Source organism: Oncorhynchus clarkii, chromosome 17, assembly GCF_045791955.1.
Source record: "Oncorhynchus clarkii lewisi isolate Uvic-CL-2024 chromosome 17, UVic_Ocla_1.0, whole genome shotgun sequence".
Lineage (NCBI taxonomy): Eukaryota > Metazoa > Chordata > Actinopteri > Salmoniformes > Salmonidae > Oncorhynchus > Oncorhynchus clarkii.
This window is the reverse complement of record NC_092163.1, coordinates 50,483,770-50,535,569: the sequence shown is the minus strand read 5'-3', so window position 1 is coordinate 50,535,569 and position 51,800 is coordinate 50,483,770. Positions and strand designations below refer to the sequence as shown.

General features: G+C 41.5%; 2 protein-coding genes across 2 annotated transcripts; one reads left to right on the top strand and one right to left on the bottom strand.

Annotated features, from left to right (window-relative positions):
- Positions 1-5,738: 5,738 nt before the first annotated feature.
- Positions 5,739-8,529, top strand: LOC139371044 (caveolin-3-like). Its single transcript, XM_071111085.1, has 2 exons — positions 5,739-6,094; positions 7,545-8,529. Exons 1-2 carry the CDS (start codon positions 5,978-5,980, stop codon positions 7,884-7,886), a joined length of 459 nt encoding a protein of 152 aa, XP_070967186.1. The 5' UTR covers positions 5,739-5,977; the 3' UTR covers positions 7,887-8,529.
- Positions 8,530-10,602: 2,073 nt separating this feature from the next.
- Positions 10,603-31,459, bottom strand: LOC139371050 (isotocin receptor-like). Its single transcript, XM_071111093.1, has 2 exons — positions 30,538-31,459; positions 10,603-10,856 (listed from the first exon to the last, which is right to left on the bottom strand). Exons 1-2 carry the CDS (start codon positions 31,457-31,459, stop codon positions 10,603-10,605), a joined length of 1,176 nt encoding a protein of 391 aa, XP_070967194.1.
- Between the last annotated feature and the right edge of the window lie 20,341 nt (positions 31,460-51,800).

Genomic DNA, 51,800 nt, shown 5'->3' with positions numbered 1-51,800 from the left:
CCTCTTACCGATGTGACTAGGGCCCGCTTCCCGAAAACAGTGAGGTGGTCGGATGAGGCCGAAGCGGCGTTCAGGCACCTGAAGGAACCCCTGTGCTCCCATCTGATTCTTGTGACGCCCAATTTACAGGTACCAATGTTGGTGCAGATGGATGCCTGTGACACAGGACTAGGGGCCGTCCTGTCCATGGTAAACAATGGGGAGGAACACCCCATCATATACATAAGACGGAAGTTAATAGTTTGAGAAAAAAACTGCTTGATTGTCGATTAAGAGTGTCTAGTGGTGAAGGGTCACAGACCATGCTCCCCTGGTCTGGATGGCCAGGGGAAAGGACATGAACGACCGAGTCACCAGCTGGTTCTTGTCCCTTCAACACTTCTCTTGTTCTGTTGTCCACAGGTCAGTGGCGAAGCATGGGAACTAGGATGCCCTGTTGAGAAGGGAGACATACATCGACGTACATTGATTGAGGTTGGGGAGTAATTAAGGGGCTGATTGCTCACCAGACGTACAGGGCCCATAAAGCTGCCAGGAGGCCACTACTAAAGGACACCAATAAGAAGAAGAGACTTGCTTGGGCCAAGAGACCCGAGCAATGAATATTAGACCGGTGGAAATCCAATCCTTGGTCTGATGAGTCCAAATTTGACATTTTTGGTTCCAACCGCCGTGTCTTTGTGAGACACAGTAGGTGAACAGATGATATTCACATGTGTGGTTCCCACCGTGAAGCATGGAGGAGGAGGAGGTGTGATGGTGTGGGGTGCTTTGCTGGTGACACGGTCAGTGATTTATTTAGAATTCAATGCACACTTAACCAGCATGGCTACCACAGCATTCTGCAGCGATACGCCATCCCATTAGGTTTGCACTTAGTGGGACTATCATTTGTTTTTCAACAGGACAATGTCCCAACACACCTCCAGGCTGTTTAAGGGCTATTTGACAAATAAGGAGAGTGATCAGATGACCTGTTCTCCACAATCACCCAACCTCAACCCAATTGAGATGGTTTGGGATTAGTTGGATGGTAGTGTGAAGGAAAAGCAACCGACGAGTGCTCAGCATATGTGGGAACTCCTTCAAGACGGTTGGAAAAGCATTCCAGTTGAAGCTGGTTGACAGAATACCAAGAGAGTGCAAAGCTGTCATCAAGGCAAAGAGTGGCTACTTTGAAGAATGTCAAATATAAAATACATTTTGATTTGTTTAACACTTTTTTGCTTACTACATGATTCCATATGTGTTATTTCATAGTGTTGATGTCTTCACTATTATTCTACAATGTAGAAAATAGTAAAACAAAGAAAAACCTTGTAATAAGTAGGCGTGTCCAAATGTTTCCTCCTATGTAAAAGAAGAGAATCTTAGACTTAACCACAGAGAGATATGCCGGTGGCATGCTATGACACTTATATACATTTTTTTATGTCAAATGGCTACTGTGTCTGCTGTACAGATACAGTATATGTAGGCTCAGCCCTAATTTATGTGCTCTTTGACACCTGGAGTTGCATGGCATATGGTCCAGGAGCACAAGGAAGACAAAGGACAATGCCAAAGGACTAATCAGCCCTTCCCCTCTCTGAGGGGACACAATATATCTTTGCTACAACATCTAAAGGACTGACTATGGTAGAATAATGATATAGTATCCATGTTTGGTAGCTGACAATAAGTCTGGTGCTATCTATATGGATGTATTTTCTCTGTGGTTCACAGGGTGAACTCTAAATTACTCTCAATAAGGTTTTATTGTCCTTTCAGGAATTCTGTCTCATTTACACTGGTCTCATCCTCCACACAAGTTCTTAGATGCTTCAACTACTTGTGGAGATTGGTCTTTGGTGGTCAGCTTACACTGTACACTTGGGATCATTTTGTTGGTTGGTTTTGGCTTGAAAGGTTACACCTTCAGATGTTGCAAATGGAATTACATGCCTTCATTTCCTAGGCTTCGAGGCCTCTGGCCTAGTAAGCATATTTTTTTGTCCATGCTTTGCCTTGTAAGTTAACCTTGGAATCTATTTGTCTAGAATAATGCTTTGTTAATTTCTGTATTGCCTTCTAACCTAAGTTTTCTTTTGTATGTGAATCAATTCATTTTACAAAGGTATTAAATAATACTTACTTTGATATTCACTTCTCATGACCATTCCTTGATGTTAGCCAGCTAAACACATAATACTTGCACATGGTTCAACTGTAGTGTCTTGCATATTGCTAATTATCTTCATAGAGTCAGATAAAAATGTTAATTATAGAAGTCGTATGTGAGGTATAATATCATATATACTGTACATAAAATGTCAAATATTACTACCCACTACATGGAGACGTACTGTAAGGACCTGATGCTGGACAGGAGAAGCAGGTACGGGGAGTCAGACATTTATTAGGGTATAGACATAGAACACGACAGGAACACCGTCAGCACACGGGTTAACAAGGGCATATGACTAACAATCCCGAAGCCGGAAACAGAGCTTGGGAACAGACAGATATAGGGAAGGTAATGACACAAGTAATTGAGTCCACGTGAGTCCAATGATCGCTGATGCACGTGACGGGGGGAAGGTGGGTGTGTGTACTGATGGTGGCTTGAGTGCATAATGCTGGGGATCCTGGCGCCCTCGAGTGCCGGGGGGCGTGACACGTACAGAAAGAGGGTAATTCGTAAATTTTCAATCTGAACATTTTGTATAAAGATAAGCATTATGTTTTTAGATTATAAGAGTAATTGTTGGAGGCCTGAAACAGTCTTTCTCAACTCAAGTTCAACTGTCGCCGGGGCGCACTGCCTTCATATCATAGGCCTGCAGTAGCTAAAGCTTAATAATAGCCACACTATTCCAAACCTTCACAAATGTTTCTAAACATTATTAGGGTAATATCAAAAACGAAATCGTGCCATTTTTTACAGGGAAAATACGAGCAGAAGAGCAAATGTAAACAAGGGACAAAATGCACTGCCCTGCCCTGCGCCCCCCCCCCCCCCCCCCCCCAAAAAAAAAAACACACTATCCTGCCCAAAGCCCCCCAAAAAAACACACAATCCTGCCCAAAGCCCCCCAAAAAGCTTGACAACCCCCCCTATTGTAGACCACACCTCCCCCCAGTAAATTGAGATCTGTCCCTTATGCATATTGTGCATTGCTTATTACAAGTAATTCCATGACAAAACTCCATGACAAAAAAAGCACATGTGAGATGCATTTTCCTAATTGTTAACGTATGTACAGTTGTCTGTTCCCATAAACCTTAACCAAGTACATTTAAACTAAATTTTTCACAATTCCTGACATTTAATCCTAGTAAAAATTACCTGTCTTAGGTCAGTTAGGATCACCACTTTATTTTAAGATTGTGAAATGTCAGAACAATAGTAGAGAGAATGATTTATTTCAGCTTTTATTTCTTTCATCACATTTTCAGTGGGTCAGAAATGTACATACACTCAATTAGTAGTTGGTAGCATTGCCTTTAAATTGTTGAACATGGGTCAAACGTTTCAGGTAGCCTTCCACAAGCTTCCCACAATAAGTTGGGTAAATTTTGGCCCATTCCTCCTGACAGAGCTGGTATAACTGAGTCAGGTTTGTAGGCCTCCTTGCTTGCACACGCTTTTTCAGTTCTGTCCACAAATGTTCTATATTCTCTAGGATTGAGGTCAGGGTTTTGTGATGGCCACTCCAATACCTTGACTTTCTGTCCTTAAACCATTTTACCACAACTTTGGAAGTATGCTTGGGGTCATTGTCCGTTTGGAAGACCGATTTGCGACCAAGCTTTAACTTCCTGACAGATGTCTTGAGATTTTGCTTCAGTATATCCACATAATTTTCACCCCTCATGAGGCTATCTATTTTGTGAAGTGCACCAGTCCCTCCTACAGAAAAGCAGGGCCACAACATGATGCTGCCACCCCCGTGCTTCACTGTTGGGGTGGTGTTCCTCGGCTTGCAAGCCTCCCCTTTTTCCTCCAAACATAACAATGGTTATTACGGCCAAAGAGTTATATTTTTGTTTCATCAGACCGGAGGTCATTTCCGTAGTCTGTTTTTTTTTATGGCAGTTTTGGAGCAGTGGCCTCTTCCTTGCTGAGCGGCCTTTCAGGTTATGTCGACATGGAACTCATTTTACTGTGGATATAGATACTTTTGTACCTGTTTCCTCCAGCTTCTTCACAAGGTCCTTTGCTGTTGTTCTGGAATTGATTTGCACTTTTCGCGACAAAGTACAGTCATCTCTAGGAGACAGAACGTGTCTCCTTCCAGAGCGGTATGATGGCTGCGAGGTCCCATGGTGTTTATACTTGTGTACTATTGTTTGTACAGATGAACGTGGTATCTTCAGGCGTTTGGAAATTGCTCCCAAGGATGAACCAGACTTGTGGAGGTCTACAATTATTTTTCTGAGGTCTTGGCTGATTTCTTTGGATCTTCCCATGATGTCAAGCAAAGACGGAGTTTGAGGGTAGGCCTTGAACACCTCCAATCGACTCAAATGATGTCAATTAGCCTATCAGCAGCTTCTAAAGCCATGTCATAATTTTCTGGAATTTTCCAAGCTGTTTAAAGGCATAGTCAGCTTAGTGTATGTAAACTTCTGACCCACTGGAATTGTGATGCAGTGAATTTTAAGTGAAATAATCTGTCTGTAAACAATTGTTGGAAAATTACTTGTGTCATGCACAAAGTAGAAGTCCTAACCGACTTGCCAAAACGATAGTTTGTTAGCAAGACCTTTTTGGAGTGGTTGAAAAACGAGTTATAATGACTCCAACCTAAGTGTATGTAAACTCCCGACTTCAACTGTATGCATCAACACCTGCTGACCTGCAGTATCACTTGTGCTTTCATCAGTGCATGGATGAGTAGAGGTGGACGAGTCAATGACCGGTAAGGATACTGAGAGAGGATCACGTTAGCCTTTTATGAATGAAGGGAAGAGATGAAGACACCGAGCTGGGATTACCACATGAACCCTGTGCTAGTGACCAGAGGGTTACACAGCTAAACAACATTCAATGACTTTTGGCCTCTGTTCCTTTCCATCACTTGCCTGAAAGAAACGGAAAATCAAAACAAAATCAAATCATTCAACAGTTGAATGATGACTGATCTGGAAAATTCAATGTATGATGCTTCTCATCCTTTACTTAATCCCTTTATCAGTTGTCACTCATTTAGAAAAAAATGTAGACATTTACTTATACAGATGTAGGATATTAATTAAAGGAAAATAATCCTGCTGCAACAGGAAAAGTGAATTATTGTGTGGATAATAGTCAATAGACATTTTTGTAGGGGTTGATAAATGTTTTGTTAGGGTAAATCAATTCTGAAATGTTAAAGTGGAAATTACAAACTTTAGAAGCCTTTTTAAATCTAGAGTACACTGCAAGTTTGAATGTTTTTCCGTGCAGGAACTTTCCTGCAACAACGGGGTGATCACATAAAGATCCTACATTTGTACTTTGCTAACTACGCATGCAGTATATTCAGTGGATTACTGTTTATGACAAAGACCTACATTCTTCCTTTCTGGAAGTTTTGGGTCAGTGTGGATCGTACATTAGTGAACTGTTGGTGTTAGTCGGAGTAGGAGAGTCCTCACTGCGTTGGAAATTCATGCCACCATGTGAACCCTGCCCAGCTGACCCCACAACCCAGTGTGAAATTTGACACGGCTCTGGGGTCCCCTTTATGACATACTTTTGCTCTGTGTGAGCTATAGTGTGTGTGTGGTGTGTCGTGTGGCGTTAGGTCCCCATTTTCAGCAGGACGTCTGCAGCAGCTGTCTACTGGTATTTCAGCCGTGTCATCACAGTAGTGAGAGGGGGGGATCAGTGAGACTGAGGGTGCTGCCTGCAGTCTACTTTTGTGGGTTCACTCTCACTGTCCTTGGCCCCAGCCCTCTACGCCTCACTACTCTCCCTGACTCTGCCCAAGTCTAGTCCCACGGCCCCACCATGGCCGACCAGTACCAGTACAACACCAACGAGGAGAAGATTGTGAAGGACAGCCACACCAAGGAGATCGATCTGATCAACAGAGACCCCAAATTGATAAATGAGGATGTGATCAAGGTAGGTGAACCATGATGACGCCATCCACTCACACACACACTGAATTTACAGGTTTAACTCCTTTTTGCCTAAAGTAAGGAAAGACAAGTTTTAAACCTTAGTTTAAAACGTAAGTCTAAAGTCTAAACTTAAAGTCAACACAGTACACTGTAGTATGTTGCTGTGTTCCTGCCAGGAAGGTCCCAAAATAGCCCCAAGGCCTTGTGCTTCAGCACGGCACCCAGGGTTTATTTCTGGAATGGGACTGAAGGGGTGTGACAGAAGGGGAAATTATAAGGCTGTTTCTATATTTCCCCAGAGCTCAGGAGAGCATGGAAGGAGATAAAACAGGGTGTATGGCAAAACTTTCATTTACTTGAGTGAGCCACGTTAAGCATGTTTCTTACATGTGAGGCCCAAGAGCACTAGCACTACGATTATATTGTGAAAAGTTTAGTACATGTTAAGTAGATGATAGGATTTATATCGAATGGAACACGTTCTATAATCCAGTATTATCTACACAATTGTAGTAGTTTAAGTTACAGTATGAGCTTGCAGTTTTAAAAAACTGTACAGAATGACATTTTCCTGTTGTCAAATCATTCATTTAAAACTTAGCTTGTTTTTCTGTTTTGTCAACTTCAACTGCTCATCTAAATCGTACTAAGAAATGTTATATTAAAATACTAAGTATGGAAAGCATGTCTACACTTTTAAAGGTGTGTTAAAATGAATAGACTGGGATTCAGAAGTAGAACTTATAATATTTAAAATGATGAAAATTGGTTTAGCTTTGTTAGGAATCTGTTGCATGTAACATCCCCCTGTCACGATCACTGACAAGTTCATTACCATTCAGGGTTGAGTTGCAGATGTCTATGCAACAGTGAGCCAGGATTTTGTAAGGACAAGGTATTGGATACTGAATACAACAAGCAATTACAAACTGGGCCATTGTAAGCCTTCATTTTACATGAAGGAACTGTTCGTTTCTGGAAACTTGATCCAAACCGTGATCTGAGATAAGTTCGGACTATAAGTATTCATCAAGTGTGCAAAACTGAGGGACATAGTTTTAAGTAAACTGTGTTTATTTCATTACTATGTACCCCAGGCATTAGTGATGATAACAGTCATGGTGCTGAGTCACAATAACACATGTATGTTTACATATCACATCGATCACATTGATTAGTGAAAGGGATTTAAGTGCATTGTCACCAAGCACATTGCTCTTGACTTTAAAAGGGAATTTACACTTGAGCCGACATCCGCAGCATTTACCGTGACTGCTTCGTGAACATTGCGAAAGTTACCTTTAAAAGGCATATTGTCAGCAGTGCAACGTGCTTGAATGACAACGTGCCGTTGATTGAATCCTGGCTCTGGTGTTGGGTCCTCAGACAACCCTCAACTCTTTCCTCAGTGAGGTTCCACTAACGTTGTCCATGGTATTCCCTCCCTGCAGGTGGAGTTTGAGGATGTGATCGCAGAGCCCGACGGCACACACAGTCTGGATGGGGTGTGGAAGCTCAGCTACACCACCTTCACCGTGTCCAAGTACTGGTGCTATCGCATCCTCTCAGCCATCTTCGGCATCCCTATGGCTCTGCTCTGGGGCTTCCTCTTCGCCTGCATCTCATTCTGTCACATCTGGGCTGTGGTACCCTGTATCAAGAGCTGCCTGATCGAGTCCCAGTGCATCAGTCGCATCTACTCCCTCTGCATCCAGACCTTCTGTGACCCCTTCTTTGAAGCCCTGGGCAAGATCTTCAGCAGTGTGAAAGTGGCCCTGCGCAAAGAGGTCTAGACACTCACACCACCGCAGTGTTTACACATGTTTGGATGAAACGCTACACCCTTTTTATCCGCCAGACCAGATGACCAGTCCTGGTGTCCTCATATTTCCCAAGAGGCTCTGTGACAGCTGCAGCATGGTTGGGTGACAGCTCTGGCTCTGTTGGAAGGCAGAAAGCTGTCTGTTCATTGAGGGAATATAGGGCTGGCAGCCATGGCATGGGCAGGACTTGTGTCCCAGAGTGAATGTATTTTGCGATGCTGTGGAAAGTGGCTCCTCGGTCACATGACATAAACACCCCAGTGACACTAACGGCATTGCAGCACCCGTAGGACAATATACAATCTCTACTATATTGACCAATTCTGAATTGATATACTATATTAAACAGTCAGATGTGTGTGTGTGTGTGTGTGTGTGTGTGTGTGTGTGTGTGTGTGTGTGTGTGTGTGTGTGTGTGTGTGTGTGTGTGTGTGTGTGTGTGTGTGTGTGTGTGTTTGTGTGTGTGTGTTGTTCCTAATGGTAAGCTAGTCGATGTTGTGCAATGGAAAAGATAATTGTAGTGCTTGAACAAGATTATATCATGTTTTACAAAATGAATAAGATGCAGTTTCTTTACTGAATCATTTTGATTAAACACATCCTAAATTGTCAATTTTGCTTCACATTTCTTTTACATAAGCTTCCAATAACTTGACTGTGTGGGTGTACAAACTGTAAGAATATTAGGAAAAAAGGAGACCCGGGTTTTAAAATTACAAGTGGAATGTTCTAGTTGCAGGTCCTACAATTCAGCCAAGTGTGTACCCCTGTTCAGGTCTCCATTGCCCTGTCATTCCTTCGTTTTGTCACCAGGTGGAACCGAGCACAGTTCTGCTCATCGGAAGGTAGGGATAGAAAAGCCAATTGCGAACCACCGGTCTGGATCCTGACATGGCAGGTTGTGATTGACAATACTGAAAACCATACCAAGAAAAGTAGAATTGCTTTGTCTCCTTCTTTCTAAGAAATGTATGTGCATGAATCAGCCTCTAACAAATTTGAATGGTTAAACTAGAGTTACAGAGGCTCAACATGAGCCTCAATTCCATTTGATGCAAAAAAATACATTCAGACTCACTTGATAGAACACATACAATTTATTTCAAATAAATAAGAGATACTTTTACAAAATACAACACTCTAAATACAAATAAGACAATTATGTTTTCTACAAAATGTTCAGTAGCCTTAATGTTCAGTAGCCATACGTTGAAAACCAAAACATTTACAGTAAAAGGAGAAGCCAACTTCTGCCTTTTGATACTGACATTTTTGATGTGTACAAGGAACGGTGTGTCAGGTAGATTCAATATTAAGGCAGGTCACCCTCTTTATGCAATAGTTTCTAAAAATACATTGAATACAATGAGGTTTCTCCCCCAATTCGGAGTGTTCTGAGTGTGTGCAATCCATTTCTCAATCATATTTAGCAACATAGAAGACGCCAGCCTAACACTCAAAAAGTACAGACTGAGTAATTATGTAGAAAAACAAATGCGTGCCAAAATACACCACAATTTTCATAGAAGTACATTTGGACGTGTGTGTTCATCCTAGGGGGAAATGGTGGCTAGTTTGTTGAGTTGCTTTCTGTAAGAATAAGTAAGTTAAACTTAAAGTGGCAATCTGCAGTTGCTACATCCATTTTTGGACTTAAATTAATGATATGTACACATTGATTCTTATATATATATATATCTTTTATAATTATATATATATGACTCAAGCTTAAATCAACTGTCGTACACAATCAGAACCCAAAATATAAGCTTGTTTTACTCCAATGTTTGTAAACAAAGTAAATGTAAACAAACACTTTATAGCCTCAAATTATACTTTCGATATCATGGATGGTCAGTCCGTGTTTCCATAGCTGTCTATGAATTTGAGAGTGGTTACATTTCAGCTTTTTACTGAAACAGGGGCAGGCAGAACTCTTTGTCATTGTTTCAACTGCTGATTGCCGCTTTAACAACTTGACAGATATCGCCGTCATAAAGCCAGGACATTTCACAAACTGGATAGTTGAAACGTCCTGTGTGTGTGTGTGAACTAACACATGGTGCGATGCAGCAAGACATAAGCAACAGGAGAGTAGCTTAACCTTCAGGTTGACAAAGTTAAAATGTCCCTCTGGATTGGTCAGTATTCACAACCCAAACCACTATTACAGAACTTTTTGACACAGAGTCTTTGGCATGTTAATCGCCTTTAAGTCCATGGTGAGGAGAACACAGCTCTCTCCTCTCCTTTCCTTGGTTTGGAGTGACAGACAGTCAGTCCTTCATTTTCCATTCACCACCTACTGTCCTCCTCCGCAGACCAAATACGTAAATCCATCAGTCTGAAAACACAATCAATGGATGACTCACTCTGATCTGCGACAGGACATTTGGCTGTGAGAGGAGACATTCAACAAAATGTCCCCAAATAAATCTGCTTCATCTGTACAACAATCAATTGTTTATTCTATTCTTGACCAACTGTGTCTGATACACAAAAAAAAGCAGTGCAATAGTATTAGATGAGTCTCCCCTGGAGCGGGACAAGAGAAGGGGAAGGACAAGTCTGGGTTTGGGGTGGCGGTGAAGGTTTGGGAGGGGGGATTCACAGTTCTGACCTGCGGGGGGGGGGGGGGGGGGGGGGGGGGGGGGGGGGGACCTGCAGGGGAGACCTGCGGGGCGTCTCATGTGGTGGAGGTCTGTGTGATGCTCCTCTGGCTGCTGGTGCTCTTGATGACGTAGGTGGAGGAGTTACTCTTGCGGCTAGAGTCATGGTCACGTTCGCAGTGGCATTGGGAGGACTTGAGATAGCGGGCCGAGCAGCACAGGAAGTTCTGCCTCAGGTCTGAGAACAAGTGGCCTGCGAAGCACATGTAGATCCATGGGTTACAGCAGCTGTTCAGACTGGCCAGCAGCATGGAGATGATGAAGGGCATGGCTGGGGAAACAAGACAAACACACACATTACATTTTTACTGATACATCAATCACACATGATTGCAAATTGACAACTGGTGCTAGAAGTGTGTTCTAGTGTTTTGTAGTTAGGATTACAAAGCTAATTTCCCAAAGTTACCCAAATCTTCAGTCATTTTGTTAATTAACTGGTAATCTATGGCAATCTATGGTAACTTTGGTAATTAGTGGGACTTGCAAAGCAAACGTCCCATTTTAAATCTTCGTCATACTTCTTCTTCTTCTAAGCAAGAAACGTCATCCAAACTTTAAAACGTGCAGATCGATGTGCTTGTATACAAGTTTTTGATATCTTTTAGTATTTTTTTGTCCATTTTCATCCACTTTAATGGGATTTCCTCAACATTATAAAAGGCCCCATTGTGACGTCATCACTTCCAACATTCCATTCACTGTAAATGCAGCAATGGAAGTTTTGACACAAATCAGCTACCCCTTTGCCAACAATGTAGACAAAAAGTTAGAGCTTATGAAATCTTTGTCTACTTCTCAACTACTGACCACAACCACTGACCACAACTACTGAACCACACAGCTACTTACCAAAACGACTGACCACAACTAATGACCACAAAAATACTGAACCACTCAACCACAACTACTGACCACACAAATACTGAACCACACAACTACTGACCACAACCATATAACTGCTGACCACAGGGCGGCAGGTAGCCTAGCAGTTAAGAGTGTCGGGCCAGTAACGAAAGGTCGCTCGTCCAAATCCACAAGCCGACAAGGTGGAAAAAAATCTGTCGTTCTGCCCTTGAGCAAGACAGTTACCGCCCAACAACAACTGCACCGATGATGTGGATGTCGATTAAGGCAGATGAATGCATTCAGTTGTGCAACTGACTAGGTATTCCCTTCCCCTTCACAACTACTAACCCAACAACTACTGACAATCTCTCTCCTGTTCCACAGAGCCTAAACACAGTCAGAGCTTGGCTACCAACAGCTGACACACAATCTCTGGGGGGATTTAATCTAATCAGAAAATGCACTAGAGGTAAACAGAAATCCTGTTCAATGAGGGAGAGCTCGGTTTGTTGTTTTGGAAAGTGAAAAGTTTCTTAGTACTCAGCTAGCAATGGGGAATCGGCCCAAAAGCGTCCCTCTTTTCCGGGGGGCCGGAACTGATTGAATCGGCCCGAAATCGGGTGTTGGACTCGGCCGGAATCAAAATGAATGACTGCCCAGAATCAGCCCGAATCATTCCCTACTGGAATCCAGCATCTTACCAGAATCCCCACAAGCGGCCCAATGACATTTGTAATATAGGTATACAAAATTACCTGTTTTAGTCATTTTAAATTTGACTATTATACATTTTATACATACAAATTATACCCATCCATGGGCTCCCGAGTGGCGCAGCGGTCTAAGGCACTGCATCTCAGTGCTTGAGGCGTCACTACAGACACCCTGGATCGAATCCAGGTGCACAATTGTCCCAGCGTCGTCCGGGTTTGATCGGTGTAGGCCGTCATTGTAAATTAGAATTTGTGCTTAACTGACTTGCCTAGTTAAATAATCCACCATTTTTAAGAATAATTGTATTTATTTATTTTTTACCCCCTTTTCGTCATATCCAATTGTCTTGTCTCTGCAACTCCCGTACGGCCACGGGAGAGGGGAAGGTCGAGAGCCGTGCGTCACCCGAAACACAACCCCGCTAAGCCACACTGCTTCTTGACATAATGCATGCTTAACCCGGGAAGCCAGCCGCACCAATGTGAAACACCATACACCGGGTGACCGTGTCAGCGTGCATGCGCCTGGCCCGCCACAGGAGTGAACATCCCGGCCGGCCAAACCCTCCCCTAACCAGGACGACGCTGGGCCAATTGTGCGTCACCTTATGGGTCTCCCGGTCGCAGCCGGCACGGGTATCGAACCAGCATCTGTAACAATGCAGTTTGCGCAGCGATGCAGTGCCTTAGATCTCTGCGCCACTCGGGAGGCCCCATCCACAAAGTTTTTAATGCTTATCAATTGCCCTCCACAAAGTATTAAAATACTAAAATCCTACTTAAACAGGACTCTTAAAGAATTTAATTTAAATGTAAATGACATTATTTGATCAGAGAAACAATGAGAAATATGGAAAAAAATAACAATGAAACCTTAATTATATAAAGCAGCTCGTGTAATCATCTGCCAGAGAGTAGCCACAATCGGCCCAAGCCCCAAGTAATTCATTTGGGCCAAATAACTCACAACAGAATCGGCCCGAGCTCAATCCCCGCATCCTAGTAATACTGCCGAAGGCGGCACAGATTCGGGGCACACGACATCGGCTGAGTCTGACTCTCAGCCGAGTGCCCTGAGTCTCAGCAGGAATCGGCCCATTGAACTTCCGGCGCCGACAGAGATGGCCGCATCGCTTCGCGTTCTCAGGAAACTATGCAGTATTTTGTTTTTTTTATGTATTATTTCTTACATTGTTACCCCAGGAAAGTTTTCTTACATACAGCCGAGAGGAACTATTGGATATAAGAGCAACATCAACTTACAAACTTTACAACCAGGAATACAACTTTTTAGAAGCGGATCCTCTATTTGGTCTACCACACAGGACAATGGATCGGATCCCAGCAGGCGACCCAAAACAACGGCGCCGCAAAGGGGGCAGAAGAAGCGGTCTTCTGGTCAGGCTCCGTAGACGGGCACATCGCACACCGCTCCCGAGTTTACAACTCATCAACGTCCAAGCTCTTGACAACAAGCTAGACAAAATCCGAGCAAGGGTTGCCTTCCAGAGAGACATCAGAGATTGTAAAGTTCTTTGTTTCACGAAAACGTGGCTCACTCGAGACACACTATCGGAGTCAGTACAGTGACCTGGTTTCTTCACACATCGTGCCGACAGAAACAAACATCTCTCTACAATCCTAGTAAAAATTCCCTGTCTTAGGCCAGTTAGGATCACCACTTTATTTTAAGATCAGAATAATAGTAGAAAGAATGATTTATTTAAGTTTGTATTTCTTTCATCATATTCCCAGTGGGTCAGAAGTTTATATACACTCAATTAGTATTTGGTAGAATTGCCTTTCAATTGTTGAACTTGGGTCAAATGTCATGCCATCTATTTTGTGAAGTGTACCAGTCCCTCCTGCAGCACAGCACCCGCACAACATGATGCTGTCACCCCTGTGCCTCAGGGTTGAGATGGTGTGCTTGCAAGCCTCCCCCTATTTCCTCCAAACATAACAATGGTCATTATGGTCAAACAGTTCTATTTTTGTTTCATCAGACCAGAGGACATTTCTCCCAAAAGTACGATCTTTGTCCCAACGTAGTCTGTTTTCTTTATAGCGGTTATGTTCATCTCTAGGAGACAGAACGCGTCTCCTTCCTGAGCGGTATGACAGCTGCGTGGTCCCATGGTGTTTATACTTGCGTACTATTGTTTGTACAGATGAACGCGGTACATTCAGGCGTTTGGAAATTGCTCCCAAGGATGAACCAGACTCGGAGGGCATGTTGTCCGGTCCTCTGGGAGTCTCTATGGGGGTACAACAGGGTTCAATTCTCAGGTCGACTCTTTTCTCTGTATATATCAATGATGTTGCTCTTGCTGCGGGCGATTCCCTGATCCACCTCTACGCAGACGACAACATGCTGTATACTTCTGGCCCTTCCTTGGACACTGTGCTATCTAACCTCCAAACGAGCTTCAATGCCATACAACACTCCTTCCGTGGCATCCAACTGCTCTTAAACGCTAGTAAAACCAAATGCATGCTTTTCAACCATTCGCTACCTGCACCCGCACGCCCGACTAGCATCACCACCCTGGATGGTTCCGACCTAGAATATGTGGACATCTATAAGTACCTAGGTGTCTGGCTAGACTGTAAACTCTCCTTCCAGACTCATATCAAACATCTCCAATCCAAAATCAAATCTAGAGTCGGCTTTCTATTTCGCAACAAAGCCTCCTTCACTCACGCCGCCAAACTTACCCTAGTAAAACTGACTATCCTACCGATCCTCGGCTTCTGCGATGTCATCTACAAAATAGCTTCCAATACTCTACTCAGCAAACTAGATGCAGTTTATCACAGTGCCATCCGTTTTGTTACTAAAGCACCTTATACCGCCCACCACTGCGACCTGTATGCTCTAGTCGGCTGGCCCTCGCTACATATTCGTCACTAGACCCACTGGCTCCAGGTCATCTACAAGTCCATGCTAGGTAAAGCTCTGCCTTATCTCAGTTCACTGGTCACAATGGCAACACCCACCCGTAGCACGCGCTCCAGCAGGTGTATCTCACTGATCATCCCTAAAGCCAACACCTCATTTGGCCGCCTTTCCTTCCAGTTCTCTGCTGCCGGTTGCTGGAACGAATTGCCAAAAATCGCTGAAGTTGGAGATTTTTATTTCCCTCACCAACTTTAAACATCAAATAATTATATCTATTTTTGATTCCATAGAATAATTTAGGGTTAATTATAGGTGCATATATTTTTTATCACAATCAGCTGGTGTTGCTTGCTCTAAGGCTACATTTTTAAAATGTGAGAGGACTGTAACAGTTTTCTTCTGTGGACGAAGGATCGGCCCAAAGCGCAGCGTGGTTAGAGTTCAACATGTTTAATAAAGACCATAAACGTGAACACTACAAAATACCAAAACAACAAATGTGGGGGGAAAAAAACAAAACAGTCCCAACTGGTGCATAGACACAAAGACAGAAGACAACCACCCACAAAACCCAACACAAAACAGGCTACCTAAATATGGTTCCCAATCAGAGACAATGACTAACACCTGCCTCTGATTGAGAACCATATCAGGCCAAACATAGAAATGGGAAAACTAGACACACAACATAGAATGCCCACTCAGCTCATGTCCTGACCAACACTAAAACAAAGAAAACACAAAAGAACTATGGTCAGAACGTGACAAGGACTAGAGAATTATGGAGCACTTTTTTAACCGATCGCTGCAGCTGTACATAGTCCATCTGTAAATAGCCCACCCAATTTACCTACCTCATTCCCATACTGTTGTATTTATTTACTTTTCTGCTCTTTTGCACACCAGTATCTCTACTTGCACATGATCATCTGATCATTTATCACTCCAGTGTTAATCTGCTAAATTGTAATTATTCGCTCCTATGGCCTATTTATCTCATCATGCCTTTTGCACACAATGTATATAGACTCTTTTTTTCTACTGTGTTATTGACTTGTTTATTATTTACTCCATGTGTAACTCTGTGTTGTTTACACTGCTATGCTTTATCTTGGCCAGGTCTCAGTTGTAAATGAGAACTTGTTCTCAACTAGCCTACCTGGTTAAATAAAGGTGAAATAAAAAAATTAAAATAAAGACTTGTAGAGATATAACCTTTTTTTTTCTGAGGTCGGCTGATTTATTAAGATTTTCCCATGATGACAAGAAAGAGGCACTGAGTTTGAAGGTAGGCCTTGAAATACATCCACAGGTACACCTCCAATTGACTCAAATGATGCCAATTAGCCTATCAGAAACTTGTAAAGCCATGACATCATTTTCTGGAATTGTCCAAGCTGTTTAAAGGCACAGTCAACATGGTGTATGTAAACTTCTGTCCCACTGGAATTGTGATACAGTGAATAATAAGTGAAATAACCTGACTGTAAACAATGTTTGGAAAATTACTTGTCTTGTGCACAAAGTCGATGTCCTAACCGACTTGCCAAAACTATAGTTTGTTAGCAAGAAATTTGTGGATTGGTTGAAAAACGAGTTTTAATGACTCCAATCTAAGTGTATGTAAACTCCCGACTTCAACTGTATGCATCAACACCTGCTGACCTGCAGTATCACTTGTGCTTTCATCAGTGCATGGATGAGTAGAGGTGGACGAGTCAATGACCGGTAAGGATACTGAGAGAGGATCACGTTAGCCTTTTATGAATGAAGGGAAGAGATGAAGACACCGAGCTGGGATTACCACATGAACCCTGTGCTAGTGACCAGAGGGTTACACAGCTAAAGAACATTCAATGACTTTTGGCCTCTGTTCCTTTCCATCACTTGCCTGAAAGAAACGGAGAATCAAAACAAAATCAAATCATTCAACAAAAAAATAGTTGAATGATGACTGATCTGGAAAATCCAAAGTATGAACATGCACAAAGTAGATGTCCTAACCGACTTGCCAAAACTGTAGTTTGTTAACAAGAAATGTGTGGAGTGGTTGAAAAACATGTTTTACTGACTCCAACCTAAGTGTATGTAAACTACCGACTTCAACTGTACTCAATCTCTCCCCACCATTTTTCCTTTATCCAGGAAAGCAAAAGTAAATTAACTAAATTACTATTGCCCCGTAGCACTCACTTTTGTCATCATGAAGTGCTTTGAGACGCTAATTAAGGATCATACCACCTCCACCCTACCCGACGGCCAAGACCCACTTCAAATTGCATACCATCCCAATAGATCCACAGACGATGCAATCGCCATCGCACTGCACACTGCCCTATCCCATCTGGACAAAAGGAATACTTATGTAAGAATGCTGTTCATTGAGTACAGCTCAGCGTTCAATACGATAGTACCCTCCAAGAATATCATTAAGCTCGGGACCCTGGGTCTGAACCCCGCCCTGTGAAGCTGGGTCCTGGACTTCCTGACAGGCCACCCCAGATGCTGAAGGTAAGAAACAACACCTCAACTACGCTGATCCTCAACACAGGGTCCCCACAAGTGTGCGTGCTCAGCCCCCTCCTGTACTGCCTGTTCACCCATAACTGTATGGCCACACACACCTTTCAAAATCAAATCAAGTTTTATTAGTCACATGTGCCGAATACAACAGGTGAACAGTGAAATGCTTACTTACAAGCCCCTAACCAACAATGCAGTTTAAAAAGATATGGATAACAATAAGAAATAAAAGTAACAAGTCATTTAGGAGCAGCAGTAAAATAACAATAGCGAGACTATATACAGGGAGGTGACCGTACAGAGTCAATGTGCGGTGGCACCGGTTAGTTGAGGTAATATGTACATGTAGGGAGAGTTATTAAAGTGACTATGCATAGATGACAACAACAGAGAGCAGCAGCGATGTAAAAGGGGGAGGGTCAATGCAAATAGTCTGGGAAGCCATTTGATTTGATGTTCAGGAGACTTATGGCTTGGGGGTCGAAGCTGTTTAGAAGCCTCTTGGACCTAGACTTGGCGCTCAGGTACTGCTCAGGTACCGCTGTGGCAGCAGAGCGAACAGTCTATGCCTACGGTGGCTGGAGTATTTGACCATTTTTAGAGCCTTCCTCTGACACCGCCTGGTATAGAGGTCCTGGATGGCAGGAAGCTTGGGCCCAGTGATGTACTGGGCCGTTCGCACTACCCTCTGTAGTGCCATGCGGTCCGAGGCAGAGCAGCTTATTGATGAGCTTTGAGGGCACTATAGTGTTGAACACTGAGCTGTCGTCAATGAACAGCATTCTCACATAGGTTTTCCTTTTGTCTAGGTGGGAAAGGGCATTGTGGAGTGCAATAGAGATTGCATCATCTGTGGATCTGTTCGGGCGGTATGCATATTGGAGTGGGTCTCGGGTTTCTGGGATAATGATGTTGATGTGAGCCATTACCAGCCTTTCAAAGCACTTCATGGCTACATACGTTAGTGCCTTGGGTCGGTAGTAATTTAGACAGGTTACCTTAGTGTTCTTGGGCACAGGGACTATGGTGGTCTGCTTAAAACATGTTGGTATTTCAGACTCGGACAGGAAGAGGTAATGAAAATGTCAGTGAAGACTCTTGCCAGTTGGTCAGTGCATGCTCGCAGTACACGTCCTGGTAATCTGTCTGGTCCAGCGGCCTTGTGAATGTTGACCTGTTTAAAGGTCTCTCCCACATTGGCTGTGGAGAGCGTGATCACACAGTCTTCCCGGAACCGCTGGTGCTCATGCATGTTTCAGTGTTATTTGCCTCGAAGCGAGCATAGAAGTAGTTTAGCTCGTCCGGTAGACTCGTGTCACTGGGCAGCTCTCGGCTGTGCTTCTCTTTGTAGTCTGTAATGGTTTTGCAGGTCCTGCCACATCCGACAAGCGTCAGAGCCGGTGTAGTGCGATTCGATCTTAGTCCTGTATTGACACTTTGCCTGTTTGATGGTTCGTCGAAAGGCGATAGCGGAATTTATTATAAGCTTCTGGGTTAGAGTCCCACTCCTTGAAAGTAGCAGCTCTTGCCTTTAGCTCAGTGCGGATGTTGCCTGTAATCCATGGCTTCTGGTCGGGGTATGTACGTACGGTCACTGTGCGGACAACGTCATCAATGCACTTATTGATGAAGCCAATGACTGATGTGGTGTACTCCTCAATGCCATCGGAAGAATCGCGGAACATATTCCAGTCTGTGCTAGCAAAACAGTCCTGTAGCTTAGCATCTGCTTCATCTGACCAGGTTTTATTGATCGAGTCACTGGTGCTTCCTGCTTTCATTTTTGCTTGTAAGCAGGAATCAGGAGGACAGAATTATGGTCAGATTTGCCAAATGGAGGGCGAGGGAGAGCTTTGTGTGCGTCCCTGTGTGTGGAGTAAAGGCTGTCCAGAGTTCTTTTCCCTCTGGTTGCACATTTAACATGCTAATATACATTTGGTAAAACGGATTTAAGTTTTCCTACATTAAACTCAATCATAAACTCAATCATCAAGTTTGGCCTGAATACCAATAATTACGAGACAGCATACAGGGAGGAGTTGAGGGCCCTGGTGGAGGGGTGGAAAATAACCTTGTCTTTAACGTCAACTGGAGCTGATCGTGTACTTCAGGAGACAGCAGAGGGAGCAAGCCCCAATCCACATCAACGGGACCGCAGTGAAGAAGGTGAAAAACTTCAAGATCCTCGGCGTACACATCACTGACAATCTGAAATGGTCCACCCACACAGACAGTGTGGTGAAGAAAGCGCAACAGCGCCTCTTCAACCTTTAGGAGACTGAAGAAATGTGGTTTGGCATCTAAGAGCCTCACAAACTTTTACAGATTCACCATTGAGAGCATCCTGTCAGGCTGTATCACAGCCTGGAACAGCAACTGCATCGCCCGCAAAAGCAGGGTTCTCCAGAGGGTGTTGCGGTCTGCCCAACGCATCACTGGGGGTACACTGCCTGCCCTCCAGGACATCTACAACACCCGATGTCCCAGGAAGGACAAAAAGATCATCAAGGACAACAACCACCTGAGCCACGGCCTGTTCACCCCGCTCTATTCCAGAAGTTGAGATCAGTACAGGTGCATCAAAGCTGGGACCGAGAGACTGAAAAACAACTTCTATCTCAAGACCATCAGACTGTTAAATAGTGATCACTAGCTAGCCTCCACCCAGTCCCTGAACTTAGTCACTGTCACTAGCCAACAACCACCCGGGTTACTCAACACTGGACCTTAGAGGCTGCTGCCCTATGTACATAGACATGGAATCACTGGTCGCTTTAAAAATATTTACATACTGTTTTACTCATTTCATATATCTACAGTGCCTTGCGAAAGTATTCGGCCCCCTTGAACTTTGCGACCTTTTGCCACATTTCAGGCTTCAAACATAAAGATATAAAACTGTATTTTTTTGTGAAGAATCAACAACAAGTGGGACACAATCATGAAGTGGAACGACATTTATTGGATATTTCAAACTTTTATGGTCCTGTATTTGGCTCCATCCATCTTCCCATCAATTTTAACCATCTTCCCTGTCCCTGCTGAAGAAAAGCATGCCCAAACCATGATGCTGCCACCACCATGTTTGACAGTGGGGATGGTGTGTTCAGGGTGATGAGCTGTGTTGCTTTTACGCCAAACATAACGTTTTGCATTGTTGCCAAAAAGTTCAATTTTGGTTTCATCTGACCAGAGCACCTTCTTCCACATGTTTGGTGTGTCTCCCAGGTGGCTTGTGGCAAACTTTAAACAACACTTTTTATGGATATCTTTAAGAAATGGATTTCTTCTTGCCACTCTTCCATAAAGGCTAGATTTGTGCAATATACGACTGATTGTTGTCCTATGGACAGAGTCTCCCACCTCAGCTGTAGATCTCTGCAGTTCATCCAGAGTGATCATGGGCCTCTTGGCTGCATCTCTGATCAGTCTTCTCCTAGTATGAGCTGAAAGTTTAGAGGGACGGTCAGGTCTTGGTAGATTTGCAGTGGTCTGATACTCCTTCCATTTCAATATTATCGCTTGCACAGTGCTCCTTGGGATGTTTAAAGCTTGGGAAATCTTTTTGTATCCAAATCCGGCTTTAAACTTCTTCACAACAGTATCTCGGACCTGCCTGGTGTGTTCCTTGTTCTTCATGATGCTCTCTGCGCTTTTAACGGACCTCTGAGACTATCACAGTGCAGGTGCATTTATACGGAGACTTGATTACACACAGGTGGATTGTATTTATCATCATTAGTCATTTAGGTCAACATTGGATCATTCAGAGATCCTCACTGAACTTCTGGAGAGAGTTTGCTGCACTGAAAGTAAAGGGGCTGAATAATTTTGCACGCCCAATTTTTCAGTTTTTGATTTGTTAAAAAGGTTTGAAATATCCAATAAATGTCATTCCACTTCATGATTGTGTCCCACTTGTTGTTGATTCTTCACAAAAAATACAGTTTTATATCTTTATGTTTGAAGCCTGAAATGTGGCAAAAGGTCGCAAAGTTCAAGGGGCCCGAATACTTTCGCAAGGCACTGTATATATACTATATTGTACTGTATTGTTGTCATGATCATCTGAAGAAGTGGACCAAAGCGCAGCGTGTTGAGCGTACATTTCTTTATTTATAATGTCGCCAACAAAAACAAGAAACAACAAAACGACCGTGAAGCTTACGAGGGCTACAGTGCCACTAACAAAGACAACTTCCCACAAAATACAAAGGAAAAAATGCTGCCTCAGTATGATTCCCAATCAAAGACAACGATAGACAGCTGTCCCTGATTGAGAACCATACCCGACCAAAACATAGAAACACAAAACATAGAAATCAGAACATAAAATGCCCATCCAAATCACACCCTGACCAAACCAAATAGAGACATAAGGCTCTAAGGTCAAGGCGTGACAAGGCGTGACAATTGTAGTCAATACCACTCCGACATTGCTTGTCTTAATTCCATTATTTTACATTTAGATTTGGGTGTATTGTTTTGAATTGTCAGATACTACTGCACTGTTGGAGCTAGGAACACAGGCATTTTGCTACACCTGCAAAAGCATCTGGTAAATATGTGTATGCGACAAATAACATTTGATTGTCCCTCGATAATCTGATTTCAAACCAAGGCGGAACAACATGGTTGTGGACGGAACTACAGAATCTCCACATGAGACCTGGACGGAGTCTGAATACAATGTTGAGGGAAATGATCTCGGAAAAACTGAGGATGGACCACATGAAGATTGAGGTCAAGTTCCTGAGGTTCAAGGACAAGATAGTTGTTCTGGAAAGAGCCAAGAGCTTGAGAGGAACGTACTATATATTGTTTTATTTTGCTTTGTTTTCCATATTATGTCTATATCTGATAGTCTATCCAGGAAAGGGCTGAAAATAGCCCATATGAATCTATGTAGTGTAACGGCCGTTGGTGGAAGAAGGTGAGGACCAAAGCGCAGTGTGGTAAGTGTTCGTCATGTTTATTAGAAACTGAACACTAAAAATGCAAACAACAAAGAGACAACCGAAACAGCTCCGTCAGGTGCAACACACACTAAACTGAAAATAACTACCCACAAACACCAGGTGGGAACAGGCTACCTAAGTATGGTTCTCAATCAAAGACAACGATTGACAGCTGCCTCTGATTGGGAACCATACCAGGCCAAACCAACAGAAATACAACACACAGAACAAAACATAGAATGCCCACCCCCTGACCAAACCAAAATAGAGACATAAAAAAGGAACTAAGGTCAGAATGTGACATGCAGCCTTAGAAATAAGGTTCATGAAATCAATAACTTGCTATCATTAGATAATATTAATATATTAGCCATTTCAGAGATTCACTGACAACTACTCTGATGACTATTGAAGTTATTGAGGGTTATTGAAGGTTATTGAAGTGTTATTGAAGTGTTGTGGTTGTGTGTTCACTTTGCACATCTAAAGCCTTTTCTTTTGGGGTATTGCTATAGGCCACCAAGTGCTAATGGTTAGTACCTAACTAATATGTGTGAAATGCTTGATAGTGTATGTGATGTTAACAGAGAGTTCTACTTTCTTGGGGATCTGATTGTCGACTGGTTTTCATTAAGCTGTCGACTCAAGAGGAAGCTTCTCACTGTAACCAGTGCCTGTAATCTGGTTCAGGTTATTAATCAACCTACCAGGGTGTTTACAAACACTACAGGAACAAGAACATCCACATGTATTGATCACATTCTTACTATTACTGTAGAACTTTGTTCTGAAGCTGTATCTGAATCCATTGGATGCAGTGATCACCATATTGTGGCTATATCCAGGAAAGCCAAAGTTTCCGAAAACTGGGCCTAAAATAGTGAAGCGTCGTACTCATGCATAAAATAAACTAATAGCGAAAGAAAAGCATTGCAAGTTTGAATTCTGTAAAGTTATTGTTATCGATGAATAATAACAAACCTCCTGGCAATAACAAGATTGATGGTATATTTAATCTGAGCCAAGAGGAAAGTCCTTGTCCTCAGGCCTGGAGGGAAGCCAAAGTAATTCCACTACCCAAGAGTGGTAAAGTGTCCTTTACTGGTTGTAACATCAGACCTATCAGCTTGCTACCAGCTCTTAGCAAACTGTTGGGAAAAAGCCCAAATACAATGCTATTTCTCTGTCAACAAATTAACAACAGACTTTCAGCATGCTTATATAGAAGGGCAATCAACATGTACTGCACTGACACAAATGTCTGGAGAAATTGATAATAAGAAGATTGTGGGAGCTATACTGCTGGATTTCAGTGCAGCCGTTGACATTATTGACCATAACCTGCTGTTAAGGAAACGTATGTGTTATGGCTTTTCAACCTCTGCCATATTGTGGATCCAGGGTTACAGTGCTTTTCAACCTCTGCCATATTGTGGATCCAGGGTTACAGTGCTTTTCAACCTCTGCCATATTGTGGATCCAGGGTTACAGTGCTTTTCAACCTCTGCCATATTGTGGATCCAGGGTTACAGTGCTTTTTCTGCCATATTGTGGATCCAGGGTTACAGTGCTTTTCAACCTCTGCCATATTGTGGATCCAGGGTTACAGTGCTTTTCAACCTCTGCCATATTGTGGATCCAGGGTTACAGTGCTTTTTAACCTCTGCCATATTGTGGATCCAGGGTTACAGTGCTTTTTAACCTCTGCCATATTGTGGATCCAGGGTTACAGTGCTTTTTAACCTCTGCCATATTGTGGATCCAGGGTTACAGTGCTTTTTAACCTCTGCCATATTGTGGATCCAGGGTTACAGTGCTTTTCAACCTCTGCCATATTGTGGATCCAGGGTTACAGTGCATTTGGAAAGTATTTAAAACCGTTTCATTTTTGTTACATTTTGTTACAATACAGCCTTGTACTAAAATGGTTAAAAGTGTGTTTTTCCCTCATCAATCGGCATACAATACCCCATAATGACAAAGCAAAAACAGGTTTAAATTGTTTTTTTTGCACATTTATTACTTTGTTGAAGCACCGATTACAGCATTGAGTCTGCTTGGGTATGACGCTATAAGCTTGGCACACCTATTTGGGGAGTTTCTCCCATTCATCTCTGTAGATCCTCTCAAGCTCTGTCAAATTGGATGGGGAGCGTCACTGCACAGCTATTTTAAGGTCTCTCCAGAGATGTTCGATCGTGGCCAGCGCTAGGAAGAGTCTTTGTTGTTCCAAACTTCTTCCATTTAAGAATAATGTAGGCCAATGTGTTCTTGGGGAACTTCAATTCTGGAGAATGTTTTGGTGCCCCTGTGGGACCTTTTATAGACAGTTGTGTGCCTTTCCAAATCCTGTCCAGTCAATTGAATTTACCACGGGTGGACTCCAATCAAGTTGTAGAAATATCTCAAGGATGATGAACTGAAACAGGATGCACCTGAGCTCGAGTCTCATAGCCAAGTTTCACGTCCTGAGCTTAGAGAGCCTTTTTATGTCTCTATTTGGTTTGGTCAGGGTGTGATTTGGGTGGGCATTCTATGTGTTGTATTTCTTTGTTTTCCCACCTAAGTTGTGGGATCTTGTCCTTGTATTGTTGTTGTTGAGCCCTACAAGGCTGTACGTTTCGTTGGTTCTCTCTTTCTTGTTTTGCGGGTTATCATTAAAGGATATGATTAACCTACCCCACGCTGCATCTTGGTCTAATTCCACCAACGACGATCGTCACACCAAGGTTCTGAATACTTATGTAAATATGGTATTTCTGTTTTTTATTTCGAATACATTTGCAAACATTTCTAAAAACCTGACTTCGCTTTTTCATTACGGGGTATTGTGTGTAGATTGATGAGGATTTGTATTTATTTAATCAATTTTAGAATAAGGCTGTAACATAACAAAATGTGGAAAAAGTCCACGGGTCTGAATACTTTCTGAAAGCACTGTATATTTAGGATATTGTTTTACAGCTTTGTCATTCTATTATTTATTTTACTAAATCATCTTATTTGATTATGTTATATATTTTACATGTGATGATGCCAAACAGAGGGCCAGAGATAATTACAGACACCTGTGATAATCTGAAGTACCCAAAAGGGCCACATAAAATCCTTGAAAGTTACCAAAATTCTGGTAGTTTATTGGTAAACTTACAAAGTTTCCAGTACCCACCGTTTGCAACCCTTTTTGTGGTAGACATTCATTTGTTTGAAGATATAAAGGTCATTTTTTAAGATGACATCTGATGGAATGGTTTGATTTCTGTTGATCTCATTCACGTTGTAATAATCTACATTTAACCTTAAAGTCGTATAAACATGGTTGTGGTGAAATGCCAGCCTGTCTCAATATGTTCTTATCCTATGGATCTTCTGAGGACCAACATGAGGAAACCACTTTCATCCTAATTAATTGACCTGGCTACCCCCGTTCTATCTCTACTACTCATTAATGACATCCCTGATTGGATTGTTCTTGACACAAACACAAACACACAAATACACACACACATAAACACATTCACACCAACACAATAGGCACACCCAGATAGCATTCACAACCGAAATGGTAATAAAGCTACCGGGGGAGACAAACAGCAGTGATGCGTAGGTTGACATTTATGCCACAGATGTAGGATCTTAATTTGAGCCAGTTGGCTACAGCAGGAAAATAATCCTGCAGCAACAGGAAATGTGGATTATTATGTGGATTATAATTAATGGACATTTTTGTAGTGGTTGATACATTTTTCATAAGGGAAAATCAAATCTGACATTTCAAAATGGAAATTACACACTTCATAAGTCTTTTTAAGCCTCAAACACACTGTAAGTTCAATTCCTGCATTGCAGTAGAGTTCTCTTGAAACAGGGTGATCAAATGAAGATCCTCCATCTGTATGTACACTGGCGAATTGACATATGGTAAATTAGTTTGAGATTAATGGAATGGGCCCATGTCCTGTATTCAATTAACCTATTCTGATTGCTAATCTCTCTCCCTTCGTCTCTCTCCACCCCGTGTTCCGCTTGCATCATCTTTAATGGCTGGCCCTCCAGCTCTGATATGAAGGTTGCTCAAATTGAAATCACTGGGAACAATCGGCGGAATGTTACAGCAGCCTCGCCAAGTAATTTGGAGCTAATTGATTCATCAGTCATTAAGGCTGTGAGTTATAGGTGCACAAATGTCCGGATGTGAACAATGTAAATCATTCTATTGTCTGGCTTTTACAGTGTCAGAGCAGGGAGGACACATGCTTAGTCTGGACCGGGGATAGGCCTAGGGCCTACACAGATTCCTAACTCTAATTAATGTGTGTGTGTGTGTGTGGGGGGGGGGGGGCTTGCAGTGATGCAAAAGTAAAGCGGAATTGATCTACTAGATAACTCAAATGAAAATGTAATATAGAAAAGAGTGAACTCCACCATATGACAAGTCATTATGGATGTCCTGCAGCTATAAAGTAGTTACACTGTAATACCATTGCTTTATAACTTTCAGCCACAAAGTTACACAACTTCAATCTCAAAGGAACACAAGGCAGTATGATAGATGAATGAATAACTGTAAAATGTATAACCTTGCTCTTGTGAGGGAGGGAGGAATTTGAATGAATGCAGCTTGGCATTAGATCATTTATCTTTTCACTGAGGCATGAAAGGTGGTTAGTGAGATCTTAACAAACCACAAGGGGTACTAAGCAGCAGTCAAACGGACATACACAGACTAACACTGACACAAAATGTATTTGATCTAACTCTGTTAGGCAGTGCCATGCAGAGCTTCCTTGTTTGGATATTATTTACCAGCAAATAATGGTTCCATTAAACGGAAGTCAAAATGTAAATGATTGTTCTGTGTAGGCTACGGTGCATTCAATACATATGCTAAATGTCTTCACACAGCATAGCCAGATCACATATCATGACTATTAAACATTCTTATGGCTTTGTAAAAGGAAGGAGCGTGGGTGAGAATGGGGCCAATATGTGATTTGAAGGAAGGAATTATGATCAAAATAACAATTAGCTCATGGTGTCGTTCACAGGAGATGATAAATCACACAAACTCACAAATTTGAATGCAGAAAATGCTTCCCCTCATTGGTAAATCTGCTCAACTATCAGGTTCTGTACTGACTAATGACCACAGCCTGACTGGCACGATCATCTGAGTTTAATATCAACACTATTTCAGAGGATTTACTATGCCAAAGCAGCTGAGTAGTAGAATTCCTAAATGAGACTGTACAAGAGAGGGGCCTTGCTTTTCTCACATTTTATTTTGGCTCTCAGCCAACCACTGACCTGGCTATCAGATGCTCCATACTATTATTTCAATGGAAGCTGGTACAATAGCTCTCTTTTAGCTCTCTCTGAGTCGGCACAGCTGAAAAGGGCTTCCCTGTTTTAATAAAAGATGCATCTATCATTATGTATAATGCTGTACTTTAAAATGACTGTAACAACAATGAGGCTTGGTGTCTGTTTAATAAACATCCTGTAAAATGCAGAGAAGAACATACAGTGGCCATAGACAAAAGGATTCCATGGGGACTGGGCAGACTGCCAATTAATATAGTCAGTGCCAGTCAGCGTCACACAGAGCAGAGGGTGAGTCAGCGTAGGGAAAATGGAGGCTGTGCACTCAGGAATGGACAAGGGTATGGACACAGTTTATAGATGGGCCGCCTTTCCAACCTGGACAAAAGCAACACCTATGTAGTAAAAAAAGCTGTTTAATTGGGCAAATCCACTGATTGTGTGTTGTCCTCAGAAGGGTTAAAAAGTCTCCAGTGGATGCTGCACCCCTAAGAGGTTGTCTTTGGGAGATCACAGGCTGTGTATGTCTGTTCAAGGATGATAATAAAAGCACTGTAAATAAACACAATTTTCTAGCAGGGAACAACAGCCTGCCTGCTTGAACCTGGCACACCCCAACAGGCTTACAGGGACAAAGCCTACATTATAAACTGGGTGGTTCGAGCCCTGAATGCTGATTGGCTGACAGCCATGGTATATCAGACCGTATACCACAGGTATGACAAAATATGTATTTTTACTGCTCTAATTTAGTTGGTAACCAGTTTATAATAGCAATAAGGCACCTTGGGGGTTCATGGTATATGGCCAATATACCACAGCTAAGTGCTGTATCCAGGCACTCTGCGTTGGATCGTAGGTAAGAACAGCCCTTAGCCATGGTATATTAGCCATATACCACACCTCCTCGTGCCTTATTGCTTAATAAGTATAGTTACTCATCTTGGATCATCCTGCAAACTTCATGGGAACTTTGGCTGAGAATATTATTTTCCATACTTTTCCATACACGTGTAATGCTAAATTGTTTGGGGAATATAATGACTGTTTACCAACTTGTTCAATTTCCTGGTGTTTGTCTTGGGATGTTGGGAAATATAACTAATATGTGATAGAGCTGCTATGGGGATCAGGAGGGGACAGCACAGAACAGTTGCGTTTAACTAGGTAAGAACAAATTCCTATATTCAATGACGGCCTACTCCGGCCAAACCCTCCCCTAACCTGGACGACGGTGGGCCAATTGTGCGCTGCCCTATGGGACTCCCAATCACAGCTGGTTGTGATACAGCCTGGGATCAAACCAGGGTCTGTAGTGCTACCTCTAGCACTGAGATGCTGTGCCTTAGACCACTGCGCCACTCAGGATACATAGTGCTGTGGTGTAACTCTGGTGTCTTTCAAATGTATGGATACTCTCACTTTGATTTACCACTCTCATTTAATCTGTTTACAGCTTCAGTAATATATGAATCTTCTTCAAAGGATAGAACATAAACAAAATGCCAACCCCAACCAGAAGGCCATCTGCTGTATTTGGTTTAGCATAGATTGCTCAATCCCCCTCCAGTCCAAGCCAGTATATAGCCTAATGTAAATAGGCCTGGCTAAGTATGTAAAGTGTGATTGACCGGGTATCGAACCCTGGCCATACTATATAGGATGTGGTCATAAGGCGGGTCATTAAGAAATGAATTGCACCGGTGGGCTGTCTGCTCCATTGAAGCACGTGGTACCCTCGTGGGCTTGACTGAGGAGATGACACGCGTGGCCCCAATATTACCTGTCACTCTTGCACTCCGACGTGCCTCTCAGGTAACAACAGAAGATCTCAGCATGCAGCCCACACGCATAATCTGATTAATGATTCACTGCAGGAAGGCTCAGATGGTTGGGCCTCAAAAACACATCCATGCAGAGGTGTGCACAAACCATGGAGGTTACAGTCCGGAAAGACTGCTTTCAGTGACTAAAGTTATTTTTAGTTGCATGGACATTTGCGGCGGTAGCCTATGCCTACTTTGCTTCGCTTCAGTGGAGGGGTATTGCAATTAAACGACCCTCTCTCAATGTTGTTTCTGTTCGTTATGGCGAGTGAGTCAAATGGAGGTGGAGGTGGTGTTTTTAGTTTTCATAAAAAGTCTGTAACAATTCTGGACAACCATTGTAATATTCAGGCCACTTCTAAAATTAAGGATATTTTGACGGCGTATGCCCTATGTAGACCTATATGAAACGAATATAACGAGATAATATTTTTCATACATATTTGTTCGGATCGCTCCACCCGTATCTCCACAAGTCACCATAACATTCTATAGGTGGTCAGAGCTTCATTTGATGTTCCTCAGGTTGGCCAAAATGTAATGCGTAAAAGTGCAATGTCCAACCTCTGCGAATTTCAATTGACTGTCAATGATAAAAGCTGTTGAAATATATTTGTATTATCATGGCTATTTGGTGAAAATGCACCTAACATTACGCACACCGCATTATAAGTCCCGAGGCAGAATACCTTCCGAGCGTTTTAAAGTAAACATGGACATTTCATTTCAAGATGGATATATTAATGGCAACAGTGTAGAATTGCGAAGCCACCTGGTTAAAGTATTTCATATTACGCACGGAATCTCAAACTGAAGAACTAATTTGCATGGTTATTTTCGAGATGGAGTTTGAACTTACCTTCTCGAGGCGCCGTTGGATCCCAAGCCGTCCACATCTGCACGGTGAAGAAAGGAGTCCAGCAAACGATATACGCCAGAACTATGACAAATGTCATTTTAACTGTAGTTATCTTCGCTTTGGAGATGAGCTTTACGCTGCTCACCCGGGCGAGCGCAAGACCTTTCGAAGTCTTCGGGGTGAGGCTCATGCACTGGTCCCTCTTGGTTTTCATTCTAAAGTTTTGCCATATCTTAAAGCTTATTAGTCCATAGCATAGGCTCAGGATGGCCACTGGTATGATGTAGATGGTAAGGCTAATCCAAGTTATATACGCTTTGGCACCCCAGGGCTCCACGAAGTCACCCCAACAATCATACACTCCAGAGCCAACGTCCTTCAGGGAAAAAATGTACATTTGTGGGCTGCTGAACACTAGGCTGAGGACCCAGGAGATAATCACGTAGAAACGGTCTTTTCGCTTGTGCAGAGACCGAAGCGGCTGACAAATCGCCAAGCACCTGTCTATAGACATCAAAACAAGCATATAGGTAGATGCGAACATCCCGACGATCTGGAAGTATTTCACCAACCTGCACAGGATATCGGGTCCATAGAAACGGAAAGTAATGTCCCAGATAAGTTGTGGCAAGACCTGAAATATAGCCACAACGAGATCCGCGATGCTGAGGTGTTTCATGAAGTAGTACATTCGGGACTGTGTGTGCTTGGTGGTGTGAATGGCCACCAGGACGCACAGATTCCCCGCCAGCGCCAGGAGCAGGACCAGGGCGAGCACAGTCACCTCCACTTTAGCCACCTCCTCATTCCGTTTCAGGGGGTTTGTTTGATTTCCCCCGATGGTCCCGTTGCCAAGGGTTGAGTTCCCCAATGATTCGTTAAATGGCCAAAAGTTCTGCTCATTTAGTGTACTACTTTCCATTGTGTTGACCGTATTCTCTCTCAGTCCAACCGCGACGAAAAATCATGCAATCACAGCAACGTTCAGCCACCCTACATTGGACAGTTGTTTTAAACGTCTTCTTTGGCTCTTCATCTAACAGGTGTCAAGACAAGACAAAGCATCCGTGTGTGGAGCTGGGTTGTGCTCATTTACACACGATGGGAAAACGGAATCCCAATTTTGCGCTGAAGCTTTATTTCTTATTCATAGCCAAATAGGACCAGACACTGGTGAGCAGGAAATATAGAAAACACATTAACGTCTTGTTTCAATTAAAAACAATTCAATTATATAATACTACATTAAATGGTAAATCTGCGAGTAAATGTATTTAATTTTAAATTAATTATATATAGACCTAACCATTGATTTTAGAAGAATATACATTCTACAGTAAATGCCTCATACCCCATCAGAACCCAAAAGATAAGCTTATTTTACTCAATTGTTTGTAAACAATGTAATTGTAAACAAACATTGTATAGTCTCAAAACGGTTAAAACCAGATTTTTAAAGATCATTTTTATTGTTTGAACGGCAGATTGCCCCTTTGAATGAAAAACATAAACAGAACCACAACATATAATTTAAAAAACTATTGAAACTAACTAAAAATTCAGCAGCACATGGTCTATGGATAGTCTCCAGCCATCTAAATAATAGTTTAACATTGCCTACAAGTAATAGCATGATGGGTTTTCCGAATGTAAATCTAGGCCTACTTACATGTGCATCTGCTTTACCGTCTTGTAAATTGAGTACTGGAACTAAACGCAGTGAGACCTGAGAGTGAAGCATCCAGCCTCCCTCACTAGTAGGGATCGGATTGGCCAGCATCATGATGTTTATACCACTTGTATATCCCTGGCCAAGATTATGCATGAGAAATTGATTTCCACATGATTTCCACTAGGTGTCCATGTGCGCACTCTAATAGATGAAGGCCTACTGTCTAACCATTCACTACATCATTTAAAAAAAATATATATATACAGATAGTGATCTGTTTTTTTTTTAATTAAGTGGTCATCATCATGTAGGCTTCCCTAGTCAACGATATGCAAATAAAGGCATCATAATGAAATATTCACAAGTAAATGGGTAATTGCACTATATAGGTTTCAAATATATGGACACTAGTTGACAGCATTAGTTGATTCGGCTACAACAAGGCTAGGCTAGTGCAGCATTTAATTATATTCCATCAATGCCTCTGAAACACTAAAATGTTACCTTTCCTCGCCAGCCTGCTGCTCAAGGTTGCCAATGTGAATCATTAACCGAATTTAGGCAAGTTATGTTGTTACAAATGTCGACTAGATCCATATTTAACCTTAAAATGGCATATTTGCCTCACTGACTGCTACTGTGCAGTGACATGTTTTATAGAGAAACCTATTTTGTATGCCTGTGATGAACTGCACCAGAGTACGTGTATATTAGTACGCAATAAATGGCGGCGTGCTGCTTGGCGGCACATAGTGGCTCGCTTGTGGGTGTGCTGGCAGCATATAGCAGCTTTTTGATTGTGCGTCAATTCAAGATAGCAAGTTTGTATGAAGGTTTGGTTCTTACATTGGTAAATCTCTATTTCATGAATTTATTCACAGGTAAATAGTAATGTAATGAAACAGGGTTGATTTCCGCGCTTATAAACCCAGGGTCGTTACACTAATATTCTCTAAACCGCTCTGGTGACAAACACACTTTGCTTCCCTGTTTCCAATTGTCCACATGGCTCGGAGAACTTATTCAAGGAAGTAAATATATTTCGAAAACGTAATAAAAACTATGTGTTATTAGCTAACTAGCTGCAGTGCAGGCTGCCTCAAATGAGCTGCCAACGTAGCTATCTAGCCAACTTTACATACTGTATAGCTAGCTAGTTAAGTTAATTAAATATCACCAGGTACCTAACTTTATATTAGCTAGCCATATTGATGTATTTATCATTGTAAAAAACGAACTCCAAATGCATGTATGTAGGTAGCTAGCTAACAGCCATTCAGGAGGGTAAAGGATAGCAGTCCCAACTGTAGGCTATTCTGGATAGGGCAAATACTTTTGTGTAATTCCAGTCCCTAGAAGTGAGTACAGTGATAATAGTAACATAATATTCAGTGCTGTCTATTTTGAGTATAATGAAGTCTGTTTATTGTGATGTTTTCTGTCCTCAGATACAGAGAGCTGCTAAGGCCTGTCTGCAGATGAAGAGGTCCCAATGAAGAGCAGTGGTTCTCAGTCCTGGTCCTGGGGACTCAAAGGGGTGCACGTTTTTGTTTTCTCCTTTGCACTATTCTGCCCTACCAAGCAAAAAGGCAGTAACTGTTCATAGCGTGGAACTGAGAAACTGTTTTTATTTACCTTGGTTTCACAGTCATTTTATGCAGTTACTGCTAACATGACCCCCATTTTCACCAAAACACAATACAATAGAGGCAGGATACTTGTCCACATGATTAAGCATGTATTTAATGTAGTAAAAACGACATTAACACATTTTAGACCAAATTAGCAGTTACTGCCTTTTTGCTTGGTAGGGCAGTATTGTACACAGCTGATTCAAATGACCAACTCTTCTTCAAGCTTCAAGTGGTATTTATGTATTCATTTGTGATGCTATCCATGTTATGATCCTGCTGTTGTCACATGCTACACGTGCACATGTTTGTGCATATGCATCTATGTTATCATGATTTGTTATTAGAGATATTATAAACTGTGTGGATCGAGCCCTGAATGCTGATTGGCTGACAGCCATAGTATATCAGACCGTATACCACGGGTATGACAACATTTATTTTTACTGCTCTAATTACGTTGGTAACCAGTTTATAATAGCAATAAAGCATCTTGGGGGTTTGTGGTATATGGCCAATATACCACAGCTAAGGCCTATATCCAGACACCATACATTGCGTTGTGCCTAAGAACAGCCCTTAGCCGTGGTATATTGGCCATATACCACACCCCCTCAGGCCTTATTGCTTAATTATACTTTAGTAATCCACAATTACCTGGTGTCTAATAATACAATCTTCCATATTCCTACAGATACCTTGCAATTGAAGATTCCTTCAAAACAAATGTATATAACTACCCTACAGTTGCCATGCAAGGCACTGCAAGGTTGGGTGACCAGGGCCATCTGGGACTGCCTCCTAGGGGAATTTAGCATGTGAAGGCTACCTGTTTCCTGCATAACTTCATGAGGATGGACACGAGGACCAGGAGGGGATCTGCAGCTCGTCGCCGTGTGCCAGAGGAGAAGTCTGCTCTCTGCAGATTGTTTCAAGGATGGGGGCCAACAACGCATCACGGGAGGTAATCCATGTGCGGGAGATCTTCATCTCCTACTTCTTTGAAGAGGGTGCTGTTCCCTGGCAACACCATAGACTACACTATGCACAACCAAAGGCTCTTTTAAGAGCCATCCACATTGATATAAGAGTATTCTTCCATTTACTTAGCTATGTCTACTGCAGTTATTCAATTCCCAGTTTATCTCCCTTTGATTTCTACTTCTCAGGTAAGGGCTCTGTTTGTCTGTACAAAATCAAAACAGGATCTTTTAAGAGTCACCCATTGATAAAAATAAAAAAAAATACAATTAGACACCCTACAACCCACACCTACACACTTGTGTATCAATCTGATTGATGGATTGTGTTATGCAGCAACCAGGCTCAGGTGTATAACTGTGGCTCCTTCCATCTTCAAAGAATAGGAAAGATGACCAACCATGGAGAATAGTAAGACACTTCATTATTTATATAACTACTCTATGTTATAGTTTGTCCTCATGTGTCTGTGTTTTTAAGTATAAATAACTCTGCTGCCACATAGTGTGGACACCAGGACACACAGATTCCTGTTGAACACAGTCTTTTTAATGACCTTTTCTCAATATCAGTCTCTCTCCTTCACTTCAGACTTCTTCTCCCTAAATCCTCTAGGTTATATCAGCTGTGTCGGTAAACCCCTCCCGCATCTGAACTGTCTACATAGAGGGCACAGCATGATCAGAGGTGAGACTTGGTCGGATCAACAGGAAGTATTATTAAAGATATGCTTTACATTGAAATACAGATAGAGATGTAGTAGTCCCAGAGTTAATGATCCAAGGTCAGTTTTGTATTTCACATGCTGATTATGATGACTGACAGTGTTCGCATGATTAAGCCTTGTGTTTTTTTTATTCTATCTTTCTATCCATCTGTGTCTCGTCTGCAGATATGTTTTGATGAGAGAGGAAGCCAACGTCCAGTCCCGTCATCGCCACCTCACCCGCTCTTAAGATAACCTTCGGGCCAACTGGTGGCCCAAGGCTGGTTAGGAGACACCGCTAGATACACTATTTGGTAATTGTGATGAACTGAGAGAATATTAGAATAGCACTGTAATTGATTAATCTTATGCTGTCTTCCCTGCTCCACTTACCTATTTCTGTTTCTCTCCCTTACTCTCACACCTCTTTTTTCTTCCTCACTGTGTTTTATAATGCACACCAGATGTGCATTGAAGTACAGATTGAACTTGTGTTTATAATATAATGTTACAATTATAATATAATGCATGTATTGTATTATGTATTTATAACACTTGGATAATGAACCTTTTCAATAAAGTGTTTCACATTCTCTACTGGTTGAAATTCTCTCACTTGATGAAATACTATACGTATCCTGGGTCCTCAGATCAGTGTTAGATATTGAGATGAACAGGTTTTAGAGTATTTACGTGATTCATAGGAAGTGTAGTGTACTGATTTTTAAGTTCTGTTTCTGAATATATGAATAAAAAAATCATAGCTAGCTTCTGAATGTTTTTGGTCACAGGTCCAGGAATGGCTGAAGAATTGCAACATTTGCCTCAAACTAACGCTGCAGACAGCAAAACTGGGTGATTTGAAAAGTCATAATCAATAATATAATTATTTGAGCAAAAATATTTATCTTTAATTTACAATCTGTAGAAGCTATGAGAATATAAAGGTTCAGTACTTTTGTGAAGCATCACAGCACAGTTGAAAAATATATAGCAAATAGAAATCCAAAATGGGTGGTTTTAAGAGCTAGATGGGAGTGGTTGAATGGAGCTGAAGGGTGGGACTAATACCAAGATAACCAATGTAAAACATACGGGATCTGCAAAATGTATATAGGTTCAGCAATTTTGTGAAATAGCAGTTACAAATAGAAATCAAACTGGATGGACATCAGAGATAGAGGAAGGACTAAAAACAAACATAACTATTGTAAAATAGATTGTCTGTAAAATGTGTATAATATGTATAAACTGAAGGTAGAAGCTTAAGTGTTATTGTTTATTAGTTTACTCCAATTGGGGGAACTGTGGTAGGGTTTGCCGGGAATAATAAAGGTATATTCTAAAATAAGTATGTACATGTATATATGTATGAATGTTTATGTATGTATGTATATATATATATATATATATATATATATATATATATATATATATATATATATATATAAATGGGTATGTACGCGCATGTATGTATGTACATATATATTTAATATATGGGGGATTGGAAATGATGCAATTACATTGATTGAAAAAAATAATCTTTCTGCAATATTAAAGCTGATCCACCCCTTAAAAAAATGACTTAATAAAAAAATATTTATATCAAACGTTTTAGGGTCCAAACACATATTGGCTACATAGCTAGCTAAACATCCATAGGCATACAGGTATTTTTATCCTCCACTACACAATAAGCAAAAATATAGTTAGCTAGCTACATTACTTCAGCTGCATTGCATGGCAAATATCAGCAAGGCACGCTTACAAAATTGTACATGAATTTTGCAGTAAATGCTTTAGCTAGCTAGATTCTGTACATCCAGTGTTTCACACGACGGCATTAAACAACACAAATCACAATGTCATACTCATGTCACAACACTCATAAAGCTAACTTGCTAAATAGCAATTTTCGTAAATGTATATGATGACAAAAACTATGCATAATCGCTTGCCTCTACATTAACTAACATATTCCTCTCAACTGTACATTTTGTTTGCATGATTCGTTCTGACTTTATCATTTCTTACATTTGCTTCCATCCTAGTATTTTTGTCAACCATCTTTGCTGAAGAATGTCTCCAGCGTTGGGTAGGATAGTGTCAAATTCGTCATGGGATCCACTCGATATGATTGGTCATCGCCCAGCGGTCGCCGCTGGTGATTTGTATAAAGTTGGAAAACGCTAAACTTTTTCACCGCCTCCCAAGCCACGTTTGCACCGCCCAACGCTCTCCTCGCCCACTCCAGTTCTCATCGCTTTCCTTCCATTGAAAATGAATGGGAAGCGGTGTTTCACTGCGCCGCACCTCGTACTAGTGTACATGAAGGGTCAGCCACTCAACGGAATGGGCCCGTCTGCATCCGAGTCCCCCGGACTGGAGGACTGACGTCTGAATTCTGAAAGACAACAAGTTTTGCATTTCATGTCACTCACGTCAGTTTGAAACATGTCAAAGGTTCAAGGGCTTGTTTTCCTAAATAGACAATTAATGGTGTAAATTGTAGAACAGAACAAAATTAGGAGATCCCCTTTGTAGTTCGCACATTTAAGTTGACTCTTAAAACAATTATTTTTCTGTAAAGTAATCATGTTTTCCACCCCCTCAAACATACATTTTTTCATTAACTCCATATAGCTCACATTTTTTAAGATTCTTAACCTACCGGTTTAGAGCGTTGGACCAGTAACCAAAAGGTTGCTCTTTCGAATCACAGAGCCACCTCGGTGACAAATCTGTCAATGTGTCCTTGAGCAAGGCACTTAACCCTAATTGCTCCTGTAAGTAGCTCTGGATAAGAGCATCGGCTAAATGACTAAAATGTAAATGTTCAAATGTTTATTATAGTAATAATAGTATAGTGGTAATGAATTATGGTGGACCTTACATAAACCCTCTACTTGGATCTCCCGACCTCACACCCCACTGTAGAATCCTCATTGAGTCTCCAGGCGTCAGAAGGTCGACTTCAAGAACACTTGACTGTGACATACAGTGCCTTCAGAAAGTATTCACACCCCTTCCATTTTTCCACATTTTGTTGTGTTACAACCTGCATTTAAAATGTATATTAGATTTTGTGTCACTGATTTACACACAATACCCTGTAATGCCAAAGTGGAATTCATAAAAAATGAAAAGCTGAAATGTCTTGAGTTGATAAGTATTCAACCCTTTTGTAATGGCAAGCCTAATTAAGTTCAGGAGTAAAAATGTGCTTAACAAGTCACATAATAAGTTGCATGGACTCACTCTGTGTAAATTACTACCACACCTCTGTACCCCACACATACAATTATCTGTAAGGTCCCTCAGTCGAGCAATACATTTCAAGCACAGATTCAACCACAAAGACCAGGGAGATTTTCCAATGGTTCACAAAGATGGGCAGCTATTGGTAGATGGGTAAAAAAAAAAAAACATGGTTTGCGAAGTAAATCCAGCACAACACGTCACTGAGTACCACTCTTCATATTTTAAAGAACGTTGATGGGTGCACTTGTTATGGGTATGCTTGTCATCGGCAAGGACTGGGGAGATTTTAGGATAAAAAGAAACAGAATAGAGCTAAGCACAGGCAAAATTCTAGAGGAAACGTGTTTCAGTCTGCTTTCCAACAGACACTGGGATATAAATGCACCTTTCAGCAGGAGAATTACCTAAAACACAAGGCCAAATTTACACTGGAGTTGCTTACCATTGCCTAGTTACAGTTTTGAATTAAATCTGCTTGAAAATCTATGACAAAATCTATGACAAGACTAGCAATGATTAACAACCAATTTAATAATTTTTTAAAGAATAATGTGCAAATATTGTACAATTCAGGTGTGCAAAGCTTTTAGAGACTTACCTTGAAAGACTCTAACATGTATTAACTAATCAAGATTATTGTTTTTTTCCATTAATAAAAAAAAATAGCATTTTTCTTTTCCTTTGACATTACAGAGTATTTTGTGTAAATCGTTGACAAAAAAATTACAATTGAATCCATTTTATTCCAATTTGCAACACATCAAAATGTGGACTACTTTCTGAAGGCACTGTAAATCACTCCCATCATCTACATCCCACATCCCCCTAACCCATCCAAAGCTGATCCTCACTCCAGTCACTTCTCCATTCTCCCACAGATTCCAGGGGCTGTGGAATTCCCACTGGCCCTGATGATGAGGATAGTGATATATGTATCTATAGGCTATATGTACAGTGCATTCGGAAAGTATTCAGACCACTTCACTTTTTCCATATTTTGTTATGTTACAGCCTTATTCTGAAATGGATTAAATTCATTTTTTTCCTCATGATTCTCTACACAACACCTCATAATGACAAAGCAAAAACAGATTTTTAGAATGTTTTGCGAATTTATTAAACATAAAAAACAGAAATACCTTATTTACATAAGTATTCAGACCCTTTGCTATGAGGCTCGAAATTTAGCTCAGATGCATTCTGTTTCCATTGATCATCCTTGAAATGTTTTTACAACTTGATTGGAGTCCACCTGGCGTAAAATCAATTGATTGGACATGATTTGGAAATGTCTATATAAGGTCCCACAGGTGACAGTGGATGTCTGAGCAAAAACCAAGCCATGAGGTCAAAGGAATTGTCCATAGAGCTCCGAGACAGAATTGTGTCGAGGCACAGATCTGAGGAAGGGTACCAAAACATTTCGGCAGCATTGAAGGTTCCCAAGAACACAGTGGCCTCCATCATTCTTAAATGTAAGAAGTTTGTAACCACCAAGACTCTTCTTAGAGCTGGCACTCCCTGTATTTATGTTATGTTATATTTTACTTGTTTTTGTTATTGTTATTCATTATTCACTGTGTATTTATTCCTCATCTCAGTATTTCAATTATTATTTTATTGTTTATCTTTAATTCTGCATTGTTGAAAACTAACCATAAGTAATGATTTCACTGTTAGTCTACACCTGTTGTTTACGAAGTATATGACAAATCACAGACAAAAGGATCACCGGTTGCATAAGCACACCCTGAGGCTCAGACCATTCTCTTCTCCTCCTCCACTCTGTTCTAGTGGAGGCAGCTGGGGTAATATGAGGCACATGGCCATTAGACACAGGTTACACTCTAACAGGGAGTGTACTGTGATTCTACCCTTTTGAACCACACTGGGACACCTTCCGTTTCCCCAATTATTTATGCAGGTACATGCATTTGGCCTTGGGCACAAACCAACCAGCCCATTTAGCTCAAAGTAAGGGCTGGTATCAGTTGATTCTCTGATGAAGGCTGTGGGTGTCAGAGGTCTGCCAGCCCACTGATTTGGGAGTGGGTTAGCAAGCGAAGTGAAGTAACAGTCACATCAGTCCGGGACATATCCCACCCAGGCCTCAAAGAGCTATAAATTACAAGTGTCTAGGGCGGGTTGTTGGGACATGTAACATCCAGACACCTGGATAGCAGAACTAAGGCTTAGTGGCTACTGACCTGCCTGACCTCCCATCCTGCAGAGGTTTAGCTAGTCCTTTCAGAGAGTATCCCACTCTGACCAGGCTCCTTTCCCAGAGCTTCCTCATGACTCAGTCTGTTTGTAAAGTCAGGACCCCAGCCCTCTCTCTCCTAAACAATAGCAGGATTGGGCCTCCCACAGTGTCTGTGCGGTGCCTCTGGCAGAGGTGTTTATTTGGGCTAGCCCAGTCTGAGGGTCACGGCTTGGGCAAGGGTGGTCAACCCTGGTAAGTCCTCAGAGGAAAATGAAACAAAGTATGTCCAACAATATCCGTCTCTCATTCAAGAGGATACAGTGCCTTGCGAAAGTATTCGGGCCCCTTGAACTTTGCGACCTTTTGCCACATTTCAGGCTTCAAACATAAAGATATAAAACTGTTTTTTTTGTGAAGAATCAACAACAAGTGGGACACAATCATGAAGTGGAACGACATTTATTGGATATTTCAAACTTTTTTAACAAATCAAAAACTGAAAAATTGGGCGTGCAAAATTATTCAGCCCCTTTACTTTCAGTGCAGCAAACTCTCTCCAGAAGTTCAGTGAGGATCTCTGAATGATCCAATGTTGACCTAAATGACTAATGATGATAAATACAATCCACCTGTGTGTAATCAAGTCTCCGTATAAATGCACCTGCACTGTGATAGTCTCAGAGGTCCGTTAAAAGCGCAGAGAGCTTCATGAAGAACAAGGAACACACCAGGCAGGTCCGAGATACTGTTGTGAAGAAGTTTAAAGCCTGATTTGGATACAAAAAGATTTCCCAAGCTTTAAACATCCCAAGGAGCACTGTGCAAGCGATAATATTGAAATGGAAGGAGTATCAGACCACTGCAAATCTACCAAGACCTGGCCGTCCCTCTAAACTTTCAGCTCATACAAGGAGAAGACTGATCAGAGATGCAGCCAAGAGGCCCATGATCACTCTGGATGAACTGCAGAGATCTACAGCTGAGGTGGGAGACTCTGTCCATAGGACAACAATCAGTCGTATATTGCACAAATCTGGCCTTTATGGAAGAGTGGCAAGAAGAAAGCCATTTCTTAAAGATATCCATAAAAAGTGTTGTTTAAAGTTTGCCACAAGCCACCTGGGAGACACACCAAACATGTGGAAGAAGGTGCTCTGGTCAGATGAAACCAAAATTGAACTTTTTGGCAACAATGCAAAACGTTATGTTTGGCGTAAAAGCAACACAGCTCATCACCCTGAACACACTATCCCCACTGTCAAACATGGTGGTGGCAGCATCATGGTTTGGGCCTGCTTTTCTACAGCAGGGACAGGGAAGATGGTTAAAATTGATGGGAAGATGGATGGAGCCAAATACAGGACCATTCTGGAAGAAAACCTGATGGAGTCTGCAAAAGACCTGAGACTGGGACGGAGATTTGTCTTCCAACAAGACAATGATCCAAAACATAAAGCAAAATCTACAAAGGAATGGTTCAAAAATAAACATATCCAAGTGTTAGAATGGCCAAGTCAAAGTCCAGACCTGAATCCAATCGAGAATCTGTGGAAAGAACTGAAAACTGCTGTTCACAAATGCTCTCCATCCAACCTCACTGAGCGCGAGCTGTTTTGCAAGGAGGAATGGGAAAAAATGTCAGTCTCTCGATGTGCAAAACTGATAGAGACATACCCCAAGCGACTTACAGCTGTAATCGCAGCAAAAGGTGGCGCTACAAAGTATTAACTTAAGGGGGCTGAATAATTTTGCACGCCCAATTTTTCAGTTTTTGATTTGTTAAAAAAGTTTGAAATATCCAATAAATGTCGTTCCACTTCATGATTGTGTCCCACTTGTTGTTGATTCTTCACAAAAAAATACAGTTTTATATCTTTATGTTTGAAGCCTGAAATGTGGCAAAAGGTCGCAAAGTTCAAGGGGGCCGAATACTTTCGCAAGGCACTGTACGTCCTGTTCGGAACACAACACAACAAAGAGTGCTGCTGTACTGTAGTTGGATCCAGTGTTAACTGAACAACTGGTAATTCACCTTTTGTCTGTCTTCTTGATGAAAACAAACCATTATCATAATAGGTGGATAAGTCATGCATGCTTCTCCATTTTTTAGGAAGAGTAAAGATTGGAAGCAGTTAAAACACAGTGATTAAAGATGTGTTATTATCATCCACTTTACATTATAAGTCGAGACAATGTCAGACCGGAATTTAAAAAAAATCTGAATTCACAAATCTAACGATTGTTTTTTTCTGCCCCCCATTAGTGTGACCAGAGAATACACAGAGGCATGCCTGTTCTCGTTTCAATAATATTCAAGAAACAGCACATGTAGGCCAGTCCCTTTCTTCTTACAGCAGTGCTTCAGCTTCTGTATAGGTATTTTACTAACTTTGTTATATTATATTTAAAGGGGCAATACACAGTTGAAAAAAACAACACAGACTGTACCCACCACTGTTTCAGTAAAAAGCTCAGGGATGGGGCTTGAGAAATGTAACCACTCTCAAATTCGTACAGAGCTATGGATGCAAGGACTGACCATCCCATGATATCAACATTATAGCTGAAACCATGTTTTTACGCTATACATTGTTTGTTTACATTTACTTTGTTAAAAAAAAGCGTATATTTTGGTTTCTGATGTGGTATGACAGTTGAACACAGCCCATGAGACATTTATAAGTTATATTCTCCAAGAATTAATGGATACATATCAAACACTTAAATGTCCAAAAGTGTCTGCAGCAACTGCAGACTGCCCCTTTAAAAAATATGTATACTTTTATTCTTAAGAAGAAAATATATATATTTGAGATTGAAAATGCATCCTTACAGTGTAAAATATCTAGAACTGAGCCTAAACAGACCCCTGCAATAAAGGTCTCATCTCCTGTCCTAAATCTTACCATTAACCAAACACCACTCATGTGTAGGACTAGGACCTATAGAGATGAGATGAAAGCACACATGATTCAGCCCCTGTTCCTAGCACTTGTTTAAACATCCTGCTTCATTGTCCAGACAATATGGATCTGCACGAGAGGGACATTTTATTGTCTAGTTACACCTAGAAAGTCAACCAGCCGACAAGCCGTCCCATGGAAACCAGGTTACAACTGATGACTGATCCTGTTTCTGCACTGCTGATGTCCCCTCGATTAACTGCACATGTCTCAGCAACTGGTCGTCTACCAGTCTAGGATCAACATTAGCCAGGGAACATGCTATCAAAACCTGGCAGGTCAATGTTGTTTGTCTTTATCGACAACCACACGCAGCTCTATTTGTCTGCTTCCACAATAATTCCTCAACTGAATTATTTCCCATTGCCACTATGAGATTATACATTTAAATTAATGAATTAAATTAATTGTTTCCGTTAGAGCGACGTATACTCTCAAACTTTTACTTCAGAGAGATTGTAGTTTTTTTCCTGGAATGGACCGGCGATCAAAATTTAGAATCCATCCAGTGCAATAAAAAATTGAAAATCAATGAAGTGCGGGTTGACCTTGAAGCCAAAGCTGATGCAAGGACAGGCTGGGAGCTGGGAGGGAGATGCCAGAGCAATGAAGGGCTGTAATGCTGGCTAATGGACAGAGAGTGGGCCTGAGAGGGCTGGGGAGACCGGAAACTCCTGGCTGAGCCAAGGGCACTGTGGTCCTGATGGAGAGTGGAAGACTGGACACCCTTCTAAAGTCACAGAATACAGTGTCTGACTCACCACCAGTGGATTGTCAATGTCACACTCACAGCAAACTGACAGGTGTGTGTGTGTGTGTGTGTGTGTGTGTGTGTGTGTGTGTGTGTGTGTGTGTGTGTGTGTGTGTGTGTGTGTGTGTGTGTGTGTGTGTGTGTGCATGGGAGGATAATCATCCTTCCCAGAAGTATTGTGATGTCCCTGACCATTACTTCCGATACAGCTGGTACCTGATCTTGGTCGACGGTTGGCTGTTGGCTATCCACTATTGACTGTGGTGTGAGGTTAGGAGTGTGTCTGGACTGGGGGGTTATTTGGGGCTCTCATATTTCACACCAGAGGAACGGCTTACAAGGCCCTGATTTTTGCTGGGCCGGGGTTGCGCTTCTGGCTCTCATTTCAGATGTAGTATATGTCAGACCACCTCTGCTATCAGTCACAATGTCACAGTGACATTGTGTGACATAGGCGGCAGGGTAGCCTAGTGGTTAGAGCGTTGGACTAGTAACTGAAAGGCTGCAAGTTCAAATCCCCAAGCTGACAAGGTACAAATCTGTCGTTCTGCCCCTGAACAGGCAGTTAACCCACTGTTCCTAGGCTGTTATTGAAAATAAGAATTTGTTCTTAACTGACTTGTCTGATTAATTAAATAGTGAGGTAACATACCACAAGGAAGCTCATGGTCAGGAAAACAACTCCAGTCATGTTTATTTTTGAGTGGATGGGAGTGATGTTGGTCACAATGTCAGTTAGTGTTAGTCACCCAGCAATCGTATCCCAGCAGGCAACATTTGGTATGAGGCATCGTCATGGGGTAAAGACATTTCTCACTTCACTGACTTTGGAGGCAAAATCAAATAACAGAGAGAACATAAGAAACACAGTACACTCTATTCTCTCTTTTCAACCAAACTAAAAGCCATTGGATTGTTGACAGATTCTGATTGTTCAGCCATACCGTAGATGGATTGAATAGACTAAGACAGTGTTTCCAACCCTGGTCCTCGAGTACCCCCAACAGTACACATTTCTATTGTAACCCTGGACAAGCACACTTGATTCAACTTGTCAACTAATCATCAATCCTTTAATGAGTTGAATGAAGTGTGTTTGACAAGGGCTACAACTAAAATTTGTACTGTTGGGGGTACTCGAGGACAAGGGTTGGGAAACTCTGAGATAAGATACAAATAGCCTCAGGATTGTTGATAAATGTCAGATAAGGGGAAATATGAAGATGTATAGGCCCAAATAAAACGTTTTTTTTTTCTCTCCAGATTGTAATGTTATGAATGAGACTGAACAATAAAGCTGCATCCAAAAAAGCTATTTTGAAAAAACCATGGGCTCTTGTGGATTAATGACGTCTGCCTAGCATAGGTGAGAACAAAAGACAAGTGAGGGATTGTGGGGAGATTGTGGAAGCTTGCGTAAAACTCATACAGTTGCAGAAAGTCATAGCGTGCAGGCTCTTTCTAGCTTTAAAGGGCAATTCCGCCACTTTTTACGCTCCAGCACCAAACCAGTGTCCACATATGTGAAAACAGCGTGCTAAAAAATATAAAAAGAAAGGTCCTAAAAAATGCTTCTCTATGACATCACAGGGTAGGATTAAAATTTAAAGAAACCCTGTAATGAGTTTCTAGCCAGAGGGAAGTTATTTTCTTGCTCCCCACGTCACTGTGAATCTCATAGTGTTTGAAAATCCTTGTTTTTTAAAAGTTTTAACTTTCGATGATGTCATCGGGTAGAACTTTCTAACTTTATATTTTTTTCAACAAAACTTACAAATGCATCGTTTTCATATGTTGACACTAGTATTGTGCTGGAGATAATGAAAATGAAGTTGAAAAGTGGTGGAATTGCACTTTAAGAAAGTACCTTAGCTCCCAACCTCATGTGTCAGAAGTCATAAGAGTTTAATTATGTTATTGTTGGGCAGAGGGTGGGAATTACTCAAGTGAACTTTTGCCCCACTCATCCCCATCTCAGCACCAAAGAGCATGAAATCATAGTCTGGTAAATCTCATTTGCTTGAAACAAAACATAATCCTCTCAGATCATGAAATGTAGCTTTCCCATGTTTTATATATATTTCCACACTATGATGTTGGAATAATAAAGTGAATTTGTAAAAGTGATGTTAATGCCATTTTAGTGTAAGAGCTGTTTGAAAGACCACCTTACATTTCAGACTGTTTTTGTGGGATGGAGTTTTGGCCTGCCAGGTGACATGACCAATAAAAAAGAGAGATCCCAACCTCTGTGCCAATAACAGCTAGTTTTTAAGTTTTCCCTTTTCCACTCAGACCACAGTCCTAGCTAAATTATTGCTTGAGGACTTGCTCTTTGCTAAGAAGCTATTTTTGTTTCTTTTTGACCATTTTAATTGAAAACAATCAGATTTCAATGTTACCCAGAATTTTTTTTATATTAAGAAAAACAGCTGCATTGGACCTTTAGCGAACAGGGTGAGGGTTAAAACTCACCCTGCTCTTTTGTTCACTATTGACTGGTTGTTGGTCAGCCTACAAACATTTGTTGGGATAGTTTGACTTTCTCACTTCATTCACAGTTTATAGGTGAGAGAAAATAATAATACACATTGCAAAACATTTTTTTTAAATTGCCTGCTGCTGAATGACCACATAGTGAGAGAGAATCAGTGGTTTATTACATGCCTGAAGCTGACTGAACCTCAAAGACAATGTTCTAGATGGACAGTCATCTGACTAGAGCACAACAGGGAAGGCAACTCCAGTCAGTCCATTTTCACCTCAGCTCCTCCTTCAAGCTTTACAAAGAGTCATGAGGTAATTGATTCTGGATAAGGAGAGGATACTTCAGGTCAAGAAGATAGCTGACGGTTTGGCACGTAGTCCCAGCCAAGGTGATGCTTTAAATTAGTCTGTATTTAATCCTTCACAGATTCTTCTCTTCATCTTCAGTTTCACCCCACATTCCTGGCTGGTTTACTAATCTCGTCTCACTTCCCTCTCCTCCTATTATTACTCTGTTTCGTTTGTTTATTCGTTCCTTCTCTACACCGGGTCTCATCAGAGGCCATGTTTGTTATCGCACAGTACTTGTCTTGGTTGCTTAGCCCGTCGGTCACCATAGAAATAACCTCGATTGAGCGCCTCTCCAATTACTGGACACGATATCAGTTCAAGGAAGAGGGTCCCATCAAATAAAAATGCAATAAAGCGCATGCACTGATGTTAGAGATTAACAAATTAACTTTCTGTAATATCCTGCTTGGATGGAATACGGGTCAGGGACTCAAATAAAGTAATTGGAGGAATTAGCAGGAGAAAATGCTGATACTCTAGAGTCCCTCCTTTAATTTATCACTGAATTCCATCAAATACTATGAAAGTCAGCTATTGAGCTAACATCTGACGGAAATTAAAGTAAGAAAATATTGGCCATGAAATTAATATCTTATTGCTACTCATGTTGTACTGTACTGAACTGTGTGTGCTGTGTCACGATAATACTATTCCTGAAAGGTCCTAATATATATTCCCTGCTGCATTGTGATCACCATTGCTAAGATCAGATAAATAATTTCCAGTTACAGTGCCTTGCGAAAGTATTCGGCCCCCTTGAACTTTGCGACCCTTTGCCACATTTCAGGCTTCAAACATAAAGATATAAAACTGTATTTTTTTTGTGAAGAATCAACAACAAGTGGGACACAATCATGAAGTGGAACGACATTTATTGGATATTTCAAACTTTTTTAACAAATCAAAAACTGAAAAACTGGGCGTGCAAAATTATTCAGCCCCCTTAAGTTAATACTTTGTAGCGCCACCTTTTGCTGCGATTACAGCTGTAAGTCGCTTGGGGTATGTCTGTATCAGTTTTGCACATCGAGAGACTGAATTTTTTTCCCATTCCTCCTTGCAAAACAGCTTGAGCTCAGTGAGGTTGGATGGAGAGCATTTGTGAACAGCAGTTTTCAGTTCTTTCCACAGATTCTCGATTGGATTCAGGTCTGGACTTTGACTTGGCCATTCTAACACCTGGATATGTTTATTTTTGAACCATTCCATTGTAGATTTTGCTTTATGTTTTGGATCATTGTCTTGTTGGAAGACAAATCTCCGTCCCAGTCTCAGGTCTTTTGCAGACTCCATCAGGTTTTCTTCCAGAATGGTCCTGTATTTGGCTCCATCCATCTTCCCATCAATTTTAACCATCTTCGCTGTCCCTGCTGAAGAAAAGCAGGCCCAAACCATGATGCTGCCACCACCATGTTTGACAGTGGGGATGGTGTGTTCAGGGTGATGAGCTGTGTTGCTTTTACGCCAAACATAACGTTTTGCATTGTTGCCAAAAAGTTCAATTTTGGTTTCATCTGACCAGAGCACCTTCTTCCACATGTTTGGTGTGTCTCCCAGGTGGCTTGTGGCAAACTTTAAACGGCACTTTTTATGGATATCTTTAAGAAATGGCTTTCTTCTTGCCACTCTTCCATAAAGGCCAGATTTGTGCAATATACGACTGATTGTTGTCCTATGGACAGAGTCTCCCACCTCAGCTGTAGATCTCTGCAGTTCATCCAGAGTGATCATGAGCCTCTTGGCTGCATCTCTGATCAGTCTTCTCCTTGTATGAGCTGAAAGTTTAGAGGGACGGCCAGGTCTTGGTAGATTTGTAGTGGTCTGATACTCCTTCCATTTCAATATTATCGCTTGCACAGTGCTCCTTGGGATGTTTAAAGCTTGGGAAATCGTTTTGTATCCAAATCCGGCTTTAAACTTCTTCACAACAGTATCTCGGACCTGCCTGGTGTGTTCCTTGTTCTTCATGATGCTCTCTGCGCTTTTAACGGACCTCTGAGACTATCACAGTGCAGGTGCATTTATACAGAGACTTGATTACACACAGGTGGATTGTATTTATCTTCATTAGTCATTTAGGTCAACATTGGATCATTCAGAGATCCTCACTGAACTTCTGGAGAGAGTTTGCTGCACTGAAAGTAAAGGGGCTGAATAATTTTGCACGCCCAATTTTTCAGTTTTTGATTTGTTAAAAAAGTTTGAAATATCCAATAAATGTCGTTCCACTTCATGATTGTGTCCCACTTGTTGTTGATTCTTCACAAAAAAATACAGTTTTATATCTTTATGTTTGAAGCCTGAAATATGGCAAAAGGTCGCAAAGTTCAAGGGGGCCGAATACTTTCGCAAGGCACTATATCTCCTAGGTATCTAAGAGGTAACAAGTAAATTACCCCAGTCAATACATGTTAGCAATACATGTTAGGATCACCTTTGGCAGCGATTACAGCTGAGTCTTTCTGAGCAAGTCTCTAAGAGATTTGCACATCTGGATTGTAAAATATTTGCACATTATTCTTTAAAAAAAATTCAAGCTCTGTCAAGTTGGTTGTTGATCATTGCTAAACAGACATTTTCAAGTCTTGCCTTAGATTTTTAAGACGATTTAAGTCAAAACTGTAACTAGGCCACTCAGAAACTTTCAATGTTGTCTTGGTAAGCAACTCCGGTGTATATTTGGCTTTGTGTTTTGGGTTATTGTCCTGCTGTTAGGTGCATTTGTCTCTCAATGTCTGTTGGAAAGCAAACTGAATCAGGTTTTATCAAGGCACAAGGTGAGCCCCAAATGCAGACACAGGAGGCAGATGGTTGGAGTCTTACAATGTTTATTAATCCAAAGGGGTAGGCAATAGAATGGTCGTGGACAGGCAAAAAGGTCAAAACCAGATCAGAGTTCAGGAGGTACAGACAGGCTTGTGGTCAAGGCAGGCAGAATGGTCAGGCAGGTGGGTACAAAGTCCAGAAACAGGCAAGGGTCAAAACCGGGAGGACTAGAAAAAGGAGAATGCAAAAAGCAGGTGAATGGGAAAAATGCTAGTTGACTTGGAAACATACAAGACAAACTGGCACAGGGAGACAGGAAACACAGGGATAAATACACTGGGGAAAATAAGCGACACCTGTAGGAGATGGAGACAATCACAAGAGCAGGTGAAACAGATCAGGGGGTGACAGGTTTTCCTGGTTTTAATCCTAAAAACCTCACTAGGCATTGCCAATGACAAGCATAACCATAACATGATGCAGCCACCACCATGCTTGAAAATATGAACACAAAAAAGTGTCATTAATAACTTTACCATGCTCAAAAGAATATTAAATGTCTGCTTTTTTACCCATCTACCATTTTTGCGAGGCATTGGAAAGCCTCCCTGGTCTATGTGGTGGAATCTGTATTGAATCTGTGTTCACTGCTAGACTGAGGGACCTTACAGATAATGTATTGTATGTGTGGAGTACAGAGATGAGGTAGTCATGTTAAAGTCCGTGCAACTTATTATGTGACTCCTTAACTTATGTTAGCTTGCCATAAAAAAAGGGGTTGAATACTTATTGACTCAAGACATTTCAGCTTTTCATGTTTAATTAATTTGTAAACATTTCTCAAAGCACAAGTCCACTTTGACATTATGGGCTATTGTGCCTAGGCCAGTGACACAAAATTAAAATTAAAATTATTTTAAATTCAGGCTATAACACAACAAAATGTGGAAAAAGTCAAGTGGTGTGAATACTTTCCGAAGGCACTGTAAGAGCTACAGTACAGTAGGTAATATCTAAGAATCTAAGAGTTAGATATCTCAGAGCCCAGAGGAGATCTAAAAGTCTATTTCAGTGTAATTGTGATTTTATAAAACAAATCTTTGTTCCTGTATCTGATTTGCAGCTTACCAGATCATTTTAATTCACTGTAGAATCTATCAAATGGATCTCAAATAAGATTATACTAGATTGGATAAGGTGTAGAGGGGTTCATGTTTTTTTTAAAGAAGAAAAAAAAAGATTATACGAGATTAGATTATTTGGGATTAATTCCAGGCAAACCAAACGTAGTGGTTTACCTGAAACATAAAGCAAGCATTACCTTGAAAGTTAGTATTGCTGATAATAACTGAACTGTCAGAATACCTCACCCACATGTAGAAAACAGCTAAGCGTGGTGCATTGCATACTCAAATATGAAGGCTATTCAGCGTATCATCTACATTGATACTGTTTACACAATGGGGAATTGTTAATGGACTTTCAGTGCAG

What these genes read in the sequence shown, in the direction of transcription:
- LOC139371044 (XM_071111085.1), top strand. Translation starts at nt 5,978, where the DNA reads ATGGCCGACCAGTACCAGTACAACACCAACGAGGAGAAGATTGTGAAG. An exon ending in TAAATGAGGATGTGATCAAG is followed by an intron (nt 6,095 to 7,544) that starts GTAGGTGAACCA and finishes CCCTCCCTGCAG; the next exon opens with GTGGAGTTTGAGGATGTGAT.
- LOC139371050 (XM_071111093.1), bottom strand. Translation starts at nt 31,459, where the DNA reads ATGGAAAGTAGTACACTAAATGAGCAGAACTTTTGGCCATTTAACGAA. An exon ending in TCCAACGGCGCCTCGAGAAG is followed by an intron (nt 10,857 to 30,537) that starts GTAAGTTCAAAC and finishes TTGTTTCCCCAG; the next exon opens with CCATGCCCTTCATCATCTCC.